Source organism: Varroa jacobsoni, unplaced genomic scaffold, assembly GCF_002532875.2.
Source record: "Varroa jacobsoni isolate VJ856 unplaced genomic scaffold, vjacob_1.0 contig01872, whole genome shotgun sequence".
NCBI lineage: Eukaryota > Metazoa > Arthropoda > Arachnida > Mesostigmata > Varroidae > Varroa > Varroa jacobsoni.
This window is the reverse complement of record NW_019214713.1, coordinates 4,916-69,158: the sequence shown is the minus strand read 5'-3', so window position 1 is coordinate 69,158 and position 64,243 is coordinate 4,916. Positions and strand designations below refer to the sequence as shown.

The following is a 64,243-nucleotide window of genomic DNA, read 5'->3' as shown; positions in this document are numbered from 1 at the left end:
ACTACTACTACTACTACTACTACTACTACTGAAATAACTAACAACTTGAACGATATCTATATTATTCATGGTAGCGTGCTTATTATGCTCGTAAGTGAGACGCAAAAAAGAGTCGACCACAATATGATCTTCAAATACGACTTCCGGATAAATTCTTTGTCAGTTGGACGTGAAATATCAAAACAAACATCCCTTTCATGCTCCAGCTGTTATTAGTACCATCCTTACCCAACCTTAGTAGCTATGCTATCGGTAATATTACCGTAGAGCTCGTCACCCACTTAGGTAGAACGTTTGAAAGGAGAGCACTTTCTAGTGAATTATTATCGAACAGATAGTGCAAGTTCCTAAAAAGCAGCTCTGTTCTTTCGACAGAACGATTAATATACTTTCGATATGTATTTGTCCACTTACCTTGCTTGAGCGTTGCTGGGCGGCGTACAAACGGAAACAAGGCCCAATACATTGCTTACCAGACTGTTTCGAGATACTGCTTTGACAGTAGCATTTTTTTTCACTAGGCATATTAAAGCAAATGCGCTTCCTTTCCGCTAGTCCGCTAGATTGTGTTCTCGAAGTAAAGAGCTTCACTTGCAAGTAACGCTGCCAGGGCTCTGTCTAAAGTGTATTTGAAGAACTCGGTCTAATTACACATGGTTAAGCAAATACCAGTAGAACATAGATACGCGCCTTCACTTAGGCACCAGAGATCCGCTACGCAAATAAATGTACGAATGATTCCTCAACTGCTACAACGTAGGTACCAAATCTGCATTTTTAGACGATGAGCGCTGAAAAGCTATCTTGGAGCCAAAATTAAGACTTTCTTTTAAAACAGACCAATGTCTACAAACACGAGAGTACGAAAAAGTCGAATTGGATAACAATACATCTTTTAGACAAAAGTGTTCACACTTAAATTTGTTCAGCTCCGGTAAATCCTATGCTAGTAAAGTGTCTACACTTCGTTGACTCATCACTTCTCACGCTGTAAGGTGCTCCCTGTTCTCAGAGCGTTTCAAACCGGTTGCCAAACTACCGTTTTCGATGCGCAGACATGGTACGAATGTGGGAAGCGCTGCAGCAACGACATTCAAAAACAATAGAGGAACAAGCAAATAAATGTAGGAACTGCAAGCAAAGACATAATCTATTTGCTGTCACCATGCGGGTGTGTATCTCATATCGGTTATCGTATAGAAAGAATATTAGTGTCATCTCTTAACATCCAGCTTAAGTAGAACTTCGCGGAACTACTTCACCAGCAAGAAAGTGTACGACTAAAATCGAAAATGTATTAACACTCAAATATAGGGGCATGCATTACCGTTAACAGTCACCTAATGTTTGAAGAACAGGTATTTGCTATACAATTTTTAACCTTTTTGGTAAAATGATTAGATTCCCTGCAACATAGTCGAGATGCTTCTAACGCGCTACATGATACGCCTTTAGGAATATATTGCCCGTAGACGTTTTAGGCGGTGTCAGCCTTCGAATCAGATGCAAGTCAAGCTTGTTCCTGCTATCAAGGCAGTCATTTTCAGTTGAACGAGCAACGCAAATCTGATAAACCTCGTTTCTTATTTGATCTCCTGCCGCAGTCAAAAGTCATGAAGGTATTTCACAGAAAATCTTGTTCTGGGCACTATATAAACAAATCTTAAAATGTTTGTCTAGCCGTTAATGCACGCTTCTCGGATTGTGAGTGCTATTTTACGCTCTCGCCAACGAATATAAGTTTCGAAGAAGGATCTAGCTAACTGCGAACGTATTGTACCAGATCAGTTTCTGTACCGCCGCTTCGCGAAGTCCAAGTCCATCGACACCGAGCAGTCATTCAACTCACGCAGAATGAATCTGGCTAACAATCGCCCGACACGTTAGTGACGGAAGTGTTGATGAATAACGTCTGACGGTATTTTGTTCTATCTATTGTATAGGCTCTTGCTGCTATACTGCCTTTAGCTGCTTCAGTTCCAGGTGAATTACAGTTGTTTGCAACTTCACCCTCAGAGCACCAGCACTTACGATGAGCTTCCTCGTAACTCTTCTGGTCTTGACAATGGTCTGCCTCTGCTGCACAGCTGCCCAAGGTATCGGAAAAGGTCCATTTTGTCTATGGAACAAGTATAAACTAATCAATATTCGAGGTGTTCGTCGACAGATAGGGGAGCCGACGCATGAATAGGAAGTAATTTTTTCAGTCAGGTGACGAGAAGCCGAGTGCCAATGAATAAGCATTTTCACAGATCTGTGTGATACGATCCCTACCAACAGGTTCTTCGCCAATACCATTATAAAATAGTTGGCTTTAGTTGTTAGAATCGTTCTACACAGCTATGACATGGTTTCAAACTATTCATGCTATTATTAGGATGTTATCATTTGGATTGTTTGAATACGAATGCGTTGGCGGATCCTATGTTCGTTGGCAACCCTTGTATTACTACGTGAAACAAAACGGAATTTACGTGCCATGCACGTCAGTTGATTTTAGTCTATAGGTGATTTTGTGACCTTTAGGTACTGATGATAACGCTACACCGATGCATGTGCACCCTGGAACAGCTTAGTCTTGACATCTTTGCTTCGACATTTATTCCTTAGGTTAAAATGTGCTTTCCCATGTGTGAGATCTCTAGTTCCAACCGGACGACTGTCAACATCGTTCAGACGTGTTCATATTTACCTAAGCACAATGAGTCGACGTTGCGAGGCTCGGAGCACATATTTGAGAGGAATACAAGAAAAATGTAATAGAAAAAAAGCATCGCCGAATTCGATATTTTAAACCCACAACGTTCGATCGTTGTTATTATCTTACCACAAATGATAAACTTCAACAATACCGTTCATAACCACGCAGTCAAAGACCAAAGAACGGATGCACTAATCACAATTTTAAGTGTGAAGTCTCTGCAGAAATAGACACCTTTGTAACCTAATGAACAAGTAGAAAGATTCTATTTGAAAATGCTTTGACTTGTTCTCATAAATTCTAAGTGTGAATTGGCTAGCGCAGATTTTTTTCGCGTTCCGTATACATGTCACCAAGACATAAGCCTGTTCTTCTTTTGTGCTGGTTTTAGTATAACCTGTTATTTCGTTTGTTTTCTAAACTCAAATATGCCCGAAGAATAGCAACCAAAAATACATACTACATTTAATGGACATTTAGCTTTTTGAAATAATCACTCGTATCAAATCGATAATTTTTCGGTCGGCTGCTAGATAGCAGTTTACCGCAGTTGTATGTATCCGCAAACATATTATCATTTCGTCACCTATACTCTGCGGTATCTGAGATCTACTTACTGCAACGTCACTAGTTATTGATGGAGTATGTACCACAGCAATCGGGATATCCAGACTATAGCCTATTACTGTCAATTTTCTGATTTCAGATTCTGAAACAAGTTTGCCAGTTAGAACATCTTCCCAAAGTATTTGCCTCCTAGGGTCACCGGACGATGATGAACGTAGTGCGGCAAGAAGGGCGCGAATTATCGGAAAGCACACCACCCTCTTAATAATATCTATATTAACAGTGAACATTTCTGAGTAACGGCGGAGACGTAAATTTATTGCCGCTGAAGTGTGTCTATGAAGATGGAGAACGCTTGTTCGAAACTACAAGTAAAAGCCGATGCTGTTTATAAGTTTGATCAACAAAATAATCATTCATCCATAACCCGTCCCGATATTATACAATGGCAAAAATCAACGGTGTTTGTTTTTTGGTCAGGCGGTCGAGCGGCAGCAGCGAGCGAGTTTCCATGGCAGGTATCGATTCGACGAAATGGACGTCATTTGTGCGGAGGTGCGTTACTCCATGCTGAATGGTTGCTCACAGCCGGGCACTGTCTCCGTGATCTTGATGCACGACATTTTACGGTTCAAGCCGGGTTCGTACAGGACGACGACGCTCATAAACAAACGTCGCAGGTACGTTCAGCATTTGCATCCTATATATGTGCCAACGAATTTTTTTTTGAAAAAACAACTATAGGAAATGAGAGCAAGCTCATAGATCAAACAAAAACCCTGAAAAAAGGCAACCTCCTGAATGAGCTAGGCGGATCAAGTTTCCAACTCTTAAATACGAAAGTAGGTGTTTATGTTGCTCATGAAAGGTACGCCTTTGGGACTTCATAAGCCAAATTTATTTTGCATTTAAATGTAATATCTAATAGGAATTACCTTACCTATCCATGGTACAAATATTCGAAAAATACGTGTAAAACGTGTAGCTGTCGAAAAATGATAATCAGCCGTCCGTAGCTACGAAGAGCGTCGGAGGTTAAAGGTGGAGGGAAGGGGGAGGACGTTAACGAACCGATTCGGCCAGCCGGTTACTACGATATACTATAGTTTCAATATAATGTACTGGAATGGACCTAATAGTTGGGGCAAGACGCCGGATGCTTACAGAAGGTGGATATCTTCGCTTAGATCTACGCTCGTTTGCCAAACGCTGTCAGTAAAATAGCAACGCAGACATAATGATATCTTCTCGCGCATGTTCCGGTTTAATCATCTCAGCCGATTATAATTAATCTTATTTCTGCAAAGGTAAGACCTAGCGATAGGTCTAAAGGCTGGTCTACTTAAGACGCAATCCTAAGCCCGGCCAATCGTATGGAACAAACAGGCTTCACAAAATTTCACTTTTTACCATTGCTGTTTCCCGCGCACTATGCATACCTATAGGACAGGAAACAACAATCGTGATTTAAAGAACAGGCAACACATTATCGGCATACGTAGCGTTTGCGGTCTTTGTAGTCATGGCTAATCTAGCGTCGTATATTGTTTTCTTATTTGATTGTTTTTAAATTTGTTTTCGGCCTGATCACGTGAAGCATCCGTTATGATGAGTGTTGTGTAAATATTAACTTATTTAAGCCGGAGTGAGACATACAGAAATATAATTTCTATAATATCTATGCATGCTTACAATATACGAAGTGTATAAACGTGTCAAAATTAATGAGGAATATTTGATAAAAGGATTACATGACTCGCCAAAAAAAAGGGGCATATACTTACAGACTGTCAAGATGTTACGGCTAGTGCAATTGTCATACGGTACATGCAGATTTAATGTAAAAGCAGTACTACCTTGTTTTAATCGATGTCCATTGCAGAACCATGTGATTGTACACTAGCCAATTCAATCGTACTACATATTACTACTTTTATAATATATGGCTCTAGAGAAGCTGTTTTCTAAAATCTATTCATTTTATCCGAACAGAGACAAAATGGAGCCAGGTTGAATAATGCAAATTTTAAATTTACTCCTGTTTAATATTCAGGTCTCATATTGAAGTGCTGAGACACTTTCCATTATAGCTCTGCTACACATATATATATATATATATATATATAAGGTATATAGAGGTATATATAGAGACTTGTCCTGTTACCTTATATATTATACGCGAGTTGGGCTAGCTTGACATGCTAATATGCTTCATTTTTAGAAAGTGTAATGACTTAACCATTTTGTCGATTTTTTTATAATTCCTCTCGTTATAATTATCTATATTATATAGAAAAGAAACATCAGTCATACTCATACACCGTATGGTGTCTTAAATAGTAATACGTCATTCCATTTAGTCGAGCATATATATGTGCACTATGATGTATATATATTATATATTTTTTGTTAGAGCAGGTATAGTGCTTCTGGACTGTCTTTAGACTGCCTGGTATGTGTTTGTCTTTGATGAGCATAGTATATAGAACCCAGCCCGCCTCTGTACTCATATTCACTAAAAATTAGCTGTAGATCAGAGCCATTTAGCCAAGTGGGTCTGTTGCCACGTGTATTGTACATTAGGATTTAACTAGTAGACCTCTTTTAACTTATGTAAAAAGAGCTGGAACTATTAGGATTTGCAAAGGGCCTAGGCTCCGTCAGCCGGGCAGAGCTTGCGGAAGAGGTCAGAGCGGTTGTTATGGATTTACCGGTTGCCACTGCAGTGTGATACCTTTGATCTTTGGCTAGAATTTCCTTTATTTGCGTCTCCTAAACAGTCTCGACGACGAGCCACGCCGTACGCTCTATAGATGTTCACCTCTTAATCACCCAAGCCTTGAAATACTTCAAACCGCAAAATGGCACAGTTTACTCTCTCTTTTCCCATTGAAAAGCAATTACACATCTGTTAGCCTTATTTAGTCTGTACTCCTTACGAAAAATAATTTGCGCGTAAAAAAGTGCCGTCTTGCACATAATCTAAATCTAAACTTCTTGCCTTGTGTTTTGTATTTCACTTGAGGAAAACGAATCGCATATTCAAGTTTTTGTAGCGCGCTTCCGCCGGTTCAGTTCCATAAACCTGTTTTGAGCTCGTGCTATATCTGGGTCTCCTATTTGATGCTTTCGGTCAAGGCGAGAGCTCTCTACTAATAAGTATGTCTTAAAGGCCCTGCTGAATTACGAAGAATTGATCACGATAAGAAAAGGGCGCGCAATACTTTTGAATATATACATGTGAAGGCAGCTATCTATAATTATATGCAACTGTGCACTATAATTTACGTAGGGTCTTGAAGGGTCACGCACACTAGCGACACTTGTGCCAGGACCACGGACGTTTTTTTGTGTTCACTGTTGTTGACGTTGGCTTCGTACAGTGGCTTTTTTGAAAACGGCCCCCACTTTCAGATAAGCAATGCCCGTGACAAATCAATACGGCAATACTCTTTGGTTTGACTTCGTAAGAACTTTCGCAGAAAAGGCGTGCACTAGCTCGTTATGTCACCAATTAATCCTCTATAATACGTTCAAATTTTTGCAGAAGTCTTCTGTGATCGAACCACATTTTTCTGCGCTCGCGGGTGCCATGATAAGCAAAACCGATATAAACAGTCCGCCAATCAACGGGTGGCACTTAAACGTTTTCATCTATAATTATGGCTTCTAATATCTCCAACAGTCCTCCTATGGTAATTTTTGTGTCAGTGTGTTTAAGCGAGCGTAAAGTTAGTGACTCCAGATCAGGTGGCCTGACGCTTCTGTGTCGGTGATATGCGTGTATATGAACAAGATCGCCCATCTGTTGACTGAGTCTTTTGAATATCCCCCACGTGTATCCATGATAGTACCGGATTGTCTTGGCATTGGCCCACAAGGATCAGTCCGGCATAAGAAAAAACTGAGGGTTTATTGCGCAAAGATTGGTATCATCGCAATGATTGCACCTGCTGGCTGCAGCGAGCGTACCGAATGGCAGTCACCGGTGCTTGTTCATCTTTGAATGTGTTTAGTCAGCGAACAGCTTAAGAACCATAGAGATCAGGCATCGACATTTAAGCAGGCGTGTGAATAATTATTCCGAAGTATAAAATATCTCGTTCCTATATCTTGCATCCGGTACATCCGAGCAAGAGAACAAATATCACACTTGGTAAGTTAAGGTAATAGTGCGTAGTGATTTACAGGGATTACGAAATCTTTATCAATGTAAGAAGCTAACTGCGCCCCCTCGAACCTACTGATCAGATCTTGAATTTCTATATCTGTGGCTAAAGTCTAATTTCCAAAATCATTTTCTTCAGTTATAATGCGGTTGATCTGATGAGCGCACTTCAGGCGAGGAGCTGCGGCGCACATCAATCCCGCTACTTTGCCCAATGGTGGTGTTCACGGTGCGACTAACAATAAGAACATAGAGTAGGTCTACACAGGAGATACCGAAACCAAAACGATCTCACGCATAGACACTACAGTAGGGTTGGAACATGTACACTGATTGTGTAAACAACGCGATTCGTATCTCATGTTAGAGATGTGGTTCCTTCAAAAGCTTTATCTATCATGTAGTCCTCTTCCCTTCTCATCCACTAAACCCCGTTCTAGAGGAGCTAGTTGGGTTGTCCTTTTGAAACGGTAACTTGACGACGCATTTCACATGTCTTAGTAATTAGTGTTAATATAAGTAACCAATATTGATTTAGGATTGCCTCGCGCCTTTTCGTTCGTAGTCGATGACTTATACCTACTGCGATATGGACAGCGAATAACTGAGAAATTTAATTTGACTGTATATATATATATATATATATATATATAGTTTTTTTGTATTAGTGTTTATCTCGTCCGAGCAAAATCATCCGAGTAAAATGAAATGTGCTTCATTATTGATCCTTGATGATTTTGCTCGGACGAGATAAACAATAATATAAAAAACTTCACAACTATATTTTAATATTTATAATCGAATTGGGTGGTGGGTACTTATATGACTGCGTAAGAGATACCGATTATAGGCACGGACCAGTAAGAGCAATATTTCCTTTATGAGTACGTATCCTTGCGACAGGGAAAAGCTTCATGCTTTAAAAACACACGGTTCTACTTGAAGAGCGTTTTCTCGTACGCTGTAATATTAACATTAGTATACTGTGCATTTCATAGTTTCAACGGCGCATGAAAGCATACACGTATTCTCAAGCAAGAGATATATAAGTGGGTATTTGCACAAAATGGGTTGGGAATTCTACATGCGATCACGACACGAATCTACAAACAAACCCGGAACAGAGCCCAAAACAAACGCAAGACAATTTTACCTAAAACTCTTGGATCTGAAACATTGGCCCGGAACCATTCTTAAGCAGCAGGTTACGTCTGATTGTCGGTTTGATAGCTAATCCTAATGGATGTTCAATTAATAGCCATTCTATGAAAAATTTCGCTGAAGAAGTTTTATGGCAGTCGAGGTTTGACAAAGCGTGCAGAATCTGCGTATAATATTAACTTGGCCGTTAGGACACCTGGTGACGACATGCCCAGTCTTGATCTATAGAGCAGAATATGGTGCACATATGCTGACTATACAATATGGTTTTTAATATATACAAATACATTTCAAAATCCCATTTTATGAGATATACCGTATACCGTTTCGAGATTTTGAAGAAACGATTAACGCAGCTCTATTGACCCATCTGAAAAAAAAAAAATTGCTAAACTTTTCGAATGCCTTTGATTACGTACTATATAGACGAAAACCTGACAAAAACATCTCGTGTTTTTTTTGCTGAAAATCTTAATTTTTTCACCTTCCTTTGTGTGCGCTACTCCACCACATTTTTGCAATTACTTGCCCTGCCTATATTTGTCTCAACGCTGTACTCGACGCTAACAATTTAGATAAATACATGTTGCCATTAATTTACCTCAACTAATCTAACCATCGGGCAGTTTAAATCGCAGAACTGACTAATATACTGGTGATATCTGAAACTATTCAGTTTTTTTCATTTTCTATTCGAGGTCGAAACCGTGATTCCACATCCTCTCTTCGGCCAAGATGGTCATCGAAACGACATTGGCTTAATGAAGGTACTGACCCCTTTTCGCCTTCCCGATGAGGGAGCAATTGCTGCTATCTGTTTGCCACCCAGGGGCTATCAGGTTAACAAAGGTATATAAAATCGAACACTCATTATTCTCTATATCGATTTAATCTCTACAGGCTCTAAATTCATTTGTAAGTCTTTAGTAGCACTGATAATTTGTTTAATAACATAAATATTTAAACTATTTCCTTAAGTGGATACCAATGAACGTTTACAATAATGGCTCAAAAAAGTATTTTCGACCTGACTTAAAGGCGGAGTAATTGTATCAGGCTGGGGCGTCACCTCGGAAGGCTCCTTCACAGCTTCAACAGCACTTCGAGCAGTAACAGTGCCTGTTATAAGCGATGAGCAATGCACTTCGTCTTATTCTTCGTTATGGAATTTTTTACTCGGCTCGACCCTTCATCCCGACAGTATGTTTTGTGCAGGACTTGCCGAAGGCGGAAAGGACGCCTGCCAAGTACGTTCTAATGAAAATAGGCAAAGCATTTCCTCAATAGGTAGATTTTTGCTTGCGAATCCTGAATTTAAACACAATTCCTCTAGGCCAACTAATGGACAATTTTCGAATTTTATATTATATTTTACATGTATATGTATATATAGTTGCAGTTGTGTTGTTGGAATTTCGGATCGGACAGGAAACTTATATTTCAATGTTTACTTCCTAAAAAGCTCATACTGAGATGAGAAACAGTTTTAATTATCTCTCGCACACATATATTATTTCGGAAATTTTAGATTGACTTTTGTCTAAAATAATTTAGCTACCTTTAAGCTGGCTGATGCGAATTTATTATATATAAATAAAGAAGGATATGAGGCGACGTTCTTTAACTATCGTTCCTCTATTTCAGGGAGACTCTGGCGGTCCAGCAGTGCAGTTCGTTGATGGGGTCCCAACTCTAGTAGGCATCGTGTCTTGGGGAAAAGGCTGTGCACGAGCTGGAAAGCCTGGCGTTTACACAGAGACTGCTTTTTTCGTACCCTGGGTTTTTGATACATTACAGAATTTCTACAAACGACGTGTCAGAGATATGTCTCCCCCAGCAACGACAGACGCGACAGAGACTCACTTTGGCAATAGCCTGTGAAAAGTATCGTAACCTGAGCTTGCTAAAGCATAGTTCAAACACAGTGAACACGTTCAAAGTGATCTAACCATAAGGCGAAAATTCTACCGCATTATTATATCGTATACAGCGATAAACACGGCCATGCAAAACGTCGTCAATGTGTAGCCTCAATAACTCGACGCCTGAACGCCTGTCAACCGGGCACACCTAAAAGGACAACTGCAAAAAAACGGTGACCGTCCCTCGGACGAGCTTACGCCTCCCGTAATACGGGTTGATGTGAGCGTGTGTTAAGAATTTTCGTCACTTCGTTATGTACTTCAGTAGCGGATTCTGACTTCGATGGGATACCTGGTCAGAGAAATTGCACAAGTATTCTGGATCAACTATTGCTGTACCTTTTGCACAAGCGAAGAAACAAGCAGATCTCGGTTAGACTTAAAAATTTCGTCCACCGAATGCCACGATGGCGGAATGCGTAAAGATCCCATGTCACAGTCATTATATCCATTGCATTCGAATTTCTATTTTTCGCTGAAGTTCAGTGATGTTTACAAATTTAGCGAGTATATAACGCTTGCTAACTGCACAACTATCATTTAATAGAGTCTGTACTGTTACGCCCAATCTCTGTATAATGTATAATATTACCCCTACCCCAGCACGGGCAATAGGCCTTCAGCGGGAATATTCCAGGTACTATTTTCTATTTATTTCATAATAATAAAACATAAATGAAATAACGTTGTTTAACCTGACACTCCAGATTCCATTCAATGAGCTAAAAATATACTTTAGCCAATAAAAATAGTGGTTCTGACCGACGGTGTCGTAGGCTGTTGCCGGGACACATATGGTAACAGTCTATCCGAGCTAATGATTGGTATAAGTAGTTAATGACAGCGTAGCTTAAAAACCATACATGTGGATGAAATAGAAAAAAAACTTTTTTAAAAAAATGCAATCTGCTCAAGCCATTGGGTTGCATACAGTATTCAAGGTACATATATATATGTATTATATATATATATAATATTTTTGATTGTGTTCAACTACTGTGTGATAACAATGGATTAAAGCATCGCCAATTTCAAAAAAATCTATATCGGGAGATCCAGTGTATTTCTGACCATCCGTCGTTGTATAAGTTACTACGTCATATCAACACTATTATATAAGATAATACTGACACAGAAAGAGGTGACTGCATAGATATAGGAATCTATAGCTAGCCTCTCTTGCCTAGGTATGCTCATTCGTAATGCGTAAATATAGGTCATATATAGCAAACGCAGATGCCTACATTTTTACTTATCGCTTTATCTAAAGAAGAACGAGACACGCTCATGGATGATCTTTGTTTACACGTGAAATTAGATGATGACAACTCTTTTCTTTTTTCTTGAAAGACCAATTCTTAGAAGGGAATCCTCAAACCCTTGTTGACTTTTCTACATTATGTGTAAGCTGCGGTGATCCTTGCCCTTGTGTCGATTACTATCGGTATTATTTCTAATTTTGCGACTTGTTCGTAAGCCTTTTGGTTCAGCTAATACCCATATAAGGACCAATTTCCCAGTGGACGAGTTGCCTGTCGTTATGGTTAAGGCTCTTTGAGCAAGCGATTTGACTTAATCCTAAACAGGTCAATTTGGCTCTATAGCACGTTTTCTTCAAAAAAATAACAATAGTCAATTCCGAAATGACCGTCTTGGTTGAAGGATCGTTCGGTCTTTTTTTCGTCGTATAAATTTTAACCGGCAACCTGTAATAAGAATTTTTAATCCTTTTTGTACATAGTTGCCTATAATACAGCGTGGCACCGGAGCTTTTTTTAGGGCGCGAGACACGTGGAGCACCAATAAACTAAAATTAGAAAAAAAAAGATGTGCGCCGTATACGTACGCTGTATGAGCTGTGTTTCAACAGACACTTATAACCAGGCATGAGACCCTATTACAAGCCCTTGAATCATGTCGGTCGTGCGTTATGCCATAGTTATGCTTTGAGTTTCCAGCCGCTGAAGACAATTGGAACTATAATATTTCAATGCCATAATTCATTTTATGCTTCAGTTGTAGCAGCTTTAGGAATACTCAATGCGGCGCCTCTACCCTATTTCACGATTTATGTATCGCCAGCATATTTTGTATAACATGAACTTGTACTTCAAGCTCAAACGGTCTGCAATATAATATTCTCATTTGTGCAGTTGTTAGATAAGAACAAAGAGCCTCAGCTGTATGTGTCACTAATCTTTTTTATTACCCTGTCTCTTTAAAGTAGAACACATACAGTTGGTGTATGTTGATAAATTGACTAAATCGATTTCGTAAAATTTTAGAGAGATCTCGGATTTGAAATAGTTATACGGTACCCTTACAACACGTTAATAATGTCCTTTTTACTGCAGTTGTACTTGTGTGTATGTGCATCGTATATGTGTGGTTTCGAGGAAAGAAAATCATTTAATTGAAGCTTAACGGGCGCATTATTTTTGCTTAAGAGATGTGTTTCTCTACTGTAGCTAAGAATATTCCAGTCCCCAAAACTCATGGTCTAAAGAAATTTCGAGGCCGGATCATTATTCTAGAGTGATCTGGGCACACTAACGTGATTAAAAAAATACATGAACAATATTATTTAGATGTACGAGAATGCAGTGTATTTTGTCCGTTCATATCTCTGTACAGAGGGGGTTGCTTCATCAAACCTGTATGACGGAACGATTCGCCACCAGAATATATTACTTAATACTATCAGTCCCATAGAATGCGAATATGTTGGCAATATAGATAGAAAAGGTAGGAAAGTAACACCATTTCAACACTAGTTCTATTAGGCGACGAAAACAGATAAATAAGATAAGCAGCAGCAGCGGCGGCGGCGGCGGCGCTGTTAGCGCGAGGAGACGTTCGTCTTGTAGTCACGGGGCTGCTAGCCGGCATCTGACGTCACACGTTATTCCGTTCACCCCTGATTGGCCTCCTCTGACTGCCACATGTTGGGTGCCAACTTGGCCAATAGCCGCTATCTATTCAGCTGATTTCAAAGCATCCGCTACGCCTCAGTGGACGGGCTTTCGATGTTACTTCGTCGCCGCTGTCACTATGGTAGCGGTGGTAGATGGCAACCGGCGATCATCGCCTGCTCAGCAGCTTGATGGTCTGCCCCATGGTGTTGTCATAATAAATAAGCCGCCGACCCCGTCTGACTGCCTCCCAGTCAGCCAGCCAGCCAGCCAGCCAGCCAGCCAACCCCTTCATGCCTATTTCTTCCTCAGCATCTAGCCGGTAGCCGACACTGTGTACAATGTGAAGCTGTCGAGCGTATGGCTTCTCAAACTTGAACTAGCCTTGTTCGAGAACACGGTGTTCTTCACATGCTGCTGCCATGCTCGATTTTAGATGAATCGCCACAATATCGAAGACATAAAGGTAAACATGGGCATACATGCATGCATTCGCAACATAGTGGCAACGACTTGCAGTCGCGTCCTCGTTGTCACATACTCGCCGTGTGCGAAGCAAACGATGATGCACATGTACAGCTGAAGCCAACACAAGCGAAGTGAAAGTCACCACATGCCATTATTTATAGATAGGAGCATCGGACGTCTTGCGCCAGCCGTATCGTCCACGAGAAAAACAGACAGGGGTGTGTTCCTAGCAGACGACATGCTTATCGGCCTGTCTGACTGGTTGGCGACAACCAACGACGTTATTTGGACGCGGCTGGTAACAATAGTTGTGCGCTGCCTATCTGTCTGTTTGTCTGTCGGCCTGTCTGTCGGTCTGTCTGGTTCGGCGTTGGCCCTAACCCTAACGTTTCAATGCTAGCCCACGGTTGACGGCTGCTTCTACCGTTCACTTGCCGACGACCTCGCAGCAAGAAGGGGTGAGTGGCGGTATATTTCAACACGGGGCCACCCTTTATCCAGTTATTTCGTTCCGAGCTCTGGTAAGAGGTGGACGTGTCTTCGGGCGTTCGTGTGGTGTTCTACCTGAAATATTACTGAACTGTATAGTGTGTACAGTAGAAATTTTCGTACTAAATGCCTATGTGTTTCTTAATAGAATAAGTGATTCGTAGTGGCTGTGTACTTAAGCGTCTTAGCGATTCGGCAGTTCTTTTCCGGGTTGTATACTGCTCCTGTTGGTAGCAGCGATTTCTTGGGACAAAGAGGATATGCAAAATATTGCTTGGTTGCGTGCGTATTGCCTGTTGGTTAGTCAGTTGTGTCCGTGTCTCGAGGGGTGTCACCGGCTGCCAGTTCCACCAGATTTGAGTCTCTTGTCTGTTCTCGAGTTTTCCGTTTTGGACATTGCTTCAGGTGATTACAGTCCTGTAGCTGTATAGACGGAAGGACCCGCTGTTGACCTAAGAGCCATTAACAAATGAATGAAAGGACCATTGTCGCTGCCACGCCGGCCTAGCCCACTGCACCGCAATCGTCGCCGGTCAATAGCAGATAGGTACTACAGCGGCAGTAGTCGAAGCTGCTGGAGTAGAAGTATCAGCAGCAGCATCATCATCAACAGTAGCATTTCGGCTACGACTACCCGGTTACAACAGCAACATCGCGGACCCGTTGGCACGATGATGACCGCCGCGCTGGCGGCGAGTTCTACTATTACCATGTTACATATAGAGCACACGAAGTAGTGCTTTTACTCCGCTGATGCCCCTTTTGCTGATCTTTCTGTCATCTTCAGCGCATACAGTAGCGGAGTGCGAGTACAGATGAGGGAGTGCCGTCGCAGCTGCAGCAGTCGCAATTAGCCGACATAACTAGTTGTTGTGATTGCCGCTGTTTCTGCGGATGTGAGGTGTTACTATTCCCATGGCTATCTGTTGGCACCTCAAGGCGATATTCCCTAAGCGATTAGCCAAGCGATCTTCCAAGTGTTTCAGTATCCTTGCATCTGGCCCTGTGCCTCATGTGCCATCTGAGCCAGCGTCAGACGCAGGTGGAATTGATGAGAGAATGTCGTTCGATCTGTGATGATGCCATATGATATTCAGTTTACGTCAAATGGTATAGCCTTTTGGATAGTACGTTTTCAGTCTCTAAATACTGCCAACTAATAGTGAACTGTTCGCTGACGATTCCATCTACTTTCTTTTCCATCGGTTTTTCTCTGCGGTCTGTTTTTCGTTGATTTGATTCATGTCAAATAACGGATTGTTCCGTGTTTCTATTTGTCTCCGCCTGGGGGTCCTATGGAGCTTCCAATTATCTAGTTTTACAGTCGATTAATCGCAGAAATGCAAAACTGCGCAGGATTGGACCTATTTAAACGTATGGAGTATTCGAGTGTTGTAATGCACTATCGAATCTTTGAGAATCTCCCATTTAGGGGACCTTCTTTCATCCGGTCTCTGTAACTCTTTACCTGGTTCTTCTTACCTGGTTCCAATCTTGGGAGCACTGCTTACGTGGCCGGGTCAGTTTAGCGCGACGTGCTAGGCATTACCGTGGCCACGTCCGATGATGGTAAACTGATATCGATGTTTTTTGGAATCACTTGTCTTCATGCAACTGCTGCTAGTGCCGGTTCGCTTTGTTGTCGTCAGGTGATGATCTTAGACTTCCTTTTTTGTCTACTTCTATTACTGACAAAGTTGCTGCTACTGCCGTTCTTCTTATTACTGTTATGGCTGTCTACGGCATGCGCTTTACGTCATCCGGTCGTCCTGCTGTTTGTTTTTCATTGCGTCTATCCGTTAGTCGTTGCTGCTATGCATCGTCAGTCTAACGAGCGATGCGGTGCCAGAGACGTCGTGGTGATGCCAGTCAGGAATCAGCGGCTAACAGCCGAATCAGCAATAGTGACGACGACTAACAGAGTGGAGAAAATGGCGAGAGATCGAGATGATAGAAAAAAACGAGGCGAATTGCGTCGCTGTAGTAGCAGTAGCAGCAGTAAGCTGTCGCCGCCGCTTTGGCCTTTGCCACCGTGGCCCCCTGCCGCTGCAGTCGCTGCCAATGCTGTGGCTGTTGCGGTGGTAGTGCCGATGATCCCGGCAGCGACGAGGCGGTCATCAGAAGGGGCCTCCACCTCCCTCGCGCACGGACCACGACGACAACGGCGCATCGCACAATAGCCTGCAGCAGCACTGATACCATCAACCGCATGATGGCGACCATCGTCCTTTTTTTACCACGGCTGCACCGACCCGTTTCTTCAACTGCTGCTGCTACTGCTGCTGCCGCTACGGTCTTTTTGCGTGCGTCTGCCTGTCCTCCTGATTGACGTCACTATTTCCAACTAGAACAGCACCGGCAGTAGCACTTAATTATACGAATCTTCTGGAGAATGCAAATGATAAAGGCTAAGGCACCGATCGTCATGTACTAATGATGATACAGAGTGCGGTGCTTTGCCTACGGGGGTTTTGCATTTAGCTTCTGCCGCTCCGGGTTGCAAACTGTTGTCTAGCTCTTGTTTTCCCTCGCTGCGCATTTGCCCTTCTCGGAAGATTTGACAGCAACAAAAGCAAATTAGTTGTATGACTGCATGCATTGATTTTATGGACCCCTTGCCGGAGCTTTTGCTGAGTAGCTATGGTGCTATATGTCGAGCTTTCAGATTTGTGGTCTTAAGATCAAAGTACATTATTTAGATGAGCCTGCTGGCGTTGTAACGGATATCGTATCGGTAATCGCGGAGAGGAATCTCTGGTGGGATACAGCTAGAAAGCTTCGTAATAACTAATAGGAATATACGAAAAACCTTTTTGTGGTAGTTATATAATGTGGTTATAAATCCTTTTTTGAATATGTAAATATTTAGAAACGTTTCTCCCATCCATCGCTAAAATAATGCGTCAGGTATTACCATTGATATGAAATATAGAATTTAAGTTGGCATAAACTTCATAAGTTGATTCACTTGAAGACAGTACCGTTTGTAGGGTTTTTAGCTCAGTTAATTATACGCAGCCTAAGTAATAAACAAGGGGTAGCTCTCAGCGTACTTGACCTTGGAAGTCAAGCTGTTGAAGAGCGACCTTCTGCGGTTGTCATTTTGAGTCACTGAAATTGTCGCTGACAGAACATGGACCCGAATAAATGTTTTTTTGAGGCCCGAGTATTTGATTTGTAGAAATTTGTTCGAGTTCAGCCACTTTTGTTTCATTCTGATTTCGATATAATGCTTTCGTTTCATTCAAAATCTCGTTCTCTCGGCTAAAGCAGGCAAGGGCTAACTACTGCGTCGAGGTTTCCGCGATGTGGTGATGATTCGGATCGTGTTGTTCAGATGGCAAACTTCAGTTGGCCTTTAGAGTTACCAAAGCAATATAATTACATGCTCCAATAATAGAAAAGGGTAAATTGCGGCCTTCGGTGAGCTGTGCGAGCTCATATACTAGTTATGACCAAGAGATCTCGCTTGATTTTACCAGTTGTCATCATCAAATAGTTAGAAATATAGTAGTGTCTATTTATTGTTTGCGTTTACTGTGAATTTTCATTCAAGTCGCCATCGTCGAATATTCATTTGGGGCCAAAAGCGTTTTGAGTAAAGCTTGCCACGCTGTGCTCATAAATAGTACGGAAGTATTACTTTCATTGGCAGTGGTTTACCATTGCGGTTTTGCAGTCTACCGTTTCGGTAAACCGTTTATCAGTTCATTCCGACGAATACCGTACATTTGGTCTATGGGTGACCGGATTGTTTCGGCGGTTATGATAACCGCGTATGGCATCATCCTGATTGATAGCAAATTTTTGGTCACCATAAATATGGCGTCGCGGTGCTATTGAAAAACCAACTACTTCTAAAGGTGCTGGGGCGGATTTTTTGCGGTTTCTGCTAGTATCAGTTATTTTGGTTTCTTTGTAAGTTGCCTAACGTCTCCAACTCGAAGGTGGCTGTGGGAAAACAGTGATCAGCGGCGATGCCTTATATCGCCGTTTAGTCGTTTCAACGAAACCCAAGAAAAGAAATGATTAAACTCCGGTTAAGAATTGGCGACAAGATATAGAAATGATGCTCGTTCTCTATAATTATTTGTGAAATGTGCCTATATATTATTTTGCTTTGAATACTATGATATTTTAATAGTCACTGACGGTTCTTTATTTTTCGCTTCTCATCACAGCTCCGACACGAAAAAATTGGCTTTCAACCGATTTTAATAACCCGGATTGATTTTTGGGACAGTGCGGTGAGTGAAATGACATACAATGACTATTGTTTTTATTCTCGGGAAGAAGGATAAATTAGCGCTAGAAGTTCTAATGTTTTTATGACGTAGAAACAATTATGGTTACTGGTCTTGTTAGAGTGCTGTATATCTTTAAATCCGAGTCATTTAGAAAAAAAAGGCTTCGATAATAAGAGAGAACTCAACCAGACTATTAAAATAGACAATTTGTATTAGTTGGTAAATCATTTTATTATTATTATTATATTACTATATTCCTATAATTAGTATTATTATATTATAAAAATGTATTATTCGACACCAACCTGACTGTTGTAAAGTCAATATTTAAACAATCCAGAGATATCTTAACCTGCTATAGCCCAGCTCCAGATAAACGTGTACAATTTACTTCTAAATGCGATCGAACTTTTAAGTTAGTCGATGACGCACGAAGTGGCTTGTATAGTGTACAATAACAACAAAATATATTTATTTATTTCGTTTCCTCGATTCATACTGTACCATGATGAAAATCTATTGCTGATCTTCATGATGGTACTTCTCTTTGCTATTGGTAGCTGTCGAAGTGGTTTGAGGTTTATTGGATAACTCTTCTATTCATAGTTTTCATGTAAACCATCAATACTAAGCAAAACAAAGTGTAATTCTGTTTTGATGCTGAGTCAGGTCCGAGTATCGTGAGTAGTCTTAAGCCACGTTCGCGATAACTTACGATCATTGATCAAGAGTCATTGATTTAATGGAAGCCTAGAAAATTCAATATATAGCTTTTAAAGACCTTGCTAGTAAAATCGCTGTGCGTTTGCAAACGCCAAAGACCTGTATGGAGTCAAAGGGCGAGTACTTTTTTTTTAACAATGAATATACTTGAACTAATAAATGCATTTAGAATAACTTCGTAAAAAACGGCGGCCGACGAAAACACAAGCAAGGTAGTTTCGTGTACTTCCAAATAAGATAAAATGGCGGCATGTTCTCGGGTTGTCTGGGATCGTATGCATGATTGAAGTTAGTCGTTTCTCCTTTAATCCATGTGCAGCACGCGCTCTGTGACTGACCGTGCCCGGCTCGCAACACGAATAACCATGGACTCGATGGCGACCACGGTTCCCGACACCCATAATTCCCCGCCTCCAAACCCTAACCTAAACTCGCCGGAGCAATTTACCAATGGACCCCCAAGCAATGGAACGGACTCATCCAACAATAACAACAACGAACTTTCGGAAAATCCTGGTAAGTACGTTTGGCGCTGCTTTTGTACATGCTTCTCATGCAGTATAGCATGCAATCTAGTATGACTTTACTTTTAAGAGTGCCTGCGTACAAAAGCCATGCGTTGCAAATGTGTACGTGTAGCATACATGAAATTATGGACTCTGTGAATTATAGGGAAATGCTACGATGAGCTTTTTCCGGCTCTTCCGGGCTCCTGTCTTGACGGCGCTCCCACTCCAACCGTCAATGGTTCCAAAAGCATTGCGGGCTCATGGGGCATGATCGCGCTGCCTGCGGCCAAATCGTTGCCAGCTTTACGTGCCATTAATAAGACTGAGTTTTTTACGATTGCTTCGGAGGAACGCCGTCTTAAGGACACACCTTCAGCAACCAAATTTGGAGGTGAGTTTATTCGTTTTGATGATTGGCTTACTTGTTATAAAATTGGAAGCGCTTGTTTATATTGAAAAAGAAATAAGTCGTCTGTTTACAGAAATAAAAAAAAATGATAATACTGATGTGGAATTCACTGTTTGTTCTGCGTTTTTAGGCACCGTTGATGGCGATCAAGTGTCGAATCAAGAAAAAAAAGTTGTGCACGGCATCGGCAATAAAACAGACACCTCGATCGAACTTAGCGTCTCAAAAATGGACAGGGGTCTCACCGTTGTCATTAATGGTAACCCAAAAAGGTACGTTTGCTGACCTTAAATAGAACATTGTATTTAAATTAATAGTGATTTCTCAATTATATTAACACAGTAGTACAAACCAGGCCAATTAAGGTTTTATTATGCTTATCTTTGTCAAAACTTCATTCTTGTAGCCGTTGTTAAAGAGTAATAAATATATATAATGATATGCCTATATGAAGTATAGCAAATAATAAGGGGGTAAAATATAATGGTTGAGTGTTACCTTTCTGATATTTCGAGTCAAAACCCTATCGCTGGTGGTGGTAAGTAGATCTCAACACACTTGAAGACTATTATTTAAACAACCTTTGCAATATTATGATCCAGTGTACTAGAGGCCAAGAAGCAAATCACCAAGGAATTGGTACGCGAGGCGCAAACAGATATGGTTATACCCAAGGAACATCACAGACACGTCCTTGGTGTAAAGGCTCAAAAGCTTCGCACTCTCGAGCAAGAGACAGGTACAAAGATCACCGTGCCGAGGACTGAGGAAAACTCTGAAATCATTTCGATAAAAGGACCGAAAGAGGGTACCGCACAAGCTGCTCATAGGTTCGTACAGTTATGCCATATTTGCATGACGTTGAAGCCTCATTGAGGAAACATCTTACTCTTCCAGACCCGTAGATGCTTCGTGGCAATGATGTCACTCTGTACAGTCCGTTTGCTCTAAACGAGTACTTTGCTCAAGAAGCATACTGTGGGTGTTAACAAAGCTTTTCTACTAATGATATAAATCAGTAGCTATTTAGCTGTGAATTATATCTAATGCTAAGTTATAACTTTGTAACACCGAGCGCCCGATTTGTGTCGTAGTAACTACAGTGACGCCGTACTAAGTAACATCACATCGATCGTCATTGAGTGTTTTAATTCCGAGATAACGTGTTTTCATTATTTTTGTCATTTAGGATACAGGCTTTATCCGATGATTTGGCGAGGAATGATCGCGAGGAACTTGATGTTGAAAAGAAATATCATGTGTTTATTTACGGACCCAACAGTAAAACACTCGAAAGCATTCGGCAGCAGACCGGAGCCAAGGTAGGCGCATTTCTAAATAAAATCTAAGAGCTCCCGTGGTATGTTAAGACCTAACATACTATGTGAGTGGCTCGTATAAATTTCTTATTTTTTTTTTATTTTTACGACAATCCGTTTTAGATTTTTGTTAGGTTAAGCTAGGCTAAATTCTACCCATAGAAGGACAATCAACCGATTGGAAACACTGATATATAATAAATTTACATTTTGCAGATCCGCGTACCTTCTTTAACGGTCAAAGAAGATCAAAAGATTACGATCGCCGGCGAAAAGGACGCTGTGGCTAAAGCCAAGGAGATGATTGCTAATCTCTATAAGGAGTGCAAGGCTAACATCAAGGACACCTCGATACAGGTTTTTTATTATGTCTTTATGCTTTTTTTTTTATAGAATGCTCGAGCGCTAAAAAGGCGAAGTTAGGCACAATTTATGAATAAGCGATTAACGACTTTGTTTATACACGCTAAATAATGGTGTACGCTGCGACTGTTTCGAGACTTGTTATCATTAAAGGCACACTAAATCTTCTGGTTTTCACTATGTTTTTTGCGTTTCCTTATGTTGATGTTTTGATCCAGGTTCCTAAAGAGCAGCATAAGTATATTCTCGGCCGCGGTGGTCAGACCCTTCAAGACATGTTCGAAAAGACCGGCGTTTGGATCGAAGTAAGTTACTTTGCCCGAATTTTAGGTTAACTCTAATGCTATTTCCGATGAAAATCTCTTGTGCTACTTTTGTGTATAATTACAATGCATTACTGTCGAATGGCTAACATGACTATATTGCATATTAGTGAAGATACCCATCAGCAAGTTGATATAATCAAGGGAAAACGAGTTTTCGAGTTATGCTTTTTGTTAGCTGGTGAAACTAGAAGCGATTGATTGGTTCTGACGGTAGAGCCATACACAAATGAGTTACGATTGTTTTCTAGGTCCAATGAAGAATTTTTTCTCGGCAACCGCGAGGCACCGATTGGGACATTGTGGCATATGTGTTATGCACTCCCAAGGGCAACAAGTTTACAAAAAATGCTAGAAAAAATGCAAGGAACCTTATTTTGGATATTACACAACGTGCGGAAGGTGTCTGTATTCAGTTAGCCCGAACTGCCTTGTGTTTATCCGGTCGAGTCTTTTGGAAAAATTTTTTTACTAAGGTGTTCCGAAAGACCGGCAAGTGTAGTCTCCAGCGAAAAGAAGGTTATAAGGAAATAAGCCGTATAAATTTATAGTAACGGCAGACGTTTGCTATTCTTAAGGATTCTTCATAGCGCGCTTCGATCCTGAGAGTATTTACCATATTTTATCGTTATATACCCTAGGCATTTTGGAAGAGACGTTTACTTTATGACGTCACGCGTTTCATAAGTGGTTAAAAATAGAACTGCATTGAAAGATTTAAACAATAAAACTTAACTTAAAATAGACTTAACGTTCGTTTTACCTTACCTTATCGTAAACATAGCATAACATGTCGTTCAGTGAAATTTATGTACGATACGTATCTGTAATAGTGATCTTGAATTTTTTTCACAAAACTGTTATAGGTTCCACCTCAGGAGAGTGATTCACAGACAATTACCTTGTTCGGCGAGACTAATAAGCTTGGCAAAGCACTGTCTCTTGTATTCGAGAAGGCCCACAGCGCAAAAAAAGTCGAGGTTTCCGCCCCAACGTGGCTGTATAAACATTTGATTGGCAAGAAGGGCGAGAATATCAATCGAATTCGTAAAAATAAGGCAAGTAACAATCTATACTCAGTTCCGTCGAGTTGATAATCTACTGCGACAATGGAATATCATTTTTTTTTGTCTAGAGTATTAGCTCTTCGTGCAGAAAGACTATTCAGTATCGTAGTATTAGTAGCTTTAGTAACTGGTTATTATATATAAATTTAGTCTTCTATGTTTATTTACCCGTATTGTAATATTTCTTACCTGTTTATATTTACATATATATATATATATATATATATCATATTTATAGGATACTCATGTGGAATTTAGTGATCAATCGATCAAGATCGAAGGTGCTAGTGACTCCGTCGATCAGGTATGTCGTCAACTTCAAGAGGAGATCGATGATATAATGACGCGATTGACTTCGGTTGAATTACACGCTCCTCCGTCGTATCATCCGCACATCATAGGCAAGAATGGTGCAAATGTGAACCGGCTTAAGAATGACCTTAACGTGAAAATCCATATTCCGTCGGCAAACGATGAGACCAACCCTGACGTGATTACGATCGAGGGCGAGCCTCAGGACGTGGCCAAGGCAAAGCAGGAACTCGAGGAAATGATCGACAAACTACGCAACGAGCACACTCGTGAATTGAGGTGCGAGAGCCGTCTGCATGGCCAAATTATCGGGCAAGGTGGAGAGAAGATCTCAGAGATTAGAAAGAGGTTTAATCAGGTTTGTTTTCCATCAGATGCATATTTCATGAAGTATTGTAAGTTCTGAGTGTTGTTGTATCGTCAACGTGCTAGAACTAGTGAAATGCTGGTTTTTATTAATGAAAGAACCGGCATTACTTTTTTATGGACTGCACTATGTACACGCGTAGAACCTATGGTACGCGCGTACTCCGTAACACTATAAGGGAAGGTCTCTAAGGAAAAATTGTTGCGTTTATATTTGTGTGCAACAATTCAGTTTGTCAGTGTTGTTATTTTTTCCGTTGCAGGTGAACATCTCGTTCCCTTTAGCTGCTAAAAATCTTGACATGATTACTATCCGCGGTGACCGCCGCGACGTTGATGAGTGCTACGCGTACCTTGCTGGCCTTGTCAAGGATCTGCAACGCACCCAGTACAAACTCGACGTTCCCCTATTCCGTCAATTTGTACGTTTCCTTCAAAGTCCCAAAGGTCGCTCAATTTTAAGCTCAATTCAGCAAGAAACTGGAGCTAAAGTTCAGTTGCCGAAGGACGGTGTTTCAGGCACTAGTGGAGGTTCCGAGCAGGTTTCGGTGATCGCTGAAAAGGATAAAGCCGAAAGGGCCCGGGCGCTACTGCTTGAACAGCAGAGGAAAAATGCGGATGTTGTTGAGAAGGAGGTTTTCATTTCCAGCAAGGTCTGTTTGTATAGCCCTAATATTGAAAAAGGCGCTGTTCTATTGTTTTGATACTATGGTTAATGCTCTATTTACAACTCGACTTGAAACGTGAACGAAAACTAACGTCAAAAGCACTAGTATCTTCTGCAGTGGTTACTGAATGACGGTATCTCTTTTCATTCTCTAATTGTATTCATTCAATAGTTACATGGGACACTTCAGCGCTATAAGCGCGCGCTTCTACAGTCAATTCTGGAGGAAGCTGGATGTAGCATCTCTGAGGTTGATGTTGAATTCCCCGCACCTGGATCGAATTCCGACCGTTGCCTTATATCTGGACCAAAAGATATGGTCAACCGCGCAAAGGCACGTCTTGAACAGGTTAATGAACGCCAGTTGGGTGCCCACAGTGAAGAGCTAAGGGCTCGATCTGAACATCATCGCTTCCTCATAGGTCGACAAGGCGCTAACATCAAAAAGATTCGTGAAAAGATTTCTGCCCAAATTATATTTCCTGCAGAAGACAGCGAAGATAGGGAGACAATCGTGATTGTAGGCCGAGAACAAGATGTAAAGGTGCGTGGCGCCCTGAGGGTTTTGCCAAATGTTTACCGTAATTAAAATTTGTTTTAACGGTATGCTTTTATGACTTATATTTCCTCAGGCTGCTCGCAAGGAACTAGAAGCGATGATCACAGAACTAGAGAATCAAACACAGGACAAAATGATTATTCCCGCTAAATATCATAAGCATTTCATCGCCCGCCGTGCCGAGGTTTTGTCGCACATTCTAGAAGAATCTGATGTTCAGGTAAATGCCGAGGAATTGTCATCGTAGTAGACTTTACTTGGTACCTTTTGCGCCAATTGGTTTACAATTGGAAAAATTAGAAAGCAAAACGGGCTAATTATGGTATTATATTTAAGATTAGGAAAATGCACTTTCTACAACGGCATTACAGACCTTATTATCGCTTGATATGAATTATGAGTTGATGCAGTGCTTTTCTAGGTGAGCTTTCCGAAAAGTAGTAGCGGTTCCGAAGAAGTAACTTTAAAAGGACCTAAGGATTCTGTCGCCGAAGTTAAGCAGCGCCTTCTCGAGATTACGAAGGAACTCGATAACCAGATCACCATGAATTGTGTTATCCCACAGGTAAGAATATTGGACACATCGTATAGGTCCTCTGTTGTAATTGGCTAGTCTCAGGACATAGTCCATATGTACTTTCAATTTACACCTCATTTTCACCTTTAGCACTGTGCCTTAACAGGATTTTTTTGTTCGCTATATTCTGCTAACATATTTCTAATCCAACAAAACTTGCATGCTTTTCAATGCATGCGCCTAGGCATCGCTTGTGCGCCTTCCCTCACAGTATAGATTGTGCAATCAACGTGCTGAAACAATCAATTTGAGTAGAAGTAAAGCCATCGCGATTTTGAAGTATGAGCAATGTGAAACATATTTACCCATTAAATGATGCAAATTGTTTTATCATAATTGATTGTCTTTACAGGCGCACCATCGTGCCGTCATGGGCGCTAAAGGCGTACACGTGCAGGGCATTACGAGAGAGTTCGGCGTTCACATAAAGTTTCCCGAAAAGCAACAAACCCCAGTTTCGGCAAGTGGTGAAGAAGGGTCAAAAGAGCTCCCGGATGGAGACATTTCAGCTGACGTAAGTGAGGCCGTTCGCAACACAATCGTCATTACTGGGTCGCCTGACAAGTGTAGGGCCGCGAAGGCCGCGCTCGAGGCTCTGGTACCAGTTACTGAGGAGGTAAGTGCGGCTGATCAATACCGTAAAGGGAACTGATCCGTTAAAAAAAAACTAAAAAGGGGGAAACGGTTCTTCCAGTGGTGTGCTGTTACTTAGCATACGTGTGTAGTGTCAAGGATGTGGTGTTAAGAGGACACCTTGAGCTTATGTAAGATAACGAGCAAACCTGGCAAAGTGCTTCAACCTGGTTGTCAGTTTCTCGCTAATTGTACCGTTTCATATTCTATCAATTAGGTTTCTGTTGACGCAAAGCTGCATCGATTCATCATTGGCCAGAAGGGCAAAGACGTCCGTGAGCTCATGGATAAATACGAAGTTAATATCAAGGTACCACAAGCGACAGAAGGTTTGGATATTGTCAGGGTAACTGGACCTGCTCAAAACGTGGCACGTTGCCGCGTGGAGCTCGATGAGCGCATTAAAAACCTTCTTGAGGAGGAAGAGGACAGAAAATTGCGCTCATTTTCACTAAATATTAAAGTGCCCGCCAAGCACCACTCGAAAATCGTCGGCCGCAAGGGTGCAGTTGTTACAAAGTTGCGAGCCGACTATAACGTGCAGATCCAGTTCCCTGCGAAGAACGAACGCGGAGCGACAGAGGGTGGCTACGATGATGAGGCCGCTGGTGGCGGCGATGTGATAACCGTCACCGGCTACGAGCAGAATGTCTGCGCAGCCTGTGACGAAATCCACCGCTTTGTCGAGGAACTAGAGAATATGGTGACTCGAGCTATAAAACTTGATCACCGGTTAGTATTCTCACAGTTTGATAATCTTAAATCAAATCATATTTGGCAATTCACTAAAAACTTGTGACTAAGCTGTGTCAGTTGTCTTCATTGGATTTATTGAGTGGTCATAGATTTCAATTTATGTAAAAATACAACATATACAATTATCCAGTTTTCTGAAGTCTCCATATGGGGAGGATAAATTTCTATTTGAGGCGATACGCAATGAGAAATACTTAACATCCATTTTTATGGGGTCAGAATACACTCCCGCATCATTGGCCAACGAGGACGAAATGTGCGGAAGTTCATGGATGAGTTCAAAGTGGAAATTAAGTTTCCACGACCGGACGCTGAAGATCCAGACTTGGTGGAGATTGTCGGGGCAGAAGACAATGTCGAAAATGCGGTGCAACATCTCAAAAATCTGGAGGATGAGCTTATGGAATACGTCACCGAAGAGAAGGCTTATCAGCGGCCTCAAAAGCAGACACTTAACAACATATTCCAGGTATCTACATGTCACTTCTGCTGTTCCGTTAAATTATTTCGCATTTCCGTTTTAAATCAGACCTTTTCTATGCAATAAGGAAGTAAACGCATTTACAGAAAAATTTAGTCCACTGACGCTGAATCATTGTGTAAACAGATGGCACCATGCCATACTTTGAGATGAATGTATGAAAGAAGTTAACGTCATTTTGTGGTTTCCTTAGAGTTCCAGTGTAGGAGACACCGGCGGAACCCGTCAGGGCTTCGTTGTTACGGGTGCCCCGTGGTCACAGTCACAGAACTCGAGTCAGAATCAGGCTGTGCCCGATTCGGCCAGCCAATCGGATTTTCCTTCTTTCGGAGCCAAGGCCGGACAGAATGGCTCAGGTGTGGCTTGGGGTCCCCGTCGTTAGATATCTAACTTTAGGATGACAACACCGGACGACACAGTAATCGCAGTAACGATGCACGGCGTTGATGCAGTAGAAATAGAAAAAGGTGATTCAACGAAATCTTGTTAAGAGGTTGGCAACGCCCAGTAGTGTTTTTACTTGTTATGCTGTGTGCTCGGCTGTTGCTATTCGTTGTGTTATCGCTGCTCACATTAAGACAACGAACATCCGTCAGACAGTGATCATTAACATCATTCTATTGTGATGATAGTTGCAGCGAAAATCCTTCGACAGCCTAGCTGTAAGGGAATATGACAATTTCGCGGCATAGCGATTTAGAAAAAAAAAAAAGCAGCCTGAAATAAAAATTACGAAAACGCCAATCGAGTGAGATAAGAACGAACGTACAGAGGGGGGAGACAGAGGGGGCGGAAAAGTCTAGAAAACCGGAAAATGATTCATTCAGTCAATGTGCATGGCGTGAAAGACCACCATCGACACCCATGTCAGCATCATCGTCGTGACTACCATTGTCCGGGGTAACGGAAGGTTCGTCGAGGCTGTGGTAGTATTAGTAGTAATAACGATAATACTTATAATAATAATAATGGCAGTTAGTCGTGGTAGAAAATGTTAGCCAGTGCTTTGTAGCGTGGTGGTTGTCGATCGGTAATTTTATAGCAAGCGCAAACTGTGTGGGAAGGAGTATAGAAGTATGTATTGGCTCGTCAGTTGAGGAGTCAATGCTGATTCAATAAGGATGATCGTGGTGATAATGCCCGCCATTATGATGATGATGAAATTTGTGGTAGAGATGGTGGTCAAAACGGAGCTGATGGTTATAGAAAATGAAAAACAGGTTGTTTTAGATAAAGTGACAACTCTTTGGAAAACAAATAAAACGAAGGAAGCGATTACATCAGAAGGAATCAGGGAAAAAGCAAATAGATATAGACGAGAAAGGAATGCAGATCGAGTAGTCGGCGATAGATGTTTGGCTGGATCACTTCGTTCAAACAAAAAACAAAAAGTCATTCTTAAACGTAGTATCGATGAAGCCCATGTCAGCGGTGAAAAGAGGGAAACTACAAGAATATTCGCGTACGAGAATGAATTTTCAGTAACTACGTGGGTAACTGCGAACGTATACCAGGAACGATGCATTACCGAAAAGGGACAGGAAAGAGAGAATGCGTTAGCGAGAGACAGGAACATTGCGAGCGAGAGTGAGAAGTATTGTAGCAATGAACGAAAACCAAGTTGATAAAAAAAAATAAAATCTTTGTGAGAAGAAAATGGACGAAAAGATAAAAAAAAAAAAGCAGAGAAACACCGTAAACAGAGCGACATAATAGAGGAAAGCGAATAACTAATTTAGCCTGAAGGAGCGCCGCCTTTTCTTAAAAGTAACGAAAGTGTGCATTATCTACACACACACAAACACACACCCACACACATACGCACGCAGTAAGGGAGAATAAACAGCGTGACAAGGTATGCTGGGAGAGGTAAGAGAGTTTCATGCGAGGCGGTAGCGGGATCACGAGTATGTTTTAGCGAGCCCGATTTTTGTAATTGCGCTCCGAGTGTCTCGAAGTAGGAGCAGTGGGGCGTGGGTAGACCTAGTTTTGCCGTTACTTTTTTTTGTTATAGGAAGTTTCTTATTCCTTAACAAAAATGACACCGACTAAATAAATTCGCAATACTTACACCAATCATCTGAAATGTCATAGTTTTACGATAATAAGAACATTAGAAGATAAACCTCCTCATCTAGTATCGTAGGTGAAAAAGTGACGTACGTTATTAATGTATAAATATGACCGCATATAATTACGCGGTATGTAGGGATGATATTTTGCCAAAAATTAAGTGCATTTGTACGATCTCTAATAGTACCTATAATATAATGAAATCGTAAAAATTAATAATAGCTACTACCGGGACGTGCCGCTGCTTTAGTTCAGATGAGTATGAACAACCAACTGGAACTCGTACTCCTGATCTCGCTACGGCCGACTAATCTAGGACGACTGTCCTGCTCCCGCACGTTTGGAAAACCTAGTATATCATTATTGAAAAAAGTACAGTTTAATGATGAATATACGTATATACCTGAAGTAATGCCTAACGGGTAAAGTAACAGATGTAAAACACTAAAGACAATACAAATACACTTACACACATATGCACACATACACACACAAACACATAGATTTCTATATATACATGCGACATATATAAACACCTATTATATAGAACGGCTATGTCGTCACCGTGTTGGTACGTGTCTCGTTCGACTGAAGAACAGAGCAAAGAAAAAAAAGGGACAATAAATATTAGAAACATCTTATTAAAGATAATATGAAGAGAGAAGTATAAAGAAGAAAGTACGAGGCGCGAAAACGGCAAGAAAATGAAAAAAGTGGTGTTAAAAGCTCGATATACCTAATTTGAATAGCGAAATGCGTTTGTACACTGTGCAACGATGCACTATAATTATGTGTCTTTATTTGAAAATTACTAACAAATATCTTTCAGTTCTTGGTTTACATCACATGCATTACAGGTGCTACAATAAATCAGTTTGTGCGTCCTGTTATACGATGAAAAATGAACAAGCGCTTGACGCAAACAAAATCGTCTCTTAGGTTATTGGCGTGTTATTTTTAATTTAGTTACACTTCGCTCGCGATTCTCGTCAATTCATTCGGAAGTTTTTATAAAAAATTACACACATTCACCACCCCTTCTAGCTATGTACGTACAGGTAATTTCACAAAACACGCGTGTTATATAGCGTTTACTGTGACAGTGCTTGCAAAAAATAAGTGTCGGTTTTTGGTACACACAGAATATTGTGGTTTCAATATAGAAATTGATATTATTACAACCCTACTTGGGGAAAACAAAATAAACGAAAGTCCTTCTGCTACGTAACAATTTTGATTGGTTAGGTTATAATATGCGAGTGTATTTCTAAAATATACTCCAACTACAGGTGCAGAATATCGTTCCACCAACCGGCTAAGGGAACACACGCCCTCAAAAAGCTGCATTGTGTCCTCTGCCAAATTCAGGACAAGGAGTTCAAAATTTGCATTTTGCTTTAGTTCAAGACCCCAATGAAAGATTTCTCATAAAAGCAAGGTGGAACAAGTTATGGCCTAGGTTTTAATCCGGCAGTAGACGGACTTCGCTTCGTGCTGGAGGCAACCGTCTGACAGAACGCCTAACGGCGATACCGGGCATAAAACTTGCAACAGAGAAACAGGCCTACTTAACCAATTCAATGGGAACATAGTTATTATTCTGAAGCGTTGAAAGAGTCTGTCTTCGGCAAGTCATGTCGCATTTAGCCTCGGTTATTACTAGGTTACATTGCTTACCCAGCACTATTTATCTAGACCAGCAAGGTGTTTTGAACCAGATCTTTTTTCAGAAATCGGGCAAAAAGTCGAACGCGATACATCCAGAGTAATCTTATTGTAAAGTTTTTAACTGCGTATGAACTCGTAAGTGAACACTAACTACAGGGTAAGTAATCCACGTGGGCCGTATAGGTGAGGCGAATGCAGGCACGTAATCAAATAGACGAATGATAATAAAACCCATATATATATATATATATATCGGAGATATCTTTCTAATGCCAGTAACGCTTCTAAGAGTTGCTAAAAACATAGTTAATTTTAAGGTAGTTTATCGTTTGTTTTTTTTCAACAAAACAACACTACCTGCTAACTCTCCTCGAGGTATATGAAGAAATTGAATTATTTGCGATTAAGTACTTCCTCATATGGCCAAAGTTTGGTTTGTACTATTCGTTGAGCTTTTCTAAGCTAGAATCCAGATAGCAAATTTAAAGACACTGACAGTCCTTTGAGACACTGAAAAGCCTCGTCCTTCCCGACTGTTCGAATCTCATCATCGAAAGTTTTCACCGTGGGACGTTAATATGTCATGAAGGTGACATAATTTTTAATCATGTTTAGGGCAACCGAAATGGATTATGTGCTATAGGGAAGATTTTGGAACTAATCGCAGTTATTGTCAACTGTCGAACGAGACGTTTGCGTTCGCTATTTGTGAAGAATCAAAAGCTGCCATTGAAACCGTTTTAAAACCGACCATACCTAGATCGGATATTTAGCTTTAAAAACGGCCCCGTCAAGCCATAAGTTGCCGTTGAACGGAGGACAAAATGTCGAACGGCAAAATTGATTAAACTAAAGATGAGTGCATTCGACTGAACGAAAACTCAATAATATAGACGAAAACATCACGTCTGATAAGTAGGTTGTAGTGTAGTGATATGTAGGATCGTTGGCTACCGGATCATACCTTGTAACCCTCGGCTTTTGGCCTATTTATAAAACACAGTTGTAGGTTGGGGCTTAAACAATTTAGTGGAAAGAGTGAAGATATGCAGATCTTATCGCAATATTAAATATCTTCGTAGTAATCACTATAGGAGAAGCGTTATTTTGAAACGGCATCCGCGTTCGAAGCGAGAATGACTTCGCTGGCTGAGCCACATCCCGAAAGCTAGTATTATTATCTAATGTACAAATATTATCTAATTTTCTCATCATGAAGATGGCAACAATACTCGAGCAGAGTGTAAAGGCTGCGTAAAACTTTCGATGATTATTATTATTCCCAATTAAACCGATATGTGTGTACATATAGTGCATATATGCTATAAAGAATATATATATATATATATATACCGCTAAATTCTTAAATTAAAAAGTAGTTGACAGACAGAACAAAAAGCGTTAAAGAAAAAAAAACTTAAACCTGAACGGGTAGACATTTTTTTTTCAGGACTGATCATACAAATGGGCGAGTATGAAATATGAGGATGCTAATAACATCGCATTGTTAATAATTCAAAGACGAAAATAAGTACGAACCGCAGTTCCAATTACATATACATTACATTATTGTATAGTTACATCGTACGACGAAGTAGCTAATGAGCGAACACAACAGTTACTGGAAATAATGCTGAAGTAAGTTGGCCGAAGGAACTGGAAAAGACGAAGGGACAAGGAAAGGGGACAGTCGACTTCCGAAGCATCTACGATACTCGAGATTTGGTTACGGTATATATATATATTAATGCTTATTTTAAAAAAAGCTCGTTTATGTTAACATAGCTTCATGTGTTATGCAGATGTTGGTCGAATTGATTAATCTTTGTCTAGTAAGCTACACATAGCGTACATTTTGAATCTGGTGATGATGAGTTCCGCAGCTCGCCAAGACAACGTTGGAGGGTGACACAAACACACATGCAGTGACAGTTTTGTCTACAAACAAAGTATCATTAAGAACAACTCAGCTAAACAGAGCACGGAAATTAAATAGCAATGAAATAATTACACATATACACAATTAGGATATGTGGCTTACGAGCGCATAAGTGGACAAACTATATAAAATAGGATATAATAAAAAAGATAACAAACACACTTAAATAAATCAAGGGTAGAATAAAAAATATTATTATTGGTCGATGTTTTTGTTGTACAAATACACCATACATATGTCGTGCGAAAAGGTATGCAAGTGAAGGACCAATTTGTAAGGTCGTTGACGTCCATAGACTACTCGTCATAAACTAAAACAATCCAGAGAGTAAAGCCGACAGCGTAGCGTAATTTTCACCGATTTTTTCCGATCTATTTCCATTCTCGCTCTATTCGTTTAAACGGTTCAGCAAAACACAAATTTGTTGCGTGTCAGGTACTGAACAGACCTTCTGCAACACAGATGAGAGCACCCGTTATCGACAACTGAGGATCGACGGCTCAGGTCGATCGATTACAAGCTACACGCATATATAAATAATAGCTTTCTTTGCTCAAGTGGGTTATATCTGTTGTATAAATTCGGGGGTATTGAGACAATATGTTTATGCATTGCATTTGTAAAGAGCATCACCTGTCATATAAAGAATTTAGAATACTGAACATTTTATTTATATTTTTGTTCACACACTCTTTCTATATATACATATGCATGTATATGGCCATTGACGGGTTTGAACCAGCTGTTTCTCACACACAAGCGCAGAAATGGTGCAGGCCATATGATCCAAAGCCAGACGTTCCTAAGCATACCTTAGCTTTTTTGTCGAAAGTTAACGCAACAATGTTCAAAGTATTAGAAATGTTTTATTACTAAAAGGGTTTGATTCAACTGTTTGACGTCCGCCGCGCGTTTCTTGTGTCCTTTCTCAAATAGCTCCCTCCCGGCTGTCCTCCATTACGGCGCGGGTAGTTTCGATTTTGAATTCATAATACCGCTGATGCAACGGTTATGAGCAGGTTAACGGCTCCACCATTATGCACGGGCGACGATCAGTAAGTTTCCCATAAACTTTTTATAAAAGAATCTGGATCCCATCTTTGATTAACTATATTAAAATCCCAAATCAAAGATGTGCCTAATGTTTTTAAAAAAAAATTAGTAATTACATCTACTTACTACATAAGAAGAACATATTATTTAATATTTTTAAAGGCCTGGCTCCTGATTACATATTTTTTTGGGAAACTGTTTGTTGACCAGACTTGTAGTAATTTATCTGAACTGGAGCGTTTATAAAGAGGACACAACTTTACTAACAACAGATAAGGTTTCCATTGTATAAATTTCAATGTTTTTAAAGCCTTTCATAGAGTGCACCATTCCAAACTCTAAAGGAAAAAAGCAGGATACGTTGTATACTTCGTGAGCTGCCCAGCTGTCATGATAATAATATTTCTCGATTATCCCTATAATTGTTTTATATTAATAATGCAACATACATTCGATAAAACTAAATAAATAGTTGGGTCTATAGATATAATAATAATAGTATACCATATTATATCTGTGATAATCCGTTGTTTTTTTTTTATAGTTTATTCAATAATTTAGCAGATCATAACGCTACATGAATCCTTGAAATATTTTAGGCACAATGTAAAATGTAGCTTTAAGTTTATTATTGTTATTATTATTTATTATTATAAAAGATTTCATTTTATCTTTCTAAAATTAACTAATAATAATTAATAGCTAAAGAAGACCTTTCCTGACATTATTAATTACCCCAACAAAATTATCTACTCTGTATGCAAATATCATATATTTATACTATGAGTACTTAGTCGCCAAATGACTCACATAGGTGTTTATTAGCCTCTGAATATATATACATGGTGTTAATCAACGTAATAATTATGCGAAAAAACTGAAACGATGTTTCTGGCTCAGGAGGTTAAGACCTGTAAATATAAGGCCATTAGAGAAGGCAGAATGATACGTATTAAAGGCACGGTTAACAATGCGCATCTATAGCGCACATCGCTGCGTTGTTTTAACATCTAAAAAGCACTCTTAAAAAGGGATCTCTTTTACATCTGATCTGTTGCAGATAATAAAAAAACGCGACGACGACGAGGTCACGTTGACCCGTCCTCTGAATAAACGCGTAAGCTTTAGCGTCAGCAATCAGACACGGGTGTTCTCGGTCGATTCCGATGAATCGAAACAGACCACATTTGGGGGGGACTGTTCCTCAGTTTCTCTTGGAGAAATGTCGACCCTGCATGATCAACAAGTACGCCACGTGAAGTTTTCTGATATAGTTATTTTGCAGATGATCAAGATACGGAATAAATGTTTGCTATAATAAGAAACGTGATAGGTAACGGTGGGAACAAATGGCCGAATAGGGTTAGAAAGTGTTGAAATAATGTTTGATTCATTCCGTGTGAATTACTGAACTATAGAGAGACCATATCTACATCACAATTGAAAATGTTGAAAGCCACTATTTTGTTTTGACATTGACAATGATATACACGAAAAATACTACCTAATTTAATTACTGCATTATTTGGATTATATATCGCAGTCTTCGCTGCACGGCACTTGCCTTATGGATCAAGAATCATTTCAGCAAAGAAACCTCTCTAAAAGACTCCATAGCAGCAATTCCACTCTAGACGGACTTCCCGACACCTCTGCACTCATGGAAATGTCACTGTCATCCACTCCTTCTCAAGGTATGCCAGAATGTGGTTTATTTCAAAATTTTATTTGAATCATTTCAGCAGATGGCAGTTTGTAGACGAGACTTTGCACTGCAATACACGGCCATAATTTCTAGAAGTTGTTTAAACGCGAGCTAGACCTTATCCGATATTCGAGAAAACTTAGCAATCGCCAGATTTAACAGGGCCGAGTTGAACCTAACAGGTATAGTTTAAGTTAAGCTGTTTTTATGAAAATAATGCCGTTCAAGTGAAGTCATCTTTCGTGATGAATTATTCTGAATATTCCGAATTAAGCAATTTTATTGTTTCATTTACGATTGTATCATTGATCAGATAGAAATGATGAAGATGCTGGTTGGTTGGATGATGAAGAGATCAGCGACACGGAACATAGCAAAGGCCCGCTCGATGGTAAATATACGGAAGTTGCAGCTAAAGATGACGATGAAGAAAGTGTGATTATGACAAACGTCAGTGACCAGAAGACCTCGGGTCAATCCAATGCTGCTCTTAAATCTGAAGCGGTCTGTCCGTCGTTAACACCACCAGAAGGTAACCTGTTCCCATAAGTAGAGCTTTTTCTTAAATTGATTTGAGGGGATACAGTTCATGTTACGGATAGAACCGTGAAACTACTAGCTAATGGTGCTAAGTTGAACATGATGTTTTTTTTTCTTCTATACTGTAGAACCAACGCGTCGGAAATCTTCAGAACAGGAAGACAAAACTCACCCTGTAGAGCTTTGCGACGAAAAAACTGGTCCCGTGAGAGAGGAGTTGCGCAAGGTCGCTGAAGGACTTCTTCCAGCGGAAACCAGGCCCGACATTTACGGCATTAAGGCTGCTCTGCAAGGTGATAATTCTTTGGAAGTCTAGTCAAACTATCTGTGCAAATCATGCACTTTATATTCGAACGGGTTCCATAAGTAAGACCCTGGTACCTATAGGGGTTTGGATCAAAGGTCGGGATGCTCATGAATATGATTTCTTACGAGCCGTCTGTAAAATCTGAGAACCGTCTCGTTTCATGTCGAATAACATAGAGTCCAGAAAAAAAATGAATTAAGTCGTTAAAGTGTTTCTCTTTTCAGGTCGCGCTGAACGTAAACGGAACAACGTAAACATCAACCCTGTCCACGAGTACACCTTCGCAAATAATACTATTACGGGTATTCGGTTTTCAAATATAATGCCTGATGAAACTATGGCCGAAGAGCTTTCTCGGCGCTCGCCTTCGTCTGAGGAGAACAGCAAGTTATATTCTATCAATAGAAATCGAGCAGATGAGTCTCGGAGCGAATCAGTATATCAGTCGTTGCCTCCGCCAAATCTTTCTTCGTGTATTGATGTAGGTGAAAGCATCTGTGTATACTGTAAAATCAAACTGTGACAAAACGCTGTCAAGATACTCATAACGCGGCCGACAGTTACTCATTTATATGAAAATTAAAATTGTATATTAGTAAATTGGTCTATTATTTATATATTTGTTCAGTACCCAAATTTTCACTTAGTTCACGTTTAACTTATATATCATTATGTAACTGTGATTGAAATAATTTTCAAAAAATTGTTGATAACCAAACAATGTAAACGTAAAAAGCTATTATGACCAAACGGCTAAATATACTAAATTAGGTTCTGGTTTTTCTGTTAGCCGTCAGAGACGTTTATTGAAAAAAATCCTTCAGCTAACGAAGCAAGCACCGCGGATCACAGTGAGTCAGCAGACAGCCTCGAGAATTCTACCTGCTACGATGATCTCAGCAAATTAAATAAAAGCTCGCACAGGAATCGGAGCAATACAGCATACAATGCCGGCACTTCATTGATGCAAGAAAGTGTTGTAACGGCATCAATGTCAATTAGGAATGAATTTATATCTTTCAACTGTACAGATATTGAGACAATGAATTGCACGGATGTGACCGAAGACAACGAACATTATGAAGAAGATGAACATGAGACCGCAACCGACGACATCGAATATCATCATCAAGATGATGCGACTAGACTAAATGAATCTCAGGGGTCCTTCGCGGCATCGACGTCGGCAATAATCTCCGGTTGTGAAGAGCTTGATGAAGCACAAGGTCCAAGTCGTATGGAAAATGCTAGCATATTACCAATCTACGAAGCGACTTCTGCCACAGTTAGCGACGAAGAGGTGAGAGCGAATGATTGTCAAAATGTGGATGAAACGTCAGCTCTTATTGGAACCGAAAAGCGCGATGAAACAGCTGGTAAACGTCGGACGTTTATATTGCGAACTGCTGAAAAATGTAAAGAAGATCCGGAGATTTCTGGCAGCGACAAAGATACCAACGATAGCAGAGGCAGTAAAGACAACAGCGACGACCTCCAGGACCGTACATGTAATGACACCTTGAGCCAACCAGGATTTGATCGCCAACTGGACGTAAGTGGCGTTCAACCTCTTGATGAAATCGAGGCACCGCTGATAGAATGTGATCCGAGCAATGAGTGGAATCATACGGAAACGACTTTTACGAAAGGACGGCTATCGTATAGGGAATGCGATGAAGCTGGCAAGAGAGACCGACTATTGAAAATTGGAGATCGATCAGCGTTGAACCAGACTAAGGTTGGCGTGGGAATCGCTAATGAAACCTACAGTATAGCCAGGTCTCCTGAGGTAAATCTAGATAGTCTGATTGACATATTATGATTTTGTGATTATGATGATGTTCATCAGAGAAGATATGATAGGTTTGATGATCAACTTTGTCTATTAAGTAACTCCTAGCTTCAAATTCAGTTGCGCGTAGACTTAGACAAATAATGAACTGTACGAAAGTATATTACTTTGAAGAAATCTTGTGGTTAGCTTAAGGGGAGGATGCAGGGTTCGCTCTATTAGTTGACTTTGTAATATAATGGGTTTATATTTCTGGACTTAAAGAAGCCGGCTTCTCGTGACGACGAGGTGAGTCTTCTGCACGATGAACCCGAAATCCCGGGATTCCATGACTGCACTGATATCATTTTCGGCAGCCATTTCGGTGAAACTTCGGGTCGCACTTTATCGGACCGGAGCGGAGTGTCCCCGTTTGGCACGCCGCTGTCACAGCGAACAAACTTAAACAATTCCATTAAACCAACTTCACTTGCAACAAAACAAAATTTCACGGAGGACCAATTGCTTGCAGGTACGTTCATATAACTAGCACAAAGGTAAGTAACACTCAAATTAAACGGGTTGCGATTTCGCACAATGACGAGTAGAACCTCTATCATAGTTCAAGATAACTGGCTAGTTCAGCAAGATTTACCTTGTATTGGTTTTACGAATACTCACCGCAATATTTTGCTTTTGCTTTTCTGAAGAATTTCCCGAGCTTTTTAAAGGTATAACAATGTTGTCTCCAAAAAAGTTACCGCCCGTCACTTCCCCAGTGAAGGTACACGTCAAATATGGCATGGACGCCGCTGCCTTGAAAAGAACGCTTGTGCCTGAGGAAAATACAGGATATCAGGAAAACCTGAGGTATGCGTTGGTTAGAGTTGGTGCTCGACCGATCTAAAGGAACATCGTAAAAGAAACTAAGCGGCCTCATTCAAAGTCAATAGATGGCACCACTAAAAATAATAAACTGTAACTTAAGAGATTGATTGACCAAAACTGTAAATGTACTGATCGTATGTACTGATTTGATTATGGTGCAAGCCTTTCTTGAGATTGTTTCGGATTCAGATAGCGCACATCACCGCTTGTATTGTTTGCGAGTAATGAGGAAAATAGCGTAGTTGTATATCTTATAGACGACAGCTGGACAAAATGCGCTCGGAGCAAGACGGTTTCAAGGCGCTTCTCTCACGCGTAAACGAGTTCCTAGTTCGCGCCAAACCATGGCCCTTAATCAACAAGGCTCAACTAGAGGAAGTCGCTCCGCATCAGGATATTTATGTTGAGTGTAACTTCGAAACAAGATCCGCTTCTGTTAGGTAAGCTTTTCGAAATACGTAGATGCTAAATGTGTTCTTGGTCTACATTGATCAAATGGGCTTGTTGGGCTCGATAACGATATTAACGCCAGGTGTTTTTAGGGCTCTATGAGAAAATGCCGTGAGCATACAATACAAAGCATACACACACACCTTTTTGACTTTTTTCGCTTTATCACAGTTACTCAAAACATGACCTTGCTCTAGTCAGAATCGATTGCCGCGAACTCCCGAGAGGTGATGTACAAGGCGAAATTGTCGATTGCACAGAGACAGATCCGCACCGCAGCAGTGGGGGTCTTTTTGCGTTGGCCCCTCTCGTGGTTACATGGACGCGGAGGGCGCTAGTTCGAAATTGTGAGGGCACGGTATGGCATGCGAGTTCGTGGTCGGATGCTGAATTGAAGATACGTTCAGCCATCGAAGTACTGGAGGCGAATTGGGCATCCTTCAAAGGCGTCGAATTTTGGTTAAAGACGGACACTGCGCTCATCGCCGGAAAAAAGAGGGTGTCATTTGGAGGGTAAGTGTTAGCCTTAAGGCCGCTTACATTCAGTTAATATATTCAATTGATGAAAATAAAACTTGGCTCATTGATTCAGCTAGCTGGAAATATTAGAATCCTGGTATAGTTCTTTCAATAATCGCTCCATTTAAGAATAATAGTAATGTTGTAATTAAAAGAAATTGTACTGTCGAAGGAAAGTAATAATTAACTAAGCTAGCAAAACTAATATGGCGTCCGACACATTAAATGATTACCACTGTTCCTCTTTATGTACGTAATGGGTTAAGAGAATGAAAAGAATTGTGGAAAGTTCCTAGACATGAACGATTAAGCTTTTGCTTAATTAATTAAATTTAAACGAAACTTTGAGCTGATGAAACGGCCATTATGATTTGACTCCCTCTAGATGACGTAGATTCTTAAAGGATTATCATATTCAAGACTATAGATACATTTATATAAATCAATGTTTATATAATAATATTCGCCTAGAATGTAGCATGGCGTAACTATCGGCGTTTAACCTGCTTTTTTAGCGTTGTCTGGCGTTGTAGACAAGTAAGGGTATTTATAGACGCGGATTTACAAGTGGAGTTCGAGGTAGGACAGCTTGAGGGCGATTGTAACCCAAAGGATTTCGAACTCAAGTAAGGACCCGTCTTATATATGCATCAATGTATAGAGGATTAGAGACTTCTAAATCTATATAAAATACCTAAAATGAATAGAATATTGCCTAGAACATCCACTAACAAACTTTTTGTTTCTCAAGAAGCTCTGAAATGGGGGAGCGATACTTTATGTAATACAGTCTATTTATTCGATTTCGATACTCTAACTTGTGTTAGATAGAAACCCTGTACGGATTTTTTTCCCGGGGAACTTATATTCACCTTAAAAAACTCAACGACAGTAGGTATGTGATGCGGTTGCCACGATGGAAAGCAGAAAAGTTTGAACTGCCGAAGTGTCATTACCTCTGCCATGCTATTAATATTAATTTTGCGTATGAGTCCCGAACAGCGTAAAATTTACCTATGTAAGCGTAAACAATGTTTGTTGATGTGAGGTCTGTTTTTAAAATAGCCTTTTTTGTTTGCTATTTGTGAAGGATGCGTGTGCAGAAGTTGTAACTGTTGAGGTTGGCTGTTTTTTGATGCGAAGCTTTGCCTAAGAAAAAGGACCAATCTTAATGTACAAATTAGAAGCTCGTGAGGAAGCTAGTCTAAACAACTCGTATGTTTCAACATAGCTAAACTTGTTTTTACGCTGCATAAGAAGACAAAAACAACGGCGTTTAGAGTGTCATGATGATGGCCCCGTGTGCTGTCATACATATAAGTCAAACAAAAACACATTCATTGGGGTTGCCCCTAAAGGCCAATCCTAGTTTTCAAAATTTACCGCGATATGTTCAGTAGCGATAGCCACAGTAAAAAATGTCATTATCGGGATAAATCAGAGAGTCAACTCGGTCGTTCCAGCTTTTGTGCCAGGCCACGGTAGGATAAGAGGGCCTCGTCGAGCAAGAAATAGTTTAGAGGACTAATAATGCTGTTTACACAGAAATTTGTTTTCTACGTAGAAACTAATCAATCACTTTCAACTAAATTCTTTCAGTTAGCAAATTAAAAAAGCCTGGCTCTATCAATAATGTGATAAGATTATAAGGGCAAGCCTGAGTACGAGTAAGCCTGGAGAAAGAATTTATTCTGCTATGTGCTCAGCAGTTAACGCAGCCTACTGATTATTCTGATTTCGAAAGGAAAGGTTTATTTATGTAGTGCCATGTGCTAATAGTTGAGGAACATTTTGATTCCAGTCAGTTAAGGTCCCGTCGCTGTTATATCATAAATTCTCACAGTGGAATACAAAGGAAATGGAGAAAAAGTAATACGTGGGTGTGCTCAAGACCTCTCCGAAACCAATGCTTGGTTCTAGAAATTTTGATTCGCCATACGTTAATTGAAAGAATTTAGTTGAAGGTGATTCATTAGTTTCTACATGGAAAATAAGTTTGTTTGTAAATGGAATTATCAGGCCTTTAAACTATTTCCGGCTATATATATATATATGTAAATAATTTGTGCTCGACGAAGTGCTGGTGACCTATCGTGGCCCGGCACAAAAGCTCGAACGGCTGAGTTGATTTTCCGATTTCTCCCGACAATGAATTTTTTTATTGTAGCTTTGACAAATAATTAAGTCATTATTCGAATTTCCTACGTAAACTCAGCTGCAGTGAACAGTATGCTAACAGAATGTATCAACCCTTTGTGGAATTTGTCCATACGCTGTCATCTTCATTTGTTCCAATCAGAGAAATGACGCCGGATGCTAGAGCGAACTTACCACCCATCTTGGCGCTATTAGAAGCTTTCGGCTGAAAATTTGTAACAAAATGAGGACCTTCATGTAAAGAAGTGTTCGCTGCTTCTATAGCGAAGACCTACTTTCAGAAGAGTAGTAAGATCTTAACATTCTTATACTGTTTTTAGTCCCGTATTCCGTAGTCTGTTCAATTTTCTATCTGTTTTAACTTTCATTTACAGAATGGACGAACTCCATGAGGCATGGATGTTAGGTGATGATATATTAAACTTTCGAAAGAGAGTCAACGCAGTCCACACGAGGACATTGGAACTTGCTGCAGAAAGAACAATCGAGAAGTTTAAGAATCAACGTCTTGAGAAGTTCCGCAAGTGACGCCTGTTTGGTGGAGAGATAGCAGTGCTTGATTCGCTGCGGTAAATTGAGTCCACTTACTTGAAAGCTGTACTGAATGCGGTGTAATTTGTATTATACAAACATATATATATATATATATATGTATATATAACTTTAAAATAGCTGCTATTAAATGAAGACAAGTTACCTCGGCTTTGAGGCATCCGAGTACTATGCAAGCATTATGTATAATCGTCTCTGTATTTCTTAACGGTGTAGTAGTTATAAAACATTCCTTATTGCATCGTCTATATTTCAATATAGAATGTACACAACTATACCCAATCTGAGTTCCTGGATAAGTTTCAGTGTTGAAATTTCTTGCAGAAGATTTTTTATTGAAGGTTACGAGAACTTAATAATAGGCAGCTATTATAGAATAGTTGCCTACTAGTAGCATCTATACTTTGCTATTCAAGGACATTCTTATGGTTGTTAATTATGATGCTTAAACTGATCTCGTTATATGCCGGACAGCGAAACCTGAAATTGCAGCTTCTGGTTCTCCAGTAATGCACATTGGCCTTAGTTTGCACTAACATTATTACTGGTCATCAAATTTTGCTAACGTAATAGTGGTCAGTGCTTCTTAGGCCAACCTCTATCTTTGTATAACCTGGTTCTGACATATCCTGTTGATTACCATCACTCTTTTTCGGTAAAATAGGAGCTAAGCCTTTATTTCCGCACTCTGTATTGGCTTGCATTTTCAGTACAACTCCGACTAATTCTACAGATGGATTGCGGTAAGAGCGCGAAGTTTTGGTAGCTCGAACCGCCGTAATGGCGCAAAATTGGTACCTATCTGTGTAAATACGGTAGTTGACAAATATGAAAAAGAGCAGTGCATGATTAACCAACACAAAGGGGGACCCGCGGATAATAACAGAAGCAAGGAAGGTTTTAGCCAAAGGATAGTACCGAAGGCCACAAAAGGAGGAGCCTATAGAGAAGGTATAACACAGAAAGAGAATTGCTTAGTGAACAGTAGTAGAGTGTTTCGTTGAAACCAATGAAAAGTGGCTACGGAGGCCAAGCTCACCCAAAAGCCCTCAATTGTCTCTTATTATTCTTTTTCTTTGGTGATGACAACGACAAGGCGTTCATTCGGCATAACTAAGTTGGCAGATCTCAAACACGACAAACGACGCCCGTCTGAAAGCTAAACGGCTTCTATGAGTGACGCGGCAGTAGCCTCACTTGTTAGGCCGAACGAATCCCATGATGGTGACAATGCTAAAAAGTAAAACTACTATGACCGCTAAAAAATAGGGATGCCTTTTATAGTCTTCGTTTCCATCCTCCTCCTGCTAAAGGTTCCGGAATTCTTGATCGGTTGAAATCGGTGGATGACTATTAAATAGACTAAATGTGTATTCACGTTGCTATGTAAGATTATATTATTGAACGCATTTATAGGTGGGTCTCGCCGTAATCGTCATTATATCTTTTCGGTTATGATATATGGCCAAAGGTGAACATAATTCGATTTTTCTAAAAGTGGTCTGCAATATATGTTGTATAATACATCTACTAAACTCGCAAAAAGCAATTTCCCTACGGCAGCCACATCTTGTGCACAATAGACGGCTTGAAAGGATTTCAACCCTCACAAGTGACCTTTATTTTCTTAGTGCTTTATTCAATTCATTCAAAGCAAGAATATGCGCTTACAGAACTTCATGTAAGTTGCCTTAGAAACAAATCGCTCCTGCGTACATGTGGGTCTTCTTATTTGAAATAAGCAAATATACCTCAATCAAATTTACAGCCCTTTAATGATTCATGCATAATGACGTCGACTAGGACTCACTGAATTAGAGGACCAAAATTTTCTATATTTGTTCTCCCTTTTGCAGTAGCTACTTAGTAAAAGCGCATTTGCAACTTCTACCATACTGCCGCGTCCGCTGTTGTAGAATTATAACATTTGTAAAGGTTTTTATAAACGGACCAACGCTGGCATTCGGGCATCAAGTCAGCGTTGCCGGACACGCAGCCATGGCATAACACACAATTGTTTGTAGTTTTAACGTCGTTGTATCACTATAGCGGTAAGCATCGGTAGTATCCATTTCTAACCCTCTTAACAGCTGCTGGCCTAAAGGTTTATTTAGCACCTATTAAATATAGTTTGAGAATCAAGCAGTCGCTGTACTCGAAACACTGGCACACAGTACAATCAGTACTTATACGCTGTGTTTCACGTCATGTTTTATATAATTCCATGACAACTGTGAAGTATGTAAAAGATACATGTGCCTAAATGCTTCTATATAAATAAGATCATAAATAAAAAACAGTTAAAAAAATCCATAATTAGGCATAAAATCAAGAGCTATACTGACACGTGAGCAAAATAGGCCAGCGCATTTGTTGAAGTTGTTTGAGTGTTCGCAGCAGATTGATCGCCTCTTTACACTATGTTAGACAAGGTGCGTTTACAACACGTTATCGAAGCAGCAGTATCCGTAATTGGTAGTCTGCATTTCACTGCAACTGCATAGAATGCAATTCATAGTCGCAGTTTTTGTGGTGATAGAACTAATACTACAGGAAGTATCATAAAAGGGTTCGGTCTCTCCTCTCTCCCCTCAGTTGAACCCCTCTTCGTTTCACCTTTCATTCGAATCTCTATGACATCTGCCGAATGACAGGTAAGCTCACTCAACTCTGAAAAGCCAAAATACTTAAGCCGTGCCGATCGATTCCGACTCTTACGGTTCTTACATGCGATACAGTGATACGGTCGTCGGGCAGAACCTTTTGTCGTCTTTGTTACGACTGCTACATCTTTTTTCAGGTACTGTGTAGCTGCACTCAGCTGCTGCACCCATCAGTGCTAGTAGGCTCAGATTTTTATTATAGCAATGCGTAGCTATAACGCCCGCTTACTACTGCTACTACGTATCTGAGCATGGTGAGCTGCCTGCGGTGCTTCTAACCTTTAACAGATCGGAAAGTGCCACGCGCGGCCGTTTGGTGGCAGGGTAGGGGACTGGCACCGCGTAGTACGAAGCGTGTATGGGCAGCTAGTCTTTCAGGCTCTTTTCCCGCTTTTTCTCCAGCCGGGGTAAGGCTTCTAAGAAACAGAACAACTTACTACTGATTTCGGGCGTATTTGTTTAGAACTCTGTTAGCTTGTCGGCCGCTGGTAGCTGCATCAGTGGCTGTGGCAGGCGTTATGCGGAGCCTCAACTAGTGACCAGGCAATAATAGCAGCCGTAGACGGAAGAATCGATGATATGTGCAGTGTGTTTTTAAACGTACACGCATCATTTGTGGCAGTATTAACAAGCATTTGAACATTTATTAAGTACAGAAATGTGGCATTAATAAGGATTAACCAGAGCTATGTTTTCGGTGTAGTGACCTGCGACCTGCGGAAAAGAATCAGGTTCTATAACGGATCCTACAATTTGTTTTTGCGCCAATAAACTGATGCGGCCGCATTTGTATAACTAGAAACAAAACTGACATCCTAAATAAATGAAGCGAGTTGCATTTCAATGTTTGGGCACCTTAGGTGGTAAAGTGACGAGTTGAGTATCCTTCGGTGGAAATCTGCGAGCCTCTCACCTTCCACTACCGTTCGGCTTTCCCCACTGCACTGGCTGGTATATTTCGACTAAATAAATAATCATAAATAGTCAGTGATGTACTTTTTGATAGACGCAACGACTGCGTTCGGCCATGACGCCATAAACAAGAAACGAATTATGAGGTTGCAATGCGGATAGTAAAATGTCTCAACAAGAAAAAAAATTCACTATAGCAGGATTTGCTAGGAATCGTTTTTGTTTTGTAATGAACATCTTTTACAGTTCTTACCCAGCCGACATTCAATAATACCTGGCAAATTATAGGCCGTGCACGGCTTTGATGTCGTTTTGCTTAAACACGTGTTCGATCTATCAAATCAATCAGTTATAATATGTGAATGAACCCGTTATAATTAATTACATGACCCTCAAGTTTAACTACGGCTCTCCTACGCTACACAAATCCACAATTTTCGCAAAAATGCCCAAAAGACACGCCAAAAAATTGATGATTTTTCTTTCATAGCCAGTTGAGATTTATTTCGTTTTAGCAGATATCGTAACCCAATTTTAGTTCGTGAGCTATAGGGTAACTCAATTTATTAGTCTAAACGGGACCTGTATTTTGCGTCGTCACGAAATTTCAAACTATCCGTCTGCGGGAAGAGGCCATCGCCCCTTCAGTGAGTTTCTGAATTAGTCTCTGTAAAACTGGCAGCTCAGGGTATGGGCATGAGGTCTATGTGCACCGCCGAATGTGATCGGTCCACCGTAGATACTAGTAGTGTCTTTGAAACCGAGCTTGGAAGGATCACGCTCTCCTAATATTCCCGTAAAGTATAACAGGGCTGTTAGCCCAAGAGTGAATGGGGTTGAAATCGCGACACCCGTGAGCCCGGTGCGTGTGCCTTGCCAGATCTGTTGGACAACACTGCTTGGACCTTCTGGACCAGAGCCCCAGAGCCCACGAGCCCACTGACCAGAAACATATCTGCCATAGTTTTCATAGCGATCGGGAGCGCCGTAAACTGGAGATCCATAAGTCCCTGAGTAAACGCCTCCACAACAATTCATTCTAACTCCTTTTGTTTGGAATCTCCTTTGTTTTTTGTTTCGCTGCTTTTTGCTCGGTTACGCGACTCACTGTTTAGTCACAATACTAATGGACTAAGTTTTCCAGTTTGTCCCGATCGATACCGCAGTAATACGTATTGAACTCGCTGGCGGGTGAGCTCACGGCACTCGTTTGTAACTAAACACACGAACACTTGATTTCCGCCCCTGACGGTATTCTCTATCCTCTTTGTACGTCGTTGTTTAATTGAATTTACTCTGCGCATTCATTGAACTGGTGTCTGTATGTATAGAAATTTTACAAAAATATTTGCTTTCGTAAAGCTTCGTTGTATAAGTACGTACATTCAGTTTATAGTGCTCATTCAATGAATATGTATACCTTAGAGAGCTTAAAACGGTGGAAATTTTCTCTAATTGATACTCCAATGCGACCGAAAAAAATTGCCTGTAAGTGCCGTAACGCAAAACCCATCGTATAAGGTGGTTAGAAAAAATGGGTCAGATGGTGATTAGTAAGCACAGCTTACAGGTCGGGTCTGGTGGTGACCCAAAGGTGTTGGTCAGCGAAACGTTGAATTACTTCATTGTATACAACCTAGGTAGCCTTCCAGTGTCCTAAACAGGCGTCTAACGTTGAAGCTAGCGCCGATCGACACAAACACTTCAGTCAGGGTATTCAATTCTTGCCGACAGACAAAGATCCGCTCCTCATAGACTTAATCCTCAACCATGTAAAAATCGTTTATTAAAGTTAAAAGCCTAACATATTTGTGTGTGTTGAATAAAAGCCACAATTTTATTTGGTGGATAGAGTATACTGAAGATATGCTCAAGCATGAACTATGACCGTAAAATCATACCATGCAAAGCCCTTGGCCAGAATATTGTTGACGCTGTTGACTTGACAGCGATATATCATCGTTGTATTAATACCAATAAAGCCCTGACCTTACGAGCTGTTGACGAAGCCTCTGTGAAAGCGTTGCTTAGACTGAGTCTGCTATTGCTTCGTAAACATTGTCCGTCTACGGTATTCGTAGAAGTAGCCTTATTGTCTTTAACGAGAAGTGGTACGTCTATTGTTGATGATGCAATGTTGTGGTCACTCAGATGTCGGCGGCGGTCACTACAGTTGTCAACTGAACATAGATAATCGCCAAATAAGGACTTCCGACATTTATTTAACAATACCGAAACAGATTTGATAGCCACGTGATACCTAGAATACATTCGTACTTAAAGGAAGCTATTACTGTAACTTGTGTAACTAGATTAGACCGTCAAAGTTCTCTAGGTTAGCTACCATGGAACCGTCGAATGAAAACTAGAGTACGTTAGTTAGGGGACGGTTTCGAAGTAGTTAGACAAATAGAGGAACCCTGTATGTTGTATGTATTAATAACACATAGAATTACGGGCATACGTAATTTGGAACAATAAAAAAGGTTCTAGAGTATGAACTAGTTGATGTTGATTTTCCATTTCCTGCTTGCTGATTTTTCAACTCACCTTGCCAAATATTGTTTCATTAATGAATCAGAAATGGAGATCTACCTTTGAAAGCTAGCTTTCAGGCTTTTCAGTTAGCTTTACGAAATCCTCCTAGCATGAACACACTATCTTTCGAATACAAATTTATCACATCGGTTACTCATGTGTGCATGTAGAGTCCCATCGTGCTTTCTGCCATCTCAGAAACCCTATTGACCAGACGATCAAATACATACGGGTTATATCATAACAAGTTGGTAACGACTGAAATATTTTCGCTTCCGCGCGCACAGTCTATTATAACTTCCATTCGTGCAGAGAACACCTCGACATTCGAGCATACGTGCAAATAGTCATGACGGGAGGGCGCCCCTTGTCCACCATCCTCCGTCGGTATTAAGCTGTGAGTAGCAACTCGTTGGACAAGCTAGAACATGTATTAGGCATGTAAAAATTATACAATACACCCGCGACATTAGATGACAAAATGTTCTCTTTTACCAGGATGTTTTGATTGGATGCCCTCTATTTGATACGATAGTGCTTAGGCTTTGCTCTATAACCGTATGTTTCTATTCGATATGGCGGAAAAGCCTTCTCGTTTCTTTGTTCCCTGTGAAGATCGTAACCGTGCTGGTAAGTTTTGTACGCTAGTAGCAAGAGCGGATGTTCAACGCGGAAGCCCTGTCTGTTATGTTGTTCACGTCTGTCAAAACATATCCTTCGTTGATGTAGCAGCGCGTGGTTTTTACTCATCGCTTAAATCACTTGCGAACCGCGTCGAACAAACTCGAAAAATTACGGATATCCAAAGAAGAGACTTGCCGAAGGAAGAACGGTGGGCCAATGAATGGTTGGGAGGAAGGGTGTCTATGGAATCGTCACAGCCAGGCCAAAAAAGGACTCTCAGATGTGTGCGCGTTGGCCGCCAACGTTAACCGTATGGCTGAACATAGTTGATCCACCAGTTGATACGGCTGGTCGGCTAGCGACTGTTGACTAGCTTCAACAATTAGGGCCTTCTGATCAGCCGCATGATTAAGTAATACGGTGGTCTTCGTTGTAGTTGGCATCGTATTCGCAGTGGCAATGTAGAGCAACAAGAAATGAGAATAATAATAATAATGGCTGTAGCATTGTAACGCAAGACCCGCGGTGGCCGTTGTGCAACGATCGACGTGTTGTGCATTTTGGTGGTTAGCAAGACGAGCAATTGTTCTTCCATGTACCTGCTCTCAGCGGAAGAACGGATAGCTAAGACTACGATACTAGTGGATGGTCCGCGTTATAGGTAGTATAGCTTCGGTACTTGTTGATTGCAATCAGTAAATGAGCTGTTGGAATTATAAGGTAGTGGTTCTAGAAGTTGATGTGAGATACACTTATGAATCGTGCAAGATAAACGAATACACGATCTACGTTAAGTATTTGACCCCAGTGGCACGTATTTTTTTTTGCTAGCGCATACATCAACTAAGTAATTGTAAAACTATCTATCCGATGCAAACACGAAGAATTGATGCCATTCCGCCTTTCGGTTTATGATCGTGTAATTGTGCAGATGCGCTCGGATGGTATTATTTGTACTTCGCCTTGAGAGTAAGTCGGATCTCATTCTCAGGAATTTAGGAACTACATTGATCTCAGATGGTTACTAGAAAATAAGTATTACAGCATAGTTTAGTTTTTGGGATTTTAGCAAATGACCACATTGCCCAACCGAGATCTTCACATTAACCCATAAATTTAAGTCAGTTTATGAGGTCCCTTCAATGCTTTCGTTTTCTGCAACCTTCAGTACTAGGTCATCAGTTTTTAGGAAAAGTTCATGAAGCCTCGTGTAAATTTCCTGAGGTTTATAACTTTGTTCACACAGCGCCGCAAATCTTTGCGGTTTTTTTTTTACATGTTCTCTTTAACCAGAATGAATTGATAGAATGTCATGTGTCTGATGGGACAATGATCATGTTTTATATCATAGCCGTACGTTCGTTGTCGTAAATGATACAAAGCTACTAGATTTTGAAATCTCCAATGTGAAACTAATACAAAAAAGGACTAATATAGCTACTTTGAATCTCGACATTTCCACGAATGCAGGAACAAGAATCTTTTGGCCTACATCTGTCTGTGAAAAGTATCGAAGGTGTAAAATGCATTCAGCATTAGCAAAAAACGACTAGTTGGTCTGCCTTTTTTTGTCTGCGTTTTTTGTTGCATTTTGTTCCCATCATTGTCCTCATCATTTTTTCATGCTGTAAAACTAAATTTATACTATGTTTATCAATTTGCGACAAATTTGGAAATGGTTGTTTAGAATCTAGCTTCTTGTCCTAAACTATATTTCGGGTCCTTAGCAATTGCATCCACTCATATTTTTGCCTGTCGTTGGAAAGGAATGTTTTTTTTTTTCTAAAAATTTGTAAAAATTATATAAGCATATTGAAATCGTGCGCTAAAAAAGACAGCTCATGCTCGAGTACCTACCTACAAAAGTGCTGGCTACGTTCACTTCGTTTGTTGTACTCATTACCTAACGGGCTACTTTGCTTCTGTAATTATATTGTAGGCCATAGTAACCTACCACGGAGGATACCGTTAAGACATTGTTAAGATTTGCGAAAGATTACCTCGAAACGCCTACTACGAAACCACACCAACTGGTTCTCCGCCATGCTACAAACTATATTGAACCTAAGGCCCTTCTATCTATTGTATTGGAGTCAACGTTAACATTTGGAATTTTTTTTTTAATAGATCAGTACATATAAAAGCCTGCCGAAACCCCAAAAATATAGAATTTGATACGTTCCTAAAAACATATTTTCACAAAAATCTTGTGATTTTTCCTCTTTGTTGATATTTTTCAAGCTCTCTGGGATTTTCTTTATCCATTATTATGTTAAAACGCTTATTCATTATTAAACATTGATTATAATGAGCTTATTCGAATCGTATAAAGGTCGACAAAACTTGAAAGGAGTGAAATGTTTCAAACAGAAAGTAAGTTTGTAATAAATGAGGCTTTTACAAATTTCGATATGGATTGTTATTTCTTTTTGGTTGAACATAGAAAAGAGTTGTCGCATGTAGCCCAAATAAGAATTTTGTAGTAAATGCAGTTTGAGATAACGTTGGATTAACATCTCCTAACAATTCCGAGTGCATGTTTAGCATAAGTTTTGGAAAAAAAGAGATTCGAAATAAATAAAATGACTTTGAGAGGTTTTTCTATGACAAAAAACGAATAGAAATCTCGAAAAACATAACAGCCAAGCCAGCGATGTCGTATTGAAGTTCGGGTCAGCAATGGTTGCCCTTAGGTAGCTGGTAAGCATCGATAGGTAAAAATAATTTGTTTTAATAAATAAAGGCAAACTTATGAAGCGCAAGCACTTCAACAATTGGAGAGGTGATGACCATGGTAATGTGGCAATTGCGAAATGTTATAATTTGACAAGCTTAATAATTCGTTGTTTTATGTTTTTAAAATTGAACTAGAAAAGATCCGATTAGATTGCAAGAACTGCATGAATCTTCGTGTTATTGAACACGATACAACCAAAAAGAATAAGACGGATTTTGGATCATGTAACACGGACAACATCTTCGTTGAGCAGTTTTTCCCATACCTTACGTAGGTATATGTATCTCTTTTCCTTGTGATTCTGCCTTTTTTTTCCTGTTAGTAACGTCTTTGCATTTGTTGATTCTTGCGGGAATTTTTTTCTATATATACTCTCTGGATAGCTTCAGCTGGACTGGGCCTCACCATCATCAATCATTGATCTTCTCGAGACAACAATAACAACAACCACAGAGAGCTAATCGTTCATCACAAAAATGGCCGTTCGTGTAACCAAAGTCTGCCTTTGCTGCAGCCTAAGGGCCTCCTGTGTGATGATAGCCATTTCGTGCATTGTGCGTTCATCATTCTGTGTTTATCTTAGTCAGACTTAGCTAAGATGTCCCTAGATAGCATAAGCTGTACCCATACGAATATTATTTGAATCACCCGTTTTTAAAGTAGGCCATTACGGTGCCAAATCAATAGTCCTTGGTTGATAAATTAAGAAACGAATAAAATATGCTAGTACTATTTTGGAAAATACGATAAAATGTAGGCTATATAAAATCTGAAATGCGTTGTTAATTTTAATCGTATATACTTCCGTCATCTTCCTGCACACTGTGACTGAATGATTAAGTGCACTAGAACCTAATACTTACTTGCGAATATATTAATGTATTTTTTTGACTTTATTTTACAGACGCTGTACCTCTGGCAAATTGTCCAGTATGGTGATATTATGGAAATCAGTAACGTCAAAGGAACGTACTCGAAAACAGGCAGTTCGTATAAACACATTTGACAACGTACAAGCGTGCGAAGCAATATGTCTATTAATTTCAAAAAAAAAAAAAAAGGCCAGAAATACACATGTTTCAGCTGCTGTCGTCGCACTTTGTTTCGATTACTTTTCTTTCCAATATCGACTCGTGAAGCAATCGGAAATATCACTTGAAGACATTTTCTTTGTTTCGCATAGTTGTTGTAATCTAGCTCTGTGGTCAATGAAGTTTAACCCTAGTTCAAACGTGAAAAAACGTAAATGGGGAAAAAAGTGAACTTTGATCTTCCTTGAGTTCCAACAACTTGAAAGAGCATATGTGCCGTGCGCAGCAGGGACTTTTTATCCGGAAAAAGTGGTCGAATACGGTTTGCTGAGTCTAAAGTAGGTTTTTCGAACCCAGGAAGGGTTCGGTCGACCTGTCTAGAACTGTTCTGAAGCTCTTTCGAAAAAGGCTGCTTGATAGACAAAACGATAACTGATAGGGTTTGTACACCCCGTTCAATGTAGCTGCCTAACGACACCCGTAATAGGTGCTGGCCATCTTTTCGGTTAATTCACAGTTTACCGGTAGCGATTCTATTTAAAAATATCAACCAGGGTGGGGAACGTTTGTCCAGTCCAGGATTCCAGTCCTGGACCAGTCAACCTGTTTGGAGCGGTATTAGGCATTAAAACCCTGCTGTGTATGACACGTTTTGCTTGACGTTCGCCAAAGGCTATAGAGATAAAATGTGTTCTTATAATTATAGCTATATTTGGAAGCTAGAGCTGTAATTCCGTGTGCTCGTTTTTTTGGAAAGAATTAAAGACATACAACTCAGCAAAGTTTCAGTTCAGGCTAAAGGGAACACTGCATTATTTATCTATGTTGGTAGATTGAAAGAAGTCAATTGTAAACACTTTCTACACAACAGTAACGTATATCGCTTGCAACGATCAGGTGACGTAGTCCTATCCGGCCCTGCAGTGTATGACATGGTGATTGGTGAATTAGAATTTAATCACTGATGCTCATCTCATGCTTCAGCGGATATAAGTTAACTGGGAACTTTATATCACAAGCTAAAAACGTGTGTTTTTCATTGAAATGTTCAATTTGACAGTCTCGTATACGGGCGCCGTTTTCGGTATGATAGTTGATTGTGCCTTCATTATCGTCAACGTCATCTTCCTCATCGGCATTATTCTGGTAAAGAAAAGTTTCTGCTTTAAGACGTCCTATCTGCATTGTATTTAGGTTTTCATGCTTGTATTGCAGCGTATTGCAAACTTTGCTACAAATGCCTAAATATATTTGTAGTAAAAAGATTACTAATGTTGCACGTGTGTCCGTTTAACGCGTAGAATAACTGTTGTAGAGATACGTTACGTCATCAGCCCAAAAATTAAACAGGCCAAGTGCGAACGTTACGTTGTTTTCAGTACCGGCGTCAGTTATTTATTCCCTGGATTGGTGTAGCCGTCGTAATGGTAATCAAAGAAATTATTTATGTCATGTTCTACCTATACGCTTGGATCGACGGCTCGAAATACGGAGTGAGTATCAGTGACCGATAGATATGTTTGCTAGCTCGGGCTTAGTACGTGAACCGTGTGATAAGCAAAGTATAGCTCAGTAAACTGTGGGCCTCTATTTGGCTGTTTTCAACATAGAATTTCCGAATTTCTAAAGAGGTTCACAGCTTTCTTTTTCCTTTTTTTAAATTCTGATTTACCTTCGAAGAAGTCTTTTCAGTTACAAAGTATGACAAAATATTAGAGTATGCTGTAGCGAATACCAGCTCATATTTAGGCAATTAGACTCGATTAGAACTATCATCTATTAAATTCAAGAGCATTTAAAAGCAAACAGAAATAGAAAAAAAAAAACAAACAGGACAAAACGTCATTAACATGATAGGTAAACATAAACAGGACCATAGTTATTCTAAGAAGGACTATAATGATTCTATTTACTGCCCTGGTCTTGTAGTAGGTCTAGCTCGAACCATAAATTACGGTAAATTCAAAAATGCTGTTCAATATGAAATATTTTTAGAGTTGGAGTTTATAAGTGCCCTTAGGAAAAGAGCTTAATAGAGTTATGGTCCCAAATTGCCGTATTAACAAGACAAGTGATACGACGACGCTCCTTTTCTTTTTAATTTCAGCATCTGGGAAGTGGCATCCTCCTTTCAGCGGGCAACGTAATCGTTCTGGTGAGTACTTTATCTCTCTTCTCAAAAAGGTCCTGCTGAAGTATGCATTTATGGAACAAAGGAATTAATGATGATCATTTAGTTTAAGGCTACTTATCTAGGGGATGATGACGCTATATTAGATGAAAAAAAAACATTTTACAGTGTACTTTAGAAGAAGCGTTGGCATGTCGAAATAATTTCAGATAACGCTGTTGTTCAAGAGGTTTTAGATACTGTAACTTTGCAATGACCGATAGCGATACCCGGTAATCTTGACTACTACAACAACCAATGCACACAACACGAAAGCCCCAGAGTAATAATGGACGATAATAAGAACGGTCAGGAATTAAATGGGACCTTAAATATAGCATAGTAAAATAGTGACGAAACCACAAAGGCAAATGCCTCTCTTCCAAAATGGAATCTTTTATCTGAAGTAGATACAACCAATACACTTGTTCCGATAAAGATGGCCTGCCGCTTAATGGATTCTTTTATTGTAATTTGTTATAAAATTTTGTCGAAAAATATAAAGCAGATATTCAGACGGTTGGAATACTGAGCTCACAGTTTGTCTGAGCCGTCTTGCAGTGTACCTGCATTTTATTTTGTATAGCTTGTCCTATACAGCTACCAAAATGGGCAAGTTATATATATATATATATATATAATTTTCAAATCGCCGAGGACTTGACCCTACCCCGTACGGCTTTGTCATCACATTGATATTTTTAGAAATATACGCACAGGTATTATCTCTCGAATCATTTAGCATTTAAAGAACTTCAAACACGGTCAGGCACAGTCAAACACGTTCATGTCTTACGCATCATTGCGGTTGCGTTTTCGATATGGGCGACCTGAAAGCGAAATATTTCACAACAAGAGTTTTAATCAATGCATTTTCTTTACAAATTCAAAGATTCTATTTGATTATGCAATAGCAAACCTTAGCTGATCTGTGATATTTGCCCTTTATAGGCCTGGATGTTTTTTTCGTATGAATTGTTTTTTAAAAACAAAAAAAAACAGATTTTAAAAAAGTTATAGCGTCAATTTGGCCATAATATTTACTTGATATAACCTTCGTTCACCAAGTTTACAATTCCTATTCGAAACCTAGACCACTCATCAGTTATATTTATTTGAAAATATTCCTCTCTGATCCGCGAATAACTTTTTAATTGTACCCGTGCATCAAGCGATATTGGCAAGTGTCGCTCCGGCGCGAGCAGTGAAAAAAATAATCCATTAACACTGAATTTGGGATTGACGGGAGGTCAAAACCCCTCGAGGTACGAAGCTTTCAAACATTCGGAAAGTCGTAAAGTCACAAAAGAGCTTAAATGGCGAATTGTTGAAAAATCCGTGAGCATCAGAAACGATACTGTGTGGCATCGTGATTGAGCGATTTCAATTTAGTATTTTTAGTATCTTCCACTTTATCTCGTAGAAAGAAAGATTTTGTCTAGCTCCTAAAATAGCAAATTAACGGATGCTCGCTATGGCAAAGAAGCCTACGAAATTAGCCCCAGTTAAATTAGTTCAGGCGGAGCATCTGTATCATTATCGTTGTGGGATAAAATGCTGTGTAAATACAATTTTCTACTTTTCATACGATGCCATTTCATAATCAGCTTATTGTCGTTGAGTTGCCCTTCCGATTATTTTACTATAGAGAGTTTTTATTGTGATACACGTGTGTTTCAATACTGGAATAACGCAAAGATGGAGTGGTTAACGGGGAACTAGCCGTGTGTGACATTACTGGCACAGTTCTTTCACCAGGTCGAAAAACCTCGTTTCGTTCATATCGTCTTTAATTGTGTTGGTTTCAGATCATTTATATCGTTATTGTGCGAAGCTATTACGAGGTTCTCAAAGAAGAAGATCGGATCGGTGGAGTTATCGTATAATCTCATCCCAGTGCTGCCATCTGGTGCCGTCTTTACAAGTTAAACATACTAATGTATGTTAATGTGTAATGTAAAGAAACCAGCCAACTCGTAATATAATTTACACTAATTATAGATACTGATTAATAATATAATAATTATAATTTCACCGCGGCGTGCCGTGACGCATCGTGGAAGGCCTGTGTCGTGTCAGCAACCGCCGGTGATTGGCATAAGAACAAGTTTTATTGACGATCTTTGGTTCAGCAAATTGATATACGTGGCCGTATGCAGAATATGATCATGTCCGCATGACTCCCCATCCCATACTTTCATCATTTTCCTTAATACCGATCTACTCAGTACTCTAAATTCTACAAGTTTTTGTGGTTAAACAACTTGTGCAAAACTAGTGTTAACGGTGAGGCTATCCTGTAGCAACGCTCAAGACCTTTTGCTTTAGTACTTACTGCTCTGTTCACCCGTTCAGCCTAACGGCTAACACGTTCGCTCATTTAATGTATATGTTATCATCGTAATCAAATTTTATAAAACATAAAATGCCCGCTAATGATTAAACCTCAATAAATATAACGAATTCAGAGCAAAACAGGCATGGTATCAGTACGTATTGAACTAAAAGATTCATTAGGTAAAGCTTTATTTTAAGGCTTAGCTATTAATCAAGTGTAAACCTGATCTTGCATAACATTTTAGGTTATTTTTTTTTTTCTTAATTTTGTTGCCTATAATTTAAACATGTTCCTATTACCTGTCTATGGATTTACTTTTGGTAGTAGTGATACATTAGAGAGATGGCATCGCAGGCCCATTTAGTTTTGAGATTCATATTATCACAAGGCTATATATTCATATTATACATAAAATGTACAATATGAATGTCTAGCATGGAAAAATGCTTGCATTTTATACAGTTCATCTCAGAAGACTAACATCGATAAGCTGGTCACCTCTAGCGTCTGAATACTACTTTAAGCTATGCGTAATCAATCATTTTAGTCCCGCGTGTAAGTATATTTGTGCCCAGTCAAAGCTGAAATATTCGCGCAAGTTCACCATTGTGTTTTAGCCGATTCAAATTAGAAGAATTTGGAAGATTTACTACAGACGTAGTAGTAGTAGTAGTAACAACAGCTGACAACTTTGTTATTTTCTGATTCATCGGTTGAAATATAATGCTCAATACTAAGTGATCTCTAATACTTTTTGGTTTATTTTTTTTTGTAAACTGAGAAACCCTGGAAATGGTTAAACATATTTCAAAGCAACGGTTGGATTTAAGCTAGAGGGAGTAAGCAATACAATATAATAACTGAATTTGTTAATAATCTGGCTAATTTTGAATTGAATATATTAATAAATTGATAAACGTTTCGCTAGCCGATAGCTTAAGGTACCATCGTAATATCTTATAATAACTACGACGAATTACCTTGACTTTCAGATAGAGTAACATTTTTCTCAACACCGAAAGAGCACAATTCAATTACAGTTATCTTATTCATCCTTTTTGTCTCTTGTTGATGACTCGCCTCAGATTGCTTTCGAGATTTTGTCCTATCCGAGCTTCATTAAACAGAAAAAAAAAAAATATTTGCGAAAATACACCTTCGTTAACGTAGTTTAACTTAATTTCAATATAAACATAATAAACAAGAAACAATATAAACTGAATGGAACTTGAACAGAAAATCCAATTCTCACATATGCAAAAAAATCTTGATTTTCATATAATAACGATTTTTTTAAATTACAACCTTTTTTTTCTTACAAACTAAGCATAGCTAACGAACATTACGCATGTGCTCGGAATAACAATTGCATGATGATTATTATCACTGGGACTATATAAAATATATAAAGATGGTACAGTATGTATTTCTTGCTAAGACGATATGAGACGCTATTACTATTAGTAAAATGAAAACTATAATGAACTATGAAAACTAAAAAAAAATACATTTTTCAATATATCGGCACATATCTATTGTTGAACATTATATAAATCCATACATTTTACCCTCTTCTAGTGTTTAGAGACGAGATGACTTGAGCATTTGAGGATAATATCATCAGATACATTTACTGTAACGTTATCATGATACATTAGATTACTAGACGATTGCTAACTTAATGGCGTCGATTAACATTCATATATGTTCCTGCTGTAAGACAGGATAAACTTCTAACTTGTCAACAATAGACAAACCCAAATTAAAGAGACTCACAAATACTAACCGCCGTTAGTATTTGATTTAGCAACGAGTTACGGTGATCGCAGGCGAACTTCTAGATCGAATTTGTCGTTAGTTGTCATCATTGGCAAGAGTACATACATGTGACGTCTTCAGATATCCTAGGGCGCACTTAAGAATTAGTATAGTCGTGTTAATTTAGTTCCTAACTTACAAGCATACCCAACTCAAGTCGAAAAACATTCTGGTACTCAAAATATTCTGTCTTGTTCCTCTTTACACCTAGCTTAATGTATATCTAACCATCATTTTTGTATTGATTCCTGCAATTGTTTTTCTGACAGATTGCCCCGTTATGATGGGGTTACAGATGACTGTAAATTGACGCATGCGACAGGACTTCAACATTGACTAATAGTACAATAACATTTCAGCAAACATACGGTTTGTTAATATTTAACAGAAATATTTAGCTATAAAAATCTTGAATAAATTCGGCTATTAGTATTAACAATCTAATAGAGAATCAAAAGTAGTTCGATTGTTGCGTTTCAAGAACCCTATTACAACAGTTGTAGATGTAGTCTGTTTTCCTTTTAGATCCGGCCAAAAAACCAACAGGAGCTCAGTCTAACATGACATTGTCTATATACTGATTGATTAATAGAGGAGTTATGGGTATCACATTTTTGTGCTGGTTTCCTCTTGACAAGTATGTATACAAGAAATATTTTCAAACGCATAACAATGCCGATTGACCACTCCAGTGAAGCAGCAAAAAAGTGAAGCCGATTACGTGAGTATGGAGCAATATAGTCCGATTAAAGGACCACGTCTGAATTACACCGTAGTTAATAGGACCTGTGTCAAAACGCAACGAGAACTGAGTAACATCAATTATATTTCAAGTGTGAATTTACTATAGAGTATCCCTTTGTGCTAGTATGACATACACGAGGAGTCCACGTTGTACACACGTGTAGAATTCTCGGAAATAGATAGGCTTAACTTAAATAGGTAATGAAACAAAGCGGTCAATAAAGGCTAAAAAAAGCTAGCATGAGCTTTCAATTTTAGTTTTCAAAACATACTACTATTCAATATTACGCATCACTCTTATTGGAATCATACGACGTATTTATATTTATTCGAAGTTCGGCAAAATCTCTTAGTATTTTGCCGGAAGCATTTTTGAACTCATGGCAAACTACAAAGAACAAGAGTATTATGTTAGCTGCTTGAAGCACATTGTGAAGGTCAACAAAGATGGCGATCGTCTATATAAATATAAACAGTTTATGTAAGAGTAGATCACTATAATTCTTATTACTAGACTAGGTACAATTTAGAATATTTAGTGATTCAACTTCTACTGATTTAACTGAGCGCGAAACAGTCAGCTATTAGTTTCGCACAATATAGCGCGTCCTAGAAATCGTCTGCTGGACGCCGACAACAACGCCACTGCGACACGCAGTACAGCCGAATCCCACAAGGAGCTGGACGATGTATGTTACGTCTATCTTTGCCCTACGGTGCTAAGTCAACAATGACACGCGTTTAGAAATATAAAGCTGGGCAAACTGAAATGATGTAATAAATTCATGCACATCGTTTCATTAAAACGGGGCTATAGCCAATGAAAAAACGATGATTCGACGAACCGATATCCATTGGAATCGATATCGTGTCATTGTTGTTAGTTGAGGATCGTTCAACTGGTTTCCCGAAGCTTAATTAAATAGATACAGGTCGTGGAAATCGAGATTTGCTGTTACCAATCAATTGCTCTTGCAAGCGGCTGATTCGAGAAACTCATGCAACCATTAGGTTAGACGATAAATTATTAACACCATCACTATCATTATCTAACCATAGTAGTTATAAGGCCACTCATCATTTACGCCTAAAGTATAGCCATGCACTTACTTTGCTCTGTCTTGATTATGTCTGCCGTACCGCGTCAAGCGGATTCTATCAGAGGAAAATCTCACAGATGAGCAGGCCGTTGATACACAAGAACGATAAAAACGAATATATATATGTATTGTTGTTGTTAACCCAATTAGAGTCGACTCGATCATTCGAGTCTTACTGACTTGCTTGTGATATGATTAATGCTTAAGAATCGTTTTGACCGAGTTCTGTGCGGCTAGCAAAAAAAAAGGAGTCTATTATATGTATCTAGCCCAAAGGATGACATCAATCTTTCTATGATCGACTAGAACGGTTTTCGTTTGCGTCAAAGATATGTTTGTGCAGTATGAATAAGGAAGCTTGGGATGATCGGTAAATCCGTACAACAGCTTTTACCAGTGTAAGACCCCGGTAGCGAAGAAAAGAAGCACCAATGTGCTTGCAGCCGAACTAACCTTTACTTGTATATGTTCCAAAAGAGAATCACACATATTAAACCAGGATTTAGTATGTGAAGATATCTACCTAGGTGTTCGCTTAGTATCAACAGTGCGTAAGCGAGCACTTGTTACTACGCATACGAGTATTCGTGCCCGAAAGACGGCCGTCACTATCCAACGATTTGATCGCACGCCTCTGTCTAACTATACGCTGCAACTAAGCACATGTATCACAATATAAAAATCGTGTAATGTCATTGATTTCCTTTTACATGCGGGAATCATTCTGTGCGCACTTGACAGGTACGCAGCAATACATGTACGTATGAACAATTGCTCGACAGGCAAAGGAAACGTGGGTGTCGTTTGAATGTACTACTTTCTGTATGTATCATTTTTCGTATTTTAGTGTTTTCTTTGTCTTGTCACAGTAAACTGCTGTTGTAGTAACAGTACAATGCAGTCTGCCAAAAAGGGACGGTCGAAGCGAATGCCGAAGGCCCCTACGAGCAGTTGTTATTTCAACGATCGACAGCCGGCGGAACCCACAGTCAGCCCGACCCAACTAGACCCCCATTACTATTTCGTGATCACACTGCAAATAATGATGTAAGAATTGACGAAAAAAAAAAAACGAATTATGTTAACGCTTTATTTCGCCAAGATACCCACTTCAACTAATGAATGCTTAAATGTTTCCATAAACAATTTGATCTTCGTTGGTTTCTCCCTCTTCGATAGCCTCTGGCTTAACAGCCGTTACAGTAGACTCTTATTAAAATTCGCTAGTAGTCTCGCAAAAAAAAGTATACATAGGAAAAAATAGTTTTTCAGAAATGGAGCTTCTGAACGCAGGTCTTAGTCCTGAGCCTAAAATTAATCAATATTATCATGCGAATCAAGTATAAAAAAATAGTATCTAGGACGTAGTATATGGAAAAGCACATTGCTTGGAGCCTGCATGTGAAATGAATTAGAAGCCCTACTCTTTTTAGTTTCCATTAGCAAGCTACTTCCATCTCTGTGTCTCAGATGCGAAAGGCGCAGTTAATGTTTTATCGTGTTATTAAAATGAAGTCATCTGTTATCGCAGAAATACTCGGTCCTCAACCCGTTGCAAATTATGCGAGCTAAGACCTCTGTCTAAAGGGAACAAGCTTGTTCTGACTGCAAAACCAATACATTTTAAACAAAGTTACACAAATTTGGGTAGAACACAATGAAAAACTATTTGTCTTTGCCGTTCCAAGCCAGAAAGCTTCCGTTGTTCGAGACAGACGATTGATCAAACGGGCGAATCATTTTATTTCTTCTTTTTCGGACTTTTAGAACTCGAATCTTTTTGTGGAGTCAACACGACAATCAAAATCGAGTGTCGATATGGTCTCTCGATGAGGTCTTATGGGGTTAAATAAATACTACTAACAGAGAAAACGAAATCGTATCACAAGCATCTATATCTGTTGAATTTAGATACCTGATAGAATTTTGTCTGCACAATGTTATACAAGTATCGTCCATTTGTATGTACTATACTATTAATTTAGAAATTACTTTATGAATATCCTTCTAGACTCTGTACAATTTTTACTATGGTTCTTCCATTGATAAGATTTTCCAGCAGCGCAATCATTAACATAGACCGGTGTTTCAAATCAGCCCTTAGTGCTTGAGTCAAGTGGCCGACAGATGCTCTCTGAGAAGGCACTAAACGTGTGAACGCATACATGAAGCACTACGTATTTTCAAAGCAATCTAGAAGCATCCTTTAGTAATTGACTAAAATTCGTGGACAACTTCCGTCTTGCG

The 64,243-nt window shown here is 39.7% G+C and overlaps 4 protein-coding genes and 1 long non-coding RNA gene across 17 annotated transcripts; 4 read left to right on the top strand and 1 right to left on the bottom strand.

Moving 5' to 3' along the window:
- Window positions 1-3,554: 3,554 nt before the first annotated feature.
- On the top strand, window positions 3,555-11,220 carry LOC111272259 (trypsin-1; the record flags this gene model as incomplete). Its single annotated transcript, XM_086973218.1, has 5 exons — window positions 3,555-3,639; window positions 3,749-3,948; window positions 9,296-9,446; window positions 9,636-9,844; window positions 10,242-11,220. Coding segments are annotated over 5 exons (882 nt in total), but the record flags the coding sequence as incomplete, so codon positions are not given.
- Window positions 11,221-11,650: 430 nt separating this feature from the next.
- Dp1 (satellite-binding protein 1 Dp1) lies at window positions 11,651-30,559 on the top strand. Of its 6 annotated transcripts, none has more exons than XM_022853591.2 (19): window positions 11,651-14,357; window positions 18,570-18,635; window positions 19,678-19,874; window positions 20,031-20,258; window positions 20,407-20,548; window positions 20,879-21,106; window positions 21,466-21,598; window positions 21,812-21,952; window positions 22,177-22,263; window positions 23,148-23,339; window positions 23,587-24,018; window positions 24,290-24,679; window positions 24,866-25,237; window positions 25,326-25,472; window positions 25,674-25,817; window positions 26,182-26,445; window positions 26,680-27,194; window positions 27,438-27,687; window positions 27,893-30,559. In XM_022853591.2, exons 3-19 carry the CDS (start codon window positions 19,724-19,726, stop codon window positions 28,079-28,081), a joined length of 4,005 nt encoding a protein of 1,334 aa, XP_022709326.1. In that variant the 5' UTR covers window positions 11,651-14,357; window positions 18,570-18,635; window positions 19,678-19,723; the 3' UTR covers window positions 28,082-30,559. The 6 variants fall into 6 exon arrangements, with proteins under 6 accessions (XP_022709326.1, XP_086829342.1, XP_022709328.1 ...); XM_086973216.1 differs by lacking the exon at window positions 11,651-14,357 and adding an exon at window positions 14,380-14,420; XM_022853593.2 differs by lacking the exon at window positions 11,651-14,357 and adding an exon at window positions 14,397-14,486 and having other exon boundaries at window positions 24,866-25,027.
- On the bottom strand, window positions 30,324-34,284 carry LOC111272257 (uncharacterized). The gene is made up of 2 exons (XR_002687413.2): window positions 34,192-34,284; window positions 30,324-33,830 (listed from the first exon to the last, which is right to left on the bottom strand). It is a non-coding gene; the product is annotated as an uncharacterized LOC111272257 (long non-coding RNA).
- Window positions 34,285-34,353: 69 nt separating this feature from the next.
- Window positions 34,354-52,468, top strand: LOC111272255 (uncharacterized). Of its 5 annotated transcripts, XR_015315659.1 has the most exons (15): window positions 34,354-34,434; window positions 35,493-35,678; window positions 35,976-36,126; window positions 36,451-36,669; window positions 36,806-36,970; window positions 37,209-37,465; window positions 37,775-38,773; window positions 39,041-39,287; window positions 39,466-39,625; window positions 39,901-40,083; window positions 40,265-40,606; window positions 41,128-41,238; window positions 43,144-43,338; window positions 44,032-44,272; window positions 51,998-52,468. XR_015315659.1 is itself a non-coding variant. In XM_022853582.1 (13 exons), the coding sequence occupies exons 1-13, from the start codon at window positions 34,417-34,419 to the stop codon at window positions 43,295-43,297; spliced, it is 3,189 nt and encodes a 1,062-aa protein (XP_022709317.1). In that variant the 5' UTR covers window positions 34,354-34,416; the 3' UTR covers window positions 43,298-43,510. The 5 variants fall into 5 exon arrangements, 4 of the variants coding, with proteins under 4 accessions (XP_022709317.1, XP_022709318.1, XP_022709316.1 ...); XM_022853582.1 differs by lacking the exons at window positions 44,032-44,272; window positions 51,998-52,468 and having other exon boundaries at window positions 39,044-39,287; window positions 43,144-43,510; XM_022853583.1 differs by lacking the exons at window positions 44,032-44,272; window positions 51,998-52,468 and having other exon boundaries at window positions 40,295-40,606; window positions 43,144-43,510.
- LOC111272256 (uncharacterized) lies at window positions 46,430-58,471 on the top strand. Of its 4 annotated transcripts, none has more exons than XM_022853587.2 (7): window positions 46,430-46,935; window positions 53,179-53,349; window positions 53,700-53,781; window positions 54,887-54,972; window positions 55,206-55,319; window positions 55,934-55,981; window positions 57,805-58,471. In XM_022853587.2, the coding sequence occupies exons 2-7, from the start codon at window positions 53,272-53,274 to the stop codon at window positions 57,880-57,882; spliced, it is 486 nt and encodes a 161-aa protein (XP_022709322.1). In that variant the 5' UTR covers window positions 46,430-46,935; window positions 53,179-53,271; the 3' UTR covers window positions 57,883-58,471. The 4 variants fall into 4 exon arrangements, with proteins under 4 accessions (XP_022709322.1, XP_022709321.1, XP_022709320.1 ...); XM_022853586.2 differs by lacking the exon at window positions 46,430-46,935 and adding an exon at window positions 47,329-49,831; XM_022853585.2 differs by lacking the exon at window positions 46,430-46,935 and adding an exon at window positions 49,850-50,719.
- The last annotated feature ends 5,772 nt before the right edge of the window (window positions 58,472-64,243 follow it).

Coding starts and splice junctions, on each gene's coding strand:
- LOC111272255 (XM_022853581.1), top strand. Junction 36,971..37,208: donor CATTAAGGCTGCTCTGCAAG/GTGATAATTCTT, acceptor TTCTCTTTTCAG/GTCGCGCTGAACGTAAACGG. Junction 41,239..43,143: donor CCAAAGGATTTCGAACTCAA/GTAAGGACCCGT, acceptor TTTCATTTACAG/AATGGACGAACTCCATGAGG.
- LOC111272256 (XM_022853587.2), top strand. CDS start 53,272: ATGGCCGTTCGTGTAACCAAAGTCTGCCTTTGCTGCAGCCTAAGGGCC. Junction 53,782..54,886: donor AACGTACTCGAAAACAGGCA/GTTCGTATAAAC, acceptor TCAATTTGACAG/TCTCGTATACGGGCGCCGTT. Junction 55,320..55,933: donor TCGACGGCTCGAAATACGGA/GTGAGTATCAGT, acceptor TTTTAATTTCAG/CATCTGGGAAGTGGCATCCT.
- Dp1 (XM_022853591.2), top strand. CDS start 19,724: ATGGACTCGATGGCGACCACGGTTCCCGACACCCATAATTCCCCGCCT. Junction 25,238..25,325: donor GCCGAGAACAAGATGTAAAG/GTGCGTGGCGCC, acceptor ATATTTCCTCAG/GCTGCTCGCAAGGAACTAGA. Junction 27,195..27,437: donor GCTATAAAACTTGATCACCG/GTTAGTATTCTC, acceptor TTATGGGGTCAG/AATACACTCCCGCATCATTG.